Source organism: Sus scrofa, chromosome 8 (assembly GCF_000003025.6).
Source record: "Sus scrofa isolate TJ Tabasco breed Duroc chromosome 8, Sscrofa11.1, whole genome shotgun sequence".
Classification (NCBI taxonomy): Eukaryota; Metazoa; Chordata; class Mammalia; order Artiodactyla; family Suidae; genus Sus; species Sus scrofa.
In genome coordinates, this window is record NC_010450.4 from 113,442,654 (window position 1) to 113,514,742 (window position 72,089).

The following is a 72,089-nucleotide window of genomic DNA, read 5'->3' on the forward strand; positions in this document are numbered from 1 at the left end:
CATTAATGTTAATATCCATCATTATGCCATTATGTCATCATAATCAGTTATGGTAACATCCACCAAACCCGTTTTTCCCAATCTCCCACTGTCATCATCTACTCTTTATTTTCTCCAGTCTTCCATCACTCTCACTGCTAGTTTTTCTTTGGCATAGCAAGACTGCCTCCCTCACCTGTGACTAACAAAACAATCATTTACAGGAGGAGTTTCTGTTGTGGCTCAGGGGTGATGAGCCCGACTAGTAACCATGAGGATCCGGTGTTGCTGTGAGCTGTGGTGTGGGTCATTGACGGCTCAGATCCCACATTGCTGTGGCTGTGGCGTAGGCTGGCAGCAGCTCCAATGTGACCCCTAGCTTGGGAACCTTCCTGTATCACGGAAACAGTCACTTAGGAATTCCCTAATTCCCCTGCACCTTCACCCAATCTACAGACTGGTACCTGCATGCACCCTCACCGACTTTTTCCATTATGACAGAGGAAGAGTCCCTCCTCCCATCAACATGGGGTCTCTTTTGCAATAATCAGGACTCTGCCCCCCCTTGACATCTTAAAGACTCTGTTCTTTTGGCTCTCTCTTCTTTTTCCTGTATTTTCAATCTCTTGTTCCCTACATCAAACTTCCCTTGACACCAGATCCTCCAAGTTAACATGCTATCTCTATGCTTCCTTTTTGAAAGGGAGCCATGTTTCTTTCTGGAAAAAAAAAATATTTGGTAAGCATGCTGTTTCCATTATCTCACTGACACTTCACTCTTCAGCTCACTCTGATCTGGCTTCTGCCACCACTGATGTCACTAGCGAAGGTGGTTAAGGATCCCCGTGTTGTCAAATTCGAAGAACACTTTTTTTTTTTTTTTTTTGATTTTCAAGGCCACACCTGCAGCATATGGGGGTTCTCAGGCTAGGGGAAGAATCAGAGCTACAGCTGCCGGCTTACGCCACAGCAACTCAGGATCCGAGCCGAGTCTGTGACCTGCACCACTGCTCATGGCAATGCAGGATCCCTGACCCACTGAGCAAGGCCAGGGATTGAACCTGCATCCTCATGGATGCTTTCTGCTGCATCACCATGACATGAGAACCTCCAAAGGACACTTTTCAGTTCTCATCTTAGGAGGTTTCCTGGCAGCTCTCAATCCAGTTTACTAAATCCATTTTTTGGGGGGAACAATGGCTTCTCAAGGCCTTTGTGATACTCCTGTCCATGTTTTCTTGCTACCTCTCTAGCTAAGCCTCCTGTTCTAAGAAAGCAATACATGTTCGGAGTTCCTTAGGTCTGGACCCATTGTCTTCTTTTTCTACATTCTCTCCCCATTGAACTTATCCCTTCCCAAGGTTTTTCTAGGCTAACGACTCTCAAGGTGCCAACAGCTACCAGATAATGTTAACACTATTAAAATTAGATGTAAGCTCCCTAAGAACAGAAACTTTTGCTAATGTTCTTCAGTATTTGGCTTATGGGCGGAGTTCAGAAAACATCTGTTATTGACCAGCATCAATGAACTTCTTTCTCACTTCCAGACTCACATTTGCAAACTTGACACATCCAACTAATTACATTTGGTTATGTCCAACTATGATATATCCCCAAGTGACCTCCAGACTCACCATTCCCCACCAAAACCTTCATTTCTTCAGCCTTAGAAAATGACACTTCCATTTCCTTGGTGCTCAAACCAGACACCAGGAGGATTCCTTCACAGCTCATTCTCCCCTTATATCCAATCCATCTATCTTCAAGATCTACAGACTCTACTTCCAAAATATCTTTCATTATATCCTCCTCCGTCTGTGATGCCACCAAACTTACATAGTCTAACTCAACTACAAAACCCACCTAACTGTTCTCTCAGGCCCACATTTGTCCATTATTTGTCCCTTTGCCTCACATACCCTTTCCCCTAATCTTTCAGATTTTGGCTAACATGTCACTTCCTCAGGAACCACACGCCAAAGTAAATGATGGTCCCAACTCTCATTATTTTCTTATAATCTCTTGTTCTTATTCAATGCACTTGCGGCAATTTACAATGGAAAAAATGATGTCATGGAAAAAAATTTAGCAAGTTCCTGTTGTGGCTCCATGGTTACAAACCCAACTAGTACCCATGAGGATGCAGGTTCGATCCCTGGCCTTGCTCAATGGGTTAAGGATCCAGCATTGCTGTGAGCTGTGGTCTAGGTCGCAGATGTGGCTCGGATCCCTCTTAGCTGTGGCTGTGGTGTAGCAATAGCACCAATTCAGTCCCTAGCCTGGGAACTTCCATATGCCGCAGGTGGGGCCTTAAAAAGCAAAAAAAAAAAAATTATAAAATTATAAGCTTCAGAAGGACAGGGCCCTTACCCGTTTCGTTCATTGTTGTTCCCAGTACCTAATGCCTAACACTTAACAGGGACTCAATACATTCTTTGCTGAATATTTCTCAGGAATAAACACTGCTTATAAAGCTACATATGGTTTTTAGAAGACTACTTTCCAGTGGCAAAACCAACTCCTTGTTATGAGATAGCTCATGGTCTTGGCCACTAAAAGGTGTCCTTTCACTTTCTCCCAGAAATTAGGGCAAAGAATCTTCTCATTACGGAGTTTTCATTGCAGTTTGGCAGGTTAAGGACCCAACATTGTCTCTGTGAGGATGTGGGTTCCATCCCTGGCCTTGCTTAGTGGGTTAGGGATCCAACATTGCTGTGGCTGTGGCACAGGCCTCAGCTGCAGCTCCAATTCAACCCTTAGCCCTGGAACTTCCATGTGCCTCAGCTGCACCATTTATTTATTTATTTTAATTTTTTTAGGACCACAAATGTGGCATATGGAAGTGCCCAGGCTAGGGATCAAATCGGAACCACAACTGCTAGCCTACACCACAACAATGCAGGATCCAAGCTGAGTCTGCGACCTACACCACAGGTCATTGCAACGCCGGATACTTAACCCACTTAGCGAGGCCAGGGATGGACCCCGAATCCTCATGGATCCTACCGCTGAGCCACAAAGGGAACTCCCAGTGCAGCCGTTTAAAAAGAAAGAAAAAAATGCATCTCACTGTTAAAACAATCAACAGGGGAAAAGCAGCTAGAATGAAAACTATGAGGCTTCTAGCAAAGGCCCTAGCTTCTAGGAAGGTAAGGGTTATAGGAAAGAGGTCTAGCATATGAAGCCTTATTTATTAAGAAAAAAAAAAAAAAAAAAAGCCACACTCACTTTAAATGGTTTATTTGATGCAGCACCTATTAAGGTGCTAAGCAAATGTTAATGCTAATGCAATGCTAGGACAGTATCTTATCAACATAAAAAATATGTGATATGTAATTTATTTAAATGAACATAAGGTAACTGTAGCTATTCTAGATTTGAGAGGAGGTTGAATCCAAAGGTTCATCCTAGAACTAAGCTCACATGATTTCAGATACTTCCTTCTTCAGTGCCAACTATTCTTAAAAATATGTATAAAAATGAAGAGGTCCACAACAATCCCTTAAAAGTAGAACTATCTGCTCTTGCTGTCCCTCATCTGTTGAGCTTTAATTTTATAATTTCCAAATTAAATACCCCACTTCCCCAAATCTGAAAGTGCAGTAGCAGTGTTGACTAAATCATGAAACTGCGGCTTGAAAGGGTGGTGGCTATGAAAAGACCGTAGCTGGATTGCCAACTCACCACTATACAAAGCGACGCCCCCTTTGCAAAGGGCAGGATAAGATGATTATGCAGAAGTGTTCGAAAGTAATGCTATTTTCCTTATTCTTTGAATTCTCAACTTCCGCTCTCTGATACGCTACCTTCTGCAAATCTCTTAGCTCAAATATGTATCAAAACTCCTTTCATATTTATTGCTGAGCGGGCCAAAAACAAGACCAAACTCTTAGTTTTGAGCTCACAAACCTAAGGACTGTCCAGTCTCTTCCAAGTTTCCAGAGACCGTGGACAAAGAGAAGGTAAAAGTGCCAAGACCTTTTGGCCAACCAAGGAGATAGAATGGGCCAGAAGAGATTTTCCCAGGGTCTTTGTCAAACGACTTAAGGCATGCAATAAAAAATACAACAATCTGGGCTTGAAAAATACATTATTCGACTCGGATGACTTGGCTAAGAGACCAGAAAAGGGATGGCAACGGGAGTGAGAACATTAATTCTCTCAAAATATAGGACAGGGCGTGAGGGCAAATAAACCTTCAGACCGTTAACACTTGGGACCCCAGAACTTCCCTCCACCCTCCGAAAAGATCGAGAGCAGAGCGATGCTTTCCCAGGCTGAGAGGCGACTGATCAGACGCGCCCCCGCCGGCTCTCCGCGCCTCGGCGCCTCTGGAGCCCCAGCCAGGCCGAGTTACCTCCGGTGATGAGGAAGTAAGACACCACCACCAGAGCGTACACAGTCATAGCCGACGGCATGTGCACCCAGGGCGGCTTCTTCAGCTTCAGGTTGGGGCATTCGAGCACTAAGAACGGGACTCGGTACAAAGTCTCCATGTTGGTGGCGGCAGGGACTGCTCTCGGCCTCAAGCCCCACGCGCCACCCGGAAATGGGCCCGCCCTCCCCTTCTCCGGCGCATGCGCGGGGAGGGAATGGCAGGTCTGCAAAGCTCAGTGGCAGTTTACACACTCATAGAAGAAAAGAAGAAACCATAAAAACAAATAAGTGTCATGACTTAAAACAATGTATCTTTTAATGTCTTGAAACAAAACAATTTCGTGAAGCAAAAATTTAAATTAAAAGCTCGGTTATTTCCAGTTAATAAGCAGGTGATTTATGTACCTTCACGGACCTGCAGGGCTTCAGACGTGGCCAAGCGAGAGGAGGAGAGGGAACGGAATCCGCCTGAGCCCCGCCCACTTGCTGACGCTAGGGATTTGGAAGCTGATTGGACGCGGGACGCTCTAGTTTCCCAGAGCCAGAGGATGAATGAAGAGGTTGGGAAATCTCTGCTTTTCTTATTAGCGGGTTTTTCAAGAGCTTGAGAAAGCCCTAGGTTGCTGAGCTTTTACTTCCTGATGTGGCAGTGGTGATAGCAATAACAGTTGTTGGAGTTCCCGCTGTGGCGCAAAAGGATCAGGGTCTCAGGAGAGCTGGGATGCAGGTTCGATCGGCCAGCCAGGCACAGTGTTAGGGAGCTGGCGTTGGCACAGCTGCGGCTTAGGTCACAACTGCAGATCGGATCTGACCCCTGGCCCAAGAACTCCATATGCCGCGGGGCGGCCAAAAAAGGAAAAAAATAAAAATAACAATTGTTCACTCTAATCGCTAAATTAATATAAAATTTAAAAATATATATCCAGTTTAGATCTCTCACAAAGGTCAAGAAGACAGCTCTACAAGATGCCTAACGTGGATAACTTGACACGACCAAAATACTATTTTAAATAACCTGTGCCCTCCCCTGTTTTCGTAAATGCTAAAATCTTTCGGGTTGAAAATCTTGAAATCATCCGGGTTTCTCTCTTTATTAAACATCCATATCCAAAATATCAGCAGGCCTTTTGGGCTGTACTATTAAAAATATCTTTAATTCATCCACTACTTTCCATTCCATATTTACCAGTCTATTGGAAGCCACTATCATCTCTTGCCTGAGCTATGTTTATATTCCAAGTGGAAGAAATGACATGAAAGAGAATTTGTCTTTAGGGATAGACTAGATAGCCTAAACAAGTTTTTTGCTTTCTGTTTAGTTTTTCTTTTCGGTATACTCTCTTAAGATTCTGCAAGTATCTGTTTCCTTTTAGAATAAGCGTTCAAATGACTGATTATATAAATCCAGACTGATAGTTTTATTTTTGAGCCAATGATTATATAAATAAAGACTGATACTTTTATTAGTGAGCCAATGTTTTGTGCTCTCTGTTTGTTACTGAGCTCAGGGTTTTTTACAGGATGGAATGCTTTGGTTCTGTACTTTCAGTTAGTGATTCAATTACTGAGAAATTGTTTAAATACCATAATAATAAAAATATTTATAAAACATTGCAGCATTTAATTCTAAATACAGACTGCCCTTACTGTTCAATAGTGAGCATTTCTCTAGGGTCTTAGTGTGTATTAAGGAAGGTACATTCATCTTAGTTTATAAGAGGGTCACTAATAACACCAGTAATGAAGTGTATTTATATAGGAAGTTTTCCTGGGGACTATAAAACACACTGTTTCTGAAATTCCTATAGCTTTATAAATAAGGAAAAACTTTGGAACAATTAAAAAATATGTTGCATTGAAAAATACTAAGGAAAAACATAGAAATTAAAAGTCTTTAAGCTTCTTTTATAGCTTCAGAAAAGACATTAACATTAGCTAACTATCTACCTCTTGGCAGATACCATACTGTCATTCATTAGTTCTGGAAAGTACAATTGGAGTAAACATTTTCGGGTATGGAAGAATCCCCACCTTGGTTTCTGACCCACCGAGTGAGGGCTCTAATGGTAGAAACTCTAAGTAAAACCAATAGAACTACCTTCACCTTCTGAAACAATCAATCAGAAGTGACTACAGAGATTGATGCCACCATCAAGGACTTGAAAGATACAGAGTGGCAATTCCTACCATGTTTCATTCAGTTAGCCAGTTTGGCTCTTATAAAAGAAAGATGGATCTTAGAGTTCCCGCTGTGGCACAACAGTATTGGTGGTATCTTGGGAGCACTGGGTTACAGGTTTGATTCCTGGCCTGCCACAGTGGGTTAAGGACCTGGCATTGCTGCAAGCTGTGGTGTAGGCCTCGGCTGCAGCTCAGATTCGACCCCTGGCCCAGGAACTTCCATATGCCACAGGTGAGGCCCTTCCCCCCCAAAAAAAATGTGGGCTTCTCAGTGAAATTTCTAGGGGTCTAGTAATTTGTAACATGTGAGATATTCCTTCCAAGGTAAAGGGTAGCTACTGCATCTGATTCCTCCTTCCACTAAGAATGAAGCACATTGCTCAAGAAACCACTTGGGAATTTGGAAGCAACATATACCTCATTTGGTCATATTATTCTAATCTATTTAGTGAGTAATCCAAACTGCTAGTTTTGAGCAGGATCCAGAACAAGCAAAAGCTATGTAACAGGTCCAGCCTGCCAAGCAAAGTGCTGTCACTTGGTCCATATGACTCAGCAGATCCAATATCATTTGTGCTGTCTGTAGCAGGTAGGGATGCTCTATGAAGCTTTTGAGAAGTCCCTTTAAGTGAATTACAGCATAGAGCCCTAAAGCCGGAGAGCCAGCCTATGGGATCCTCTGCAGATAAATAATTTCCTTTGAGAAACAGCTTCTGGCTTGCCACTGGGCCTTTAGCAGAGACTCTGCTATTGACCATGGGCAACAAGTCACCGTGGAACCTGAACCAGCCACCACCAGTTTGTCATTGTCTGACCTATCAACCCGTAAATGTGGGTTCCACAGCATCATTCCATCATCGAACGAAAGTGTTATGCAAGAGATGAGGCTCGAGTGCATCCTGAAGGTACATGTAAATTGCATGAGAACCATTCCAGATGCTCATGGCCCACATTCCTGTTGCATTGTCTCTTCTCTCTCAGCCTCTACATGGGGCATTAAGGAAAGGGCCCTCCGACCAGTTAACTGAAGAAGACAAAACGGGGGCCTGTTTTACGGATAGTTGCGCACAAGGTGCTGGCACGACCTGAAAGGCAATGGCTTTGCATGGGAGCCTCACTTGAAACAAGCGATGAGGGGAATTCTTCCCAGCAGGCAGAGTGTTAGCACTGTACAGGGTTGTTCCTTTTACCTGGAAGGAATGATGGCCAGAGTTGCAGGTCTATAGTGATTCACAGGCAGTGGCTAATCATTTGGCTGAATGCATTTTCAGGGAATCAAAAAGAACAGAATGGAAAATTGTCAAGGAGGTCTGGAGGAGAGCCGTGTGGATAAACCTCTCTGTATAGGTATGATGTGTGAAGGTATTTGTGCCCCATGTGCATATCCACCAAAGAGCAACCTGTGTAGGGAAGGATATTCATAATCAGATGGATAAGATGATGCATCCTGTGGACCTCAGTCATCCTCTTTCCCCAGTCACTCCTGTCCTTGCCCAACAGGTCCACAAGCGAAGGGCCATGACAGCAGGGATGGAGGTTATGCATGGACTTTCACTCATCAGGGCTGATCTGGCTAAAGTCACTGCTAAGCACCCAACCTGCCAACAGCAGAGCAACAGTGAGCCCACAATCTGCCACAATTCTCCAGGAGGATGAACCACTCACTCACGTGGTAGCAGGTTAACTACATAGGAACACTGCAGTAGGCACTTGGTTCCTACCGAAATAGGTATTCACACAGAATACGAGATTTCCTTCCTTGCCCATAATGTTGCTTCCAAAATCACTATTGTGTGCACTTGAGGAATGCCTTCATCAACATCGTGGGATACCACACAGCATTGCCTCTGGCCCAGGAACGATCTTTCGCAGGTAGAATCACTTGAATTTGATCAACACATAGGTATGAGGCTTGGTTATTCTGGATAGAGCAGGCTCTGGTGAAAGCGAACTCTGTAATAATGCCCACAGGCTACTCTGCAGCTTTGTCCAAGAGCTGCACCAAAGAGGAGAGCTTTTCCCAGAGCCGGAGGAGGAGACTGGGGAAATAGCCAGTGTCACTCGGTGCTTCAGCAAATGCAAAAGCCAGGCAGGGGCAGAGCTGCGTCCTCCCCGCCCCCGGAGTGTGGTTATGTGGGCACATCCTGCCCATTGCCCCCAACCCACCCAAGGCCTCTCAGGTGGAGATACAAGAGCGAGAAGCTGAGGTCCTGCCATCTGCCTGGTGAGAACCATTGTTCTGGAAGAATGGGCCCTGGGTGGGGCTGGGAAAGAGGCCAGGGTTAGAGATCCAGGAGTCAGCAGCATCAGGTGATTGTGAGAGTCCTATCAGTGGATGAAATGCTGAAACATGTGATGGAGCCAGCAGGGCATTTGCTTTGAGGGATCATGGATCTCCTTGCAGACCTGATCAGAGCCCTGAGCTCCCTTCCCCCCACCCCCCACCAAATGTGGCCATAATTATAGGAGGTTCACAGAGTAAAGTTAAAAGAGTGAAGGAAGAGAACAAGAAGATAGCTCGCGATGCCTGGGGAATCACCCGCGTGATTAAGGGGTTACTACGAAGTGGATGCAGCAAGATCAAAGGGGCAAGAGAACCATGGGAGAGCTGGACCAGAGAAAGTGCAGGAGGGGAGTTTCCAGCAACTCACGTAGAGTGACACTGAGCAGAAGCCACTGTGTTTGACAATTGGTCATCAGTGGCCTTTGGATGGTGAGTATATTGTTAAGTGCACAATATTATGGTGACCCGAGCAGGGATCTGACTTCATTACGAACATGGAACATGGTATCGCGGTCAATGCCCGTAAATGTTTGGTGAATTAATTCATTAATTTCAGTGCCATGATGGCAGGAGAAGCCAGGTTGTGGAGGGAAGAAGTGAATGGTAACTTAAAAAAAAAAAAAATGATAGTAGTGAATTGGAGTTCCCATCGTGGCTCAGCAGAAATGAATCTGACTGGTATCCATGAGGACGAGGGTTCGATCCTTGGCCTTGATCAATGGGTTAAGGATCTGGTGTTGTCGTGAGCTGTGGTGTAGACTGCCAGCTGTAGCTCTGATTCAGCCCCTAGCCTGGGAACTTCCATATGCCATGGGTGCAGACCTGAAAAATAATAATAATAATAATAGTAGTAATTGATAGAGTATTTATCCCTCCCCACACAACTGGGTATGAAAGGACGAGGAGAGGTGAGGTGGGAGCAGAAAGGGGATTTAAGGATGGTGGGACTTAGGCACATTTGTATAAGATGAAGGAATAAAATTGTGGAGAGGGAGGGACAGAGGGTGGCAGAAGGAGAAGGGGTAAAGTAACAGGACACAGTCAGGGCCATGGTAACAGTGTGGGGATGGAGCCTACCAGGGGTGAAGTTTCCCCTGGAAAGGGTTTGAGCCATCTTCTAAAGAAAGAGGCCAGCCACCACTTCCCGTCTTACTAGGCTGTCTTATTTTACACCATGCAATAGAGGTGTCACCGATTCCATTTTCCAGATAAGGAAGCTGAGATTTATGGAGATTGTCAATATGTTCAATTCGACACAGTCCGGATGTAGTGGAGCCCTGGCCTGCTGATTCCAAAGCCCATGCTTGTACAGGCCAAAGAGGGAAAGGGGGCTGCAGAAGTTCATGTTCAGTGGTTTCTATACTTGCAGATATTATTAGGCCACTTGGCCTGAGTGTTGGGTTGGGAAGAGAGGTAAAGCCTTTGAGACAGCTGCTGTGAAGAGTGGATGGATTGCTATGTAGCATGGGGATCCAGATTTTTAAAAAATTATACACACACAATATATACACACTTTGGTTTGTTTGTTTGCTTGTTTTTGCTTTTAGGGCCGCGCCTGCAGCATATAGAAGTTCCCAGGCTTGGGGCTAAACTGGAGCTGGAGCTGCCAGCCTACCTCACAGCCACTGCAACATGGGATCTGAGCCACGTCTTTGACCTACACTACAGTTCACCTCAATGCTGGATCCTTAATCCATTGAGTGAGGGCAGGGATCGAACCCGCATCCTTGTGGATACTAGTCAGGATTGTAACCCGCTGAGCCTCAGGGGGAACTCCCTATACACACTTTTTTACGTTAAAATTTTTAAAGGAAAATAACAGTCAATCTGCACATTTTTTAGTTTTTCTGCAAAGCTGCTGCAATTCCACTCAATAACTGTGTTTTTCTGACTGTGGACCACATGTAATTCCTGTGTGTTGCCACAGCAGGGCAGAAGTTCTCTTTTATAAAAATCACAGTCCTGTATAAATTTAACTTTGCCAAAATGTATTTTCAGTACCTTGAGAGGGCTAAACTATATTCGCAGGCATAATGAAAAGACAAACTTATTTAAAAAGAAACTTGACTCAATGCTGTGATCAAATAAACGCAAGAAACATCACACAGATGGAGAAGACTGCTTCTCACGCAGTCAAGCCTATCTTTAAAATGCAAATGGTTTACTCTTTTAATGATGAAAGAAAACTCTTGTGAAAGCAATATTTTCAGATGAATAAAATATCAAACCCAAGATAGCTTCTTTTATATTTAGTTGCTTTGCAAATCATATTGCCTTATAAAAGCCAAAAAGGAAATGTATATTTGTCTGGCAAGTTTTAGTTATTAAGTCATAAAAAAAAATTTCTAGTTAAGCTTTTTCAAGTAAATTTAGGAGTGGATGAACAATGGGATCTTGCTGTAAAGCACAGGGAACTATGTATTTAATCACTTGTGATGGAACATGATGGAGGATAATGTGAGAAAAAGAATGTGTATATACGTGTGACGGGGTCACTTTGCTGTGCAACAGAAATTGATAGAGCATTGTAAATCACAACAAAAATTTTTTTAAATAAATTTATTAGCTTTCATGTTCCAATACAGAAAATTTTAAAGCATAAATAACAAAAATGGCCTACAGAACCCTCATACAAGTGATCACTGTTTTTTTTTTATCACTGTTTTTTAAAAAATAAGATCACCTGTTCAGAGTAATAAAATTCAACAAGTACAATGGATAAAAACATGAAAATGAAATGTCCTCTCCCCCTTATCAGCCCCTCCCCCGCCTCCTTTTCCCAGAAAGTAACCACTGTTACTAAATTCTTCTGATGAAGAATATTTTCCAAGGAATGTTTTTACCCCATGATTAGGAACGGCATTTAAAACAAGACTTTAATCTTTTCAAAAGAATATGAACCAGAACCCAGATTGCAATTTCACTGCACATGTGAAATGTGGCAATGGCCTCAGAGCAGAGGCTCACCCCCCACCCCCCACCGCCCCCTCCGCCCCCCGAGCATCCCCGCCGCCAACACCTTTCAGAGTGAAGGAGAAATCAAAGTGCCTTCTCACCTTCAGAAATGATCTTTCCGGGGGAAGGTATTTGGGGTGCATTTGAACAGCAGCTGCTCCTGCTGTCTGCCAGAAGCCCAGGGAAAAGACCACTGTCTCCGAGGCTGTCAATTTGGCCCTTTCAGACACCCTGAAGTCAATTTAACAAACCAAACGAAACAATTCTACCTTGGACATGACAAGGGACCCTTCAAGACATTGATTTATCCATATTTGCACACATCGAAGAGACAAGTATGTTTTATATATATATACTGAATAAAATATCTAACTTTTTAAGAATGTTGTAAAATATTTCCATATGTACATGATATCAAAGTACATTCCCCCCCAAGTTCGGTTGAAAGGAAATACCCAGAGCATTAGGCCCGGCAGAATGGATGTCTCCAGTTGTGGTTTTCAGATGCCCTAACATGCTTCTGCCCAGAACTAATCAAATACAGCTCAGCACTTTCAGGCAGGGAGTGTGTGTGTGTAATGCCTTACAAAGAAAAAAAAAAATCATTTGCGGTAAAACATGATAGAGGAGGATAAAATATCCTTTGACTTTTTGGTTTATTTCCAACATTATCACTTGTCTTTAATCATTCCAAATAAGAAGACTCTGTCACAATGATCTTGATGCATGGTGTTTGTTACTCCCCAAGCGCATGAGAAGGCGGTTTTGGTACCAGAAGCTGGAAAAGGCCATTCATTTTATGGGGTGGTGAGCACAGGGTATTTCACTGAATCTTTAAACCTCTGAAGTTACATTATCTTCATTTTATAGGTGAGGTGACTAAGACTTAGGGAGGGTAAGAAACCTGCTCAAAGTCACCAAATTGGTTAATGGAGGATTTAAGATTTAAACCCATATTTGTCTAAAACCAAATTGTATATACGGTTGATCCTTGAACAAAGCAGGGGGTTAGGGGTGCCAACCCTCCCTGCAGTAAACAGTCTGAGCATAACTTAGTTAGGTTCTCAGTATCCGTGGTTCTGCACCTGCAGATTCAACTGAGGGCAGAGCCTGTAGTACAGTAGCTTTTACTATTGAAAAAATTTTGCGAATAAGCGGGCCTGCGCAGTTCAAACCTATGTTATCCAGGGTCAACTCTCCTTTCCACCCTGTCTTATGAAAGGGCAGTCCCATAGTGGCGCAGCAGAAAAGAATCTGACCAGGAACCATGAGGTTGTAGGTTCGATCCCTGGCCTCGCTCTGTAGGTTAAGGATCCAGCGTTGCTGTGACCCATTGTGTAGGTTGCAGACAGGCTCAGGTCTTAGATGGGGCTCAGGAATCTGCATTTAAAAAAACCTCTCCAGCAGATTCTTAAGTGAACCTAGCATGAGAAGCATGTTTTATATGGTAATGCTCAGGTTTTTAAAATAGAAAGGGAAGTTACATGTGACAAACCTCCTTTGAGCCCCTGAGTTCAGTTTGTAAAGAAGTGGCAATCCCAGTGAGCTCTTCACCACAGACCTTGTCCTTGGCGTTACCTGTGAGCTTCGTGTTTATATTTAGCAGCGCTTGTGATCCTTGACTTCCCACGAGTTGAACTACCAGCTTCACCGGCTCAAAATTCCTTTAGCAAAAGTCTTCAGTCTTTCAACCTACTGTCACAAATTACAAATCTAGGAGTTTCCACTGTGGGGCAGTGGGGTCGGCAGTGTCTTGGGAGCACTGGGACACAGATTGAATCCCCAGCTTGGCACAGTGGGTTAAGGATCCAGTGTTGCCACACCTATGGCTTAGGTTGAACCTGTGACTCAGATCTGATCCATGATCCTTGGTCTGGAAATTCCATATGCCATGGAGCGGCCAAAAAAGAAGAAAGAGAAAGAAAAAGGAAGGAAGGAAGGAAGGAAGGAAGGAAGGAAGGAAGGGAGAGAGAAAGAAAGAAGGAAGGAGAGAGAAAGGAAGGGAGGGAGGGAGGGAGAGAGATATTACAAAGGTAAAATGGTATTGGTTCTAGAAGAAACACACTGACTGATGTTCACATGATGGCTGATGGTAGATGTATTCTGAGATTAGTTTTCGAAGAGAGATAGAAAGAGACCCAGAACTAACATTTGTTAAGAACCTGCTAGTGCCAGGCACCCTTCATCTTCATAAATCTTGGAAGATAGCTTTGGATTTTTTTTGGCCACCCTGCTGCCTGTGGAGTTCCTGGGCCAGGGATCGGAACCGAGCTACAATTGCAACCTAAGCCGCAGCTGAGCCAACGCTGGATCCTTAACCCGCTGTGCTAGGTCAGGAGTTGAGCCTGTGTCCCTTTGCTCCCAAGATGCCGCTGATCCATCCTGTTGCACCACAGTGGGAACTTCAAGGTAGGTATTTTTATACCTATGTCAGGGCTTCATAAAACAGAGACTCAGAATTTAAGCAACGGTTCAAGGCCACATAATGTAGTAGAGCCTACGCTTTGTCCACTACACCAAGCCACATGCCTACATCTGTGGAAAGAGCAGGCGAGGAAGAGAGATGGGAGACTCCAGAAATTCTTCCCAGGACAAGTACCAGCATAGAGCCTGGCATATACCCAGTGCAGACTTAATGTTTGTTCCATGAAACAATGTCAATTCTCCATGCCACCAAAGGGAACTCTCTAAACACCTATGTGCTTAAAACACTTTGGTGTTTCCTGACTGCCCCCAGTAGTGACTTACTTGTTCAGAAGTCAAAGCACTTACAAATCATGACATTCTTTCAGAAAATGATAGAATTATATATTAAGCCACAAATTAATTTATTGCTAGTCAGATTTTGTGAAAACAATATCCATCACCAAAGATTTAAGGAAAAATATTAATCGACACATTCACCCATACATTTATAGTTTTTTCTAACAATTGGGAATCTTAGATTACTTTGCCGAAGTTCAAAGTTTTGTGGTTTCCTATTTCCTTTTTCCAAAATTTCTTCAGATACTGTTCAGAAGAAAAATATAATCTTCACTTTACATAGCACATTCCTAGAAATTTTAGTATTTATTAAAACCATGCAAAAATACTCTTTTGTTTATATTTAAATGGGGTTTACCAACGCTGAGATAATAGCCAATAGGTTTCCTACCTACATAAAAATCGGGTTGGGCATTGGAAGGTCATGTAGGACTCAGGATGATTTGCTGAGCAGGACTGCTGTTTACAGTATCTAAGCATCAATGCCCAACAAATTTCCAGAATGTCTCATAAGTGCCATTGCAGCTTGAACCACTGATTCAAGATAATCCATCAAGAGTCATAAGTGGTTGAACTAGACAGCTAGACTGTGAGCTCCTGAAAGGCACTGGTGGTATCATACAATCATTTTTCTCCCATTTTACAAAAGAAAAGAACCTCCAGCTCGGCTGATATTCCATGGTGTGTTGATGGGAGGCATATCAAATTTGTTTTTGTCTTTTGTTTTTGTTTTTTGGGGCCACGCCTGCGGCACATAGAATTTCCCCAGCCAGGGATCATCGAACCCCCTCCACAGCAGCAATCTGAACCACAGCAGTGACAACACCAGATCCTTAACCTGTTGTGCCATAAGGGAACTCCCGGCATATCAAACTGGAGGTCAGTAAGTGGACAATTTAAATAAAGGGGTCAGCACAGCCTGCTTCAAACAAAGCACCTCCAATGGCTTCCCATCCACCCAAGAGCCACACTTGCCCAAAAGGTTTTGTAAGACTCATCACAGAAGTACAAATAGTTGTCAGATATCATGTCAAATATCATGTCTAGGAGTTCCCTTCATGGCTCAGGGGTTAAGGAACCCTACTAGGATCCATGAGGATGCCGGTTCCATCCCTGGCCTCACTCAGTGGGTTAAGGATCCGGCCTTGGCGCGAGCTGTGGTGTAGGGTACAGACACGGCTCGGATCTGGCGTTGCTGTGGCTCTGGCGTAGGCTGGCAGCTGTAGCCCTGATTCGACCCCTAGCTTGGGAACCTCCACATGCCTCGTGGGTGCAGCCCTAAAAAGCAAAAATAATAATAATAATAAAAATTTTTAAAAATCATGTCTAAACATGAAAAAAAGTACAAATCAATCTAACAAGATGAATCCTTGCCTCCCACTTTGACAACTTACCTTCCAAAGGTCTTGACGGTGAGGCTCAACCTTAGAATTCTAGGGCTCTGTCCAAATATGGCAATGCAGGAAGAGCCTGTTCCCTGCCCAGCCACTCTTTTTTCCAGACTTCTGGCTCTGCTTCCTTCCTTGGGTCCTCATGTGCATGTGTGTGTGACAACTCTGCCCACACACCCGAGCTCCTTCCACAGCTCCTGCCAACACGTCAGGGTCCAGTCCTCCTTGAGAGATGGGTCGGGGAGAAGAACGCTCAGGCTCTGCCAGGGGGCTTGGGATGCCTTGCCTGCTCAAGGTTTCTAGGGCCATGTATAGCCTCAGGGGCCTAAAAGGGGAGTTCCTGCTGTGGTGCAAAGAGATTGGCACGTTGTCTCTGCAACGCCAGGATGTAGGTTCGATCCCCGCCTGGCACAGTGGGTTAAAGCATCTGGTGTTGCAGCGGTTGTGGTATAGGTCACAACGGGGGCTCAGATCTGATCCCTGGTCTAGGAACTCCATATGCCATGGGGCAGCCAATTATAATAATAATAATAATACATTAAAAAAATAAATAAAACGGGAGCATATGCTTGGAGTCAACATGCCTCTCAGTGCCATGAGCCCTTTGCTTGTGGGGTGGGATACTGGCAAAGGGAAGCCAGTGCATAGCCCCCTATAGCCATGGGCCCAGGGCAGGGCCCCTCTTGCCCAGGTCTGAGGGCCGTATTGGTCTGAAGAGTGAGCTATTGGGACCAGTTCAACCTGGCATCTGGTGAACTCTCTGACCTCATCACTCCTGCTCTCTCCCTCGGCTCCTGCCTCCAGACTCTTCTCTACTTGGGATGCTCTTTCCCAGATAGCTTGGTGGTCCTTCGTCACAGCCTTTGCTTAAATATCCCCTTCTCAGGGAGGCCTTCCCTCACACCACTATTTAAATTGCCACTCACTGCTTCTCCTCGCCTTTTAGCCTCTTTCCCTGCTTTGTTTCTCTCTGTAGCATCTATCAGTCGTACTATATATGTCACATATTGACTTGGTCCCTTACTCATTCATTCATTCATTCTCTCCCATCACTGGAATATATTTCCACTAAGGCAGGGATATTTGTCTTTTTTTTTTTTTTTTTTTTTTTTCCCTTTTCTAGGGCCACTTCCCGCAGCATATGGAGGTTCCCAGGCTAGGGGTCGAATCGGAGCTGTAGCCACCGGCCTGCGCCAGAGCCACAGCAACGCAGGATCCTTAAGCCACTGAGCAAGGCCAGAGATCGAACCCAAAACTTCATGGTTCCTAGTCAGATTCGTTAACCACTGAGCCATGACGGGAACTCCGGCAGGGATGTTTGTTTGTTTGTTTTGTTTATCCCAGTGCCTAGAACAGCACCTTATAGATAGCAAATGAATTATAAATAATGATGGGCTTTGAAGAAATGAAATATGAGTGTTGGGGCTCCATGTCTTTCTCTTATGTCTTGCACGTAAGGGAAACGGTAGACGCTGGAGCGGGGTATCCTGGCCCCCACTGGGATGATCTGAACTCAGATCTGATGTAGAATGGGGGGGGTGATGACTATTTTCATTAACATCCTCACCTCTTTTATCTCCCCAGATTGTCAAAGAATGAATCATTCCCGAGAGGGGCGGGGGGCTTTGAGAGTAAAGAAAAGAGAACGGGTTGAAAAAGCAATGACGCCTTATTTTATCCAGAGGACCAATGGGTGGCAAGACTCCAGGCCTCTCTGTCTTGCTTTGTGTTTCTTAGAATTGTGGGAATTACCAATCAGGAGAAGATTTCCAACATAAAAATGTAGTTTAAAATTCCGTGGGGGAGATGTAATATGAGTCACAAAAAAGGAAAACCATAAAACCTCAAACCGTTAAAAGAGCTTATAAAAAAAAAGGGGAGGGGGTTGCCATGTAGCTTCTATTTGATATATCTAAAAAGGGATAGAACTGTTTAAAAAAATTTATATCTTACTAGCTGGTCATTATATCCTTTTCAATGATTTCAATTTATAATAAAAAGTTTCAGATGATAATCTAAAAATGTACAAGAGTCTACAAAGTTTTTCAAAATTCTTTAAGGAATATACAAGCAAAATATACATATATATTTTGCACTACACCAGTGTTTTAGTAACCAATCACCTCAAAAATATAGTGGGATAAAACAAACATTTTATTTTTTCTCACCATCATTTGGGTTGATTAGACTCAACAAGGCAGTTTTCTGTTGGTCTCACTTGAGGTTGCTTATGTAGTTGGTCTGCTGAACTCAGATCTAATGTAGAATGGGGGGGGGAGTCATCTAGAGCAGGGAGGCTCCACAATCTACAACCTGCAGCCAAATGTGACCCCACATCAGTTTTGTAAATAAAGCTCTACTGGGATACAGCCACGACCATTTGTTTAGGTGTTGTCTCTGGCTACATCCATGCTCTATCAGTAGAGTTGAGTAGTGGCAGAGACCACAAGGCTTACAAAGTCTTTATACAGCTTACAGTAAGATTCAACACACATTTGAATTTTCTTTTTTTTCCTTTTGTCTTTTCTAGGGCCACACCCTCGGCACATGGAGGTTCCCAGGCTAGGGGTCTAATTGGAGCTGTAGCCGCTGGCCTACGCCAGAGCCACAGCAATGCGGGATCCAAGACGCATCTGCAACCTACACCACAGCTCATGGCAACGCCAGATCCTTAACTCACTGAGCAAGGCCACGGATCGAACCTGCAACCTCATGGTTCCTAGTCGGATTCGTTAACACCTGAGCCACGACGGGGAACTCCATTTTTTTTTTTTAATTTTCCTTAAGACCTTTTATTCTGTAGGCATGTCAAGCTGTAAGCTTATTTCCAACCCCAAAGAGAGAGGAACTGAGATGGAGAGAGATAAGAGGGCATAGCCCTTGGGCTATTTTCACAGGCCAAGGAATATAGAAGCGGAATGAACACCAGGGGAATTTTGAGTCAATAATTTTGATCCTTTTCCCCCTTAATAGTAAGTTGATGCTTAAAGTATCCAGGGGATTGCGTAATTTAAATATCCTCTAATGCAGAGGAGTGTCTTTGCTCCTAACTAAAATAAACAGTTTTGAAAGATTTTCTTTCACTGGTCTCCCCTAAGAAGGAAAAGGTGGCACAGATCTTTAGTCTCTGGGGCCACATAGGTGGCCTAAAAGCTACGTGCTTCTCAGTGATTAACAATTTACTCAAAGACATGAGATTTACTGGGCTCTAAATATTGACAGTAAATTGGGTTGTAATGTATTGCTGTTACTTTCTTTATACAAGCAGTTTCTTCACTCAGGGTATTTGTACATGCTGGTTCTTCTGGAATGTCCTCCCTCCTTATCACCCAGCCAACACCTTGCTCTCAGCTCAAACACGATTTCCTCCGAAAAGCCTGCCTTCACTCCCCAAGGCGTTCCTTTCTTCCACAGTTTCACAGCACAGTGTCCTTTGCCCTTATGATTCTCATCTCAACGTGTGCAATCAAAAACATATTTGTACCCTCATTTCACAGGGTCCTTTCAATCTACCATGAGAGCAGAGGAAGGGTCTGCTTTGTTGACTATCATATTAATATTTACCCAGGAGCACAGTCCTGGAATACGGTAGTTTCTAATAAATATTTGTTGAGTGAATGAATGAAATCTATCGCAAGTGAGAAAGTAATATAATTGCAGGGCAAAAAATATTTTTATAATCCTTCAAATTAACTGGAAACATTTAAGACTTACTCAAAATGATCAACTAGCTAATACTTTGGAAACCAGAATATTATTATTATATGATATTATTATCTTAAATTATTATTCTTTGTATTTTTTTTTTTTTTTTTTTCTTTTTAGGGCCACACTCTCAGCATATGGAGGTTTCCAGGCTAGGGGTTGAATCAGAGCTGCAGCCCCTGGCCTACGCCACAGCCACAGCAACGCTGGATCTGAGCCGTGTCTGTGAACTACGCCACAGCTCATGGCAACACCAGATCCTTAACCCACTGAGCAAGACTAGGGATTGAACCCAGGTCCTCATGGATGCTAGTCAGATTCATTTCTGCTGAGCCACAACAGGAACTCCCAGAAGTTATCTTTTGATCCAGAATTATAGTGGACCTTATCCTTTAGAAAGAGAACTCATGAAGTCTTAACATTTCTACTCCTGGTTTAGAATCAGTGTTACTTATATCTAGTTTTCTTTGTTCAAAGAGAAGGAAATTTTACCTTTGAAAGATTTTAAATTCTGCTTTCCATCACATTCACAGAACTGGATTCAATAAAAGCTTTGTTTTGTGTCTTATGAAATCAAATTCCAGAATATTCAGAGTCAATGTACTAATAAGAATTTATTATAGATGTTCCCATTGTGGCTCAGAGGTAACAAACTCAGCTAGTATCCATAAGGACTCGAGTTTGATCCCTGACTTGCTCAGTGGGTTAAGGACTTGGTGTTGCTATGAGCTGTGGTGTAGGTCGCAGACATGGCACAGATCTGGCATTGCTGTGGCAGTGGTGTAGGCTGGCAGCTACAGCTCTGACTCAACCCCTATCCTGGGAATTTCCAAATGCTGTGGGTATGGCCCTGAAAAGAAAAAAACGAAGACAGAAGAATTTATTACAAAAAAATTTTAAGTGCAAATCACTGCCAAACATGTACCGGATATATAGAGAGCTCCTGGTATCAACGGCACCATCCTTAAGTTGTGATGATAGAATGTAATTTGAATAATATCTAGTGGCTTGCTGGTAATATTTAACATCAAGGTTCCTAGAGGGGGGAGGATTTTGTAGCATTTGCTGATTTCCCACTCCCACCATGCCAGCTTCAAGGTACCAACCCGACATTACTGATCACAGAGCTGGACAGAGATGCGCACAATTAACCTTCATGGTCAGGATGAGCTGGCTCCATATACCACTGGTTCTTTTGATGATACCTAATAACGATAGGTCTCTTACCAGCAATAAGTAATCTAACCCAGAGAAAAATAATCTTCAGAATCTTACTCCACGGGAATTTCACATAATTTTAGTTGGTGTGATAATATGGCTTATAGGTAAAGCCAGACATAGCCCTGACGATCAGAATTCTGGAAACCCAAGCTTCAAATTATTAGGGTAAAAATTGTAGGTATGGTATTGCACTGCTGAAAATAAACTTGATTTACTTATTTAAACATATGGAGATTTTCTGCTTTTAAGAGTAAAAGAACTCCTTTTACCCCCCAATCCTTCTAATAGAATTTATAAGCAATTCAATGGAAGGAGAAATACTAGACTTTAAAGAGAAACCACTGACTATATTCACATGTCTTTTTAGAAACCTGTCAAGAATACTTTAAGTCACACACACAGAACTGGATTTAATAAAAGCTTTGTTTTCCTTTTTTTTTTTTTTTTTTTTTTTTTTTTTTTAATTTAACAAATTCAAAACCCAGAGGAGGGCAGAATCCATTTCGGTCCCTCAGATACTTGGTACTATGTCCATACCAATCTTTGTTCTCTTCTGTCTACACCTCATAAGATAAACGCTGCTCTCCTGCCAGTGGTGGGGTGGGAGGAGGGAAACTGACCAGATGACAGCGTGGGAGGGTAAGGTGAAAAGGAGAATCCTCAGCAAAGGGAACATGAAGTGTGGTCTGGGGTCAAAACTTAGTGGCTAGAGTTCCCATTGTGGCTCAGTGGGTTACAAACCAGACTAGTATCCAGGAGGATGCGGCTTCGACCCCTGGCCTTGCTCAGTGGGTTAAGGATCAGGCGTTGCTGTGACTGTGGTGTAGGCTGGTAGCGGGAGCTCTATGGACCCCTAGCCTGGGAAATTCCTTATGCTGTGGGTGCAGCTCTAAAAAGACAAAAAACAAAAATTTAGTGGCTAAACTAACGCAGGTGAAGACATGGTCACTGATCAGGCACCTTTCACATCCTGTCTTACCGACTGCATGTTTGTGTTCCCCTCAAGTCTGTAGGTTGACACCCCAGTCCCAGTGTGATGATAAGAGGAGGTGGGGGCCTTTGGGAGATAATTAAGGAGGACGGAGCCCTCACGATGGCATTAGTGACCTTTGTGAGACAGGAGAGAGCTTTCTTCTCCCTCTATTGTTCATCACATGAAGATATAAGAAGGCAGCTGTCTCCAAGCCAGAAGACCACCTTCACCGAGAACAATCCACCAGCACCTGTCCCCAGAACTGAGAAATGTGTCCGTTAAGTCACCCAGTGCAGCGTAATTTTTACAGCAGCCTGAGCTAAGACACTTAGGAAATATCATTGTAACCCCAGTAATTAATGTTGGCTATGAAAATACTGTACTTTAGGGCCAAATTTAAACAATCGGCATGAATGAAATAATCGGCTATATAAGAAAGCTCACAGTGTTAGAGAAAAATTGTAAATAGTCCAAATGTTCAAAAGAAAGGGAATAGTTAAATTACAGCACATAGATGTGATGACATATGCAGCCACTAAAACAATGTTTCAAAAGAAATACACTCACAGGGGTTCAGCTGGGGAAAAGCATTGAATATTTGTTCTCACATATAGTATGCTTACAATTTTTATTTAAAATGTCTATTTTATGCCTAGACAACAAAATGGGAAAGACATCAATCAAACTGTTAAAAGTGATTATCTGTATAGTGAAGGTGCTTTTATTCTATTTTTCCATACTTTCCTGATTGTCTATAAAAATATTTAAAATGAAATCACTCCAAATTTAGAAGAGGTTAAACCATCTAACATATTAAGAACTCCTTTTATTTCAATTTTTTTTTTTTTTGTCTTTTTTAGGGCTGCACCCTCAACATATGGAGGTTCCCCAGGCTAGGGGTCCAGTCAGAACTGCAACTGTGGGCAATGCGGGATACGAGCCTCGTCTGCAACCTACACCACAGCTCACAGCAATGCCAGATCCTTAACTCAGTGAACAAGGCCAGGGATCGAAACTTCATCCTCATGAATGCTAGTCGGGTTCGTTAACCGCTGAGCCATGACGGGAACCCCAGAAGTCATTTTAAAGTATGTAACTTTAGGAGTTCCCGTTGTGGCACAGTGGAAACAAATCCAACTACTATCCGTGATGTGGGTTTGATCCCTGGCCTTGCTCAGTGGGTTGGGGATCCAGCATTGCGGTGAGCTGTGTCTGTAGGTAGCAGACGGGCTCAGATTCCATGTTGTTGTGCCTGTGGTGTAGGCTGGCAGCTGAGGCTCCGATTAGACCCCTAGCCTGGGAACTTCCATATGCCACAGGTGTGGCCTTAAAAAGCTGAAAAAAAAAAAAAGTTATGTCACTTCAATGCTTTGGCTTTCTCAAATTTCTAAGTTAACCCACTTATTTTGCAGAAACTTGATAGTCCTAAGCCGTTCATCTGTGTTCAGTCAAGTTGTTCCATGGAACTGTGTAGGTGCAGTAGCGAGAGGGAAGAGCTCAATTCACACTGGGCGGCCAAATGGAGGCTTTCTACTCCAGCTGTTACTACAAATTCAATGCAAGACCTTCAGAAACTAGATTTAGCCTACGAACCAAACAAAAGACTGAATTTAAATTTTAAGGCTGTTTTTGAGTGCTATTTAAAAAGTACCAGCTTTTAGGTCCTTATACTAAACACAGGACTGCATCACAAAACATGTCCATGCAGTACGTATCTGCCCAAGTCACACAGAGATGTTCACTCTGCCTCAGAATCCAATCACTTTTGGCTGCTTCCAAACTTGAGCCACATCAGTGACAACACTGAATCCTTAACTACTAGACCAATAGGGAATTCCTCCAACGCTTTTCAATTGTATCTCCATTAAAACTTTGTCTTTTCCAGGGCCACAACCTCGGCACATGGAGGTTCCCAGGCTAGGGGTCTAATTGGAGCTGTTGCTGCCGGCCTACACCACAGCCACAGCAACGTGGGATCCAAGCCGAGTCTGCAACCTCCACCACAGCTCACAGCAATGCCGGATCCTTAACCCACTGAGTAAGGGCAGGGATGGAACCCACAACCTCAAGGTTCCTAGTCAGATTCATTAACCACTGAGGCACGATGGGAACACCTACCTCCATTAAACATTGTGATTAAATGCCACCTAAGATATCATCCTGGTGTTTAACAAGCCTTGGGATTGGCAGGTTTGGAAAAACCTGATGCCCAGTCAACCTCAAATCACTAAATACACCACTTGCAAATTAAAGCCCCACAAACGTTTCTAGGTAATATACACAACCTGTGCACCTCAATCCCCACGCTTATAAAATAGAAATAAAAATATCACAGGATTGTTGGGAGGACTAAATGAAGACCTTAAGTGCTATGGAGATGCACTTAATATCATTAATATTTTAACAACCCTGGGCTCAAGTACCACCCAGCCACTTAGTTGTGATGCCTTTCCTTTTCTGCAAAAACATTAACAAGAGGAAATACTCTTCTGCCTACATTTAAGTCGTCATGACAGTAAATGCTGAAACTGAGGAAAAGGGCCAGATTTTACAGAATTCAGATACTCTTTCACCTTCTAGATTCCTGGTTTGTGAAAATAGCCTGGGCCTCTGCTTTCTACTCTCCCTGGCCTGAAGAAATGGTCTTGGAAGACCATTCAGAAGAGCTTATGAAGAATCCTTGGAAGGAATGTTCCCTATAGCCTAAGCATTTTAAGAATGAGCTATTAGTAAAATATCAACGTTATTTTTGCATTTAAAAAAAATCTTTTCAAGGCCGCACCTGCAGCACAAGGTTCCCAGGCTAGGGGCTGAATCTAGCTATACCAGTTCATGGCAACACTGGGTCCTTAACCCAGAGTGAGGCCAGGGATTGAACCCGCGTCCTCACGGATGCCTGTCAGATTTATTTCCACTGAGCCACGACAGGAACTCCTTTATCTTTGCATTATTGAGTTATCAGGAACAATATAACATAGTTCTGTCATCTAGCGCTATCATCAAAAAATCCCAGCTAACCAATGATCTCTAATTACTTTTAGAAATAGGAATCATGCTGTACTGGGAACTATATCCAGTCACTTAGGATGGAGCACGGTAATGTGAGAAAAAAGAATGTATATGTATATGTGTGACTGGGTCACCCTGCTGTATAGTAGAAAATTGACAGAACACTGTAAACCAGTTATAATGAAAAAAAAATAAAAATAGTTATTAACTAAAAATAGTGGTGGTTCCTAGTTACTACAGAAACCAAATCTGTATACTATTAACAAATCATAACAGATAACAGAAAAAGGCTTTTGATTTTTTTATTACTCAAAAAAGCTTCATTTTTTTATTTAGCTTTCTGACTCTGTGCTTGTGCTTTCAACACTTTCACAACAATTTTCTGCTCCTCGATAAGAAAAGCACGCTTGATCCTAGAAAAGAAAACATTAAATGAATAGTTAAAAAAATTTAACACAGGAAGGAAAAGTACTATAAAAGAACCCAAGTAAAGCAATTAGGGACGATACCTAGAAAAGTAAATGAAATCTGCACAAGTGGAGTGTTAACACTCAGGGCAGAAATTCTAAGGACAGACCCTTTCAGTATAAGACCTCCTTCCTACCCTGGCACTTAAAGCAGACTACTTCAATTCTACACCAGCAGTACCTGCCCTCCTTTTGAGCCTCGATGAACTATGAAATCACCACCCCAGGAGATTGCTCTCTGCCACTTAATTATAGTTTTCACTTAACCGCATTTCATGGTACCCCTGGTCATCTAATAATCTACCCCCAAACCCTGGAATTTCTAACTCCTCCAATTGTCCTAGATGTAATCACATTATAGAAAAAAAGCTGACATCACTCTTACTCAGCCAAGACTGCCACAGACTCCCTCAGTGTCATAGCTCACATGTTTTATAAGCTCCCCTATAGCTCTACACTCGAATTGTCAGAAAATAGGGCCTAAGAATTCTATTTTCAACATATGCCCACATGATTATGTTTAGCAGTCTGGGAACCAAAGACTGTAAAAAGCCAAACTCCTCTAGTTTGAAACTCATGATCAAAAAATAAGGAGTTCCCGTTACGGTGCAGTGGAAATGAATCCAACTAGGAACCATGAGGTTTTGGGTTTGATCCCTGGCCTTGCTCAGTGGGTTAAGGATCCAGCACTGAGCTGCGGTATAGGTCATAGATGTGGCTTGGATCTGGCATTGCTGTGGCTGTTGCGTAAGGCAGCAGTTACAGCTCCAATTCAACCCCTAGCCCTGGAACGTCTTCACCAAGTAAAAACAATTCCAAGAGCTCTTTCTTTGTTGAAAGAATGACTTCACTACTCATTCTGCTGCACTTTTAGTTTCTGGCACAACAAAGGCTTCCCTGGCCCGCTTAAAAACTATCAACTCCCACATTTTAAAGGATCAAGCTAAAACTCTGTCCTATAAGGTCCTTCATGATCTGTGATGTTTCTACACTTCCTATCATCTCCCACAACTCTCTGCTCCTGCCACACTAGAACTATATATACTTTGTCCCTACATTAAAGAACATAGTACCCAGGAGTTCCTGTCATGGTGCAGGGGAAATGGATCCAACTAGTATCCGTGAGGATGTGGGTTTGATCCCTGGCCTTGCTCAGTGGGTCAGCAATCCAGCAGAGTGCTGTGAGCTGTCGTGTAGGTTGCAGACATAGTTCAGATCGCCTGTGGCTGTGGCTGTCAGCTGTAGCTCTGATTCAACTCCTAGCCTGGGGACTTCCATATGCCACCGGTGTGGCCCTATAAAGCAAAAAAAAGAAAGTAACTAGGACCCTTTCACTCCAACAACCTGACCAAACCACTACGAGTTTCTTACCTAGCCCCCACCCCACTTTTAATTTCTACATCTCACATAAAGATGTTCCGACACAATAGCTGAACTGGAACTGCTATCATTTAGTAGTCTGTATAGCACAAGTTATCTCTACTCAAGGAAGGATTCAAGAATATGCAACTTATTATTATTTTGTCTTTTTTTTGGCCATTTCTTGGGCCGCTTCAGCAGCATACGGAGGTTCTCAGGCTAGGGGTCAAATCGGAGCTGGAGCCGCCAGCCTATGCCAGAGCCACAGCGGGGTCCGAGCCGCGTCTTCGACCTACACCACAGCTCATGGCAACGCCGGATCCCCAACCCACTGAGCAAGGCCAGGGATCCAACCCACACCTCATTGTTCTTAGTCGGATTTGTTAACCACTGAGCCATGACGGGAACTCCTATTATTATTTTTTTAACCAGTCTTCATAATTATTATTTACCTGTCACGGACACATTTAGCACACATGGAACCACCATAGGCCCGGCTGACATGTTTTTTCGTTTTAGACAATCTCATGAGAACTTTAGGTCTCACAGCACGGACCTGCATAAAGAAAATGTTCAGATTATTTTGTGATGTTATAACACAAAGCATCCCAGATTTTTGCTGAGTGTTAAGTGTAATCACTAGACTAGGTTAAAAGGGAAATGGCATATACATCTGAAAAACATTTCATTGTATTTGTAGTCTTTAAAAGATTTCGATCATGGATGCTTAGTAATTCTCAGTCCTCCTAGCGGTGACCTCTCACCTTTACCAAGGAATTAATGCTCGAAAGCCCATCCTGTCATGTTATTCACAGCAAAAGGTTCACTTACTCCTCGAAGTCGGCCTGGGCACACGCCACATGCAGATTTTGGTGCTTTCCCAACCTTCTTGGTATAAAGGTAAACGATTCTATTACCAGGGGTTCGGGACCTAGGAAGCGAGAGAACAGGCACTAGCTCAGCATTCTGCAGAACAAATGACAATATGTATATAATTTTGTAATACTTACAGCCTGGTTTTGTTAGAGGCTGTGTTGTAGGATAGCCTACGACGGTACGTCAATCGCTGGACCATTGTGAATACCTAAATCGAGAATAAAATTGCACTGTAGAAAAAATTCAAATCTTAGACAAAGCAGAACCACAGAGTTTACACACTGTTCACATATGCTCTTACATTAACTTATCTTACAAGCAGGATTTCATACTTTACAACTACAATTGGCTCTCCCTACCTGCAGGTTCTCTATCTGCAAATTAAACCAACCATGGATCAAAAACATTCAGGGAAAAAAATTTCAGAACTTCCAAAAAGCAAAACTTGAATTTGTCATGTGCTCACGACTATTTACATAGCCACTTACATTGTATTACGTGTAATATGTAATCTAGAAATGATTTAAAGAGAGAACAAAAAACACAAAATAAAGTGTATGGGAGGACTTTAGATAAAAGACCTGAGCATTAATAGATTTTGACCTACTCAGGGGCCTTGGAACAATCCTCCAAGATACTGAGGGATAGCCATACTTATATAAATTAATTAAATGTGGCAGGGGCTGATATTCTGATTATTAGGCCTTCCCCTCCAAGAGTCTGATTCTGTTTGGAACAGTGTCCAGAAAAGTGCAAATCTTAAAAATCCTGGAATTAAAGGAAAAGCATGCCATTTTCGGGGACCACAAAGTCCACGGGCTAACAGACACAAATGTCACTAGGATTAAACGACAACAGGAGTTCTGCCCACCGCAATAGCTACTCAGGGTTCAGTGTTTTGCCCCAAAGAGACATCTGGGTCAAGTTAAGTGCCATTTAATACTAATTCTGGTATTGGCCCAAGTGTCTCTGAATTATGACATCTGTTTTGTTTTTCTTTATCAACTAGAAATAATACTGAATGATGATGTTTAGCAAATCGGTTACATAGGTACACATGAGCGACTCATTTTCCAGTGAACTACCCAAAACATAAGCAAGACTTTAATCAACCTAGTTTATGTCAAATCTTGTCACCTTTCTTCACAGCATGTTACTTAAAAAAAAAACAGCCTGCATCTGTTGTTACAAGCTCCTTACTAACATTACACTGGGAACTGTCAGACACCAAAACCGACATGGAAAGCTAATGCAATAGTGACCCAATTAGCCGTTTCCTTCTACAAAATCAAGACAGAAAACTCCCTATTAAAACACTGGCTTTGGGAAAAAAAACCTCGATTTTGAAAGGATCAGAAGATGCTGGTCGTCCCGCAGGACAACCCCCGCCCCTCGCCAAAGCCTGGAGAACAGCTACCCGATCGGGGTTAACACGAGAGCGTAATTATGAGAACGTGCAGCGATTTCAGAGTCCACCAGCCAAACAACAACTCGTTCGTCTCCGAGCTCCCCTTCGCAGTATTCGCTGGACTGCGACTGCGCAGGCGGCAAAGCCACGGGTGGTGAGCTCGGGTCACCTACTGCTCCGGAGGGGAGATAGGGAATCGAGAGGTGTCTGAAGCTAAAAGCCGAGAAATTGTTCATCACCAGCCTCCCACCTAAGCCTTTACTCCCACGCCAACTCAAAAAACTGTGCCTGGGAGATCCTGACTCCTATAAGTCCCTGGATGGCGGCCGATTGCAAAGGCAGTAGCGATAAGAAAAAGAGAAGAGCAACCATACCTGTGGATACCGTCCCCGGAAGAGGAAAGGGAAGGTCTCGCGAGCGCAAAGGTCAAATACGACTGCGCATGACAGGAAGTTACATCAGAGGAAGAGGCGTGATGGAGAGAACGACGTCGCCATGTTGTACGGAAGCTACGCAGCTCCATACAGTGGGCGGGGATTCATAGCGCTGTTGGGTTGTACGGCAAGCGCCTCCTTGGAGCGGGATGCGCCCCAGCCATCCCCAACAGCGCCACACAAAGATCTCTCAGCAATCGCTGTAGAAGCAAAATATTGAGGGAGCTGCGAAGCGCAGAGGTGGGACAAAATCAACTATTTTTCCGTTCTCAAGTGCGCTGCAACACGTTTAGCCAAAAGAGCGCCAGCTTTTGAGTTAGACCTGGGTTTAAATCTCTATTTTGACACATATCATTAGATAACTTTTCAGGAATTACTGTCTTTAACCGTTTCTTATTTTTCGTTGTCATTCATCCAAAGCACAAGCTTTACGAATTAGGATTTTAACCCAGTATTTGCTAGTTATCAGTTGCGTTACATTGGGCGAGTCCTTAAATCTCTAAAGAGGAACGTATTCGTAACTACCATGCAGAGTTGGGTCGTGATCAAAGGCATCATGAAGTTCAAGCACTTAGCGCAGTGTCTTGTAGAGTGAGTGTTCAATAAATGGTGGCTAATCTTATGATTATGTACAAAGGGTTTCTAGAGGCTTCACTTGTGTGGTAACGTCTGATCTGGGCCTTAAAGATGAGGAGGAAGAAAAAAGAAAAACCTCTAAAATAGCATGTAAATGTTTACATTAAGTGTCTATCTGCATTTTTCAGAGGACAGGGGAAAATATCCTTAGGTTTCATTATATTGTTAAAGGGGTTCGTGACCTCCAAAAAAGTAAAGAACACTTTCCCTGGGCTCTAAGGAAGAATGCTAAAAAGGGTCTTTACATTTTTAATCTTAGATTAGGCTCCCTGGAAACATATTGAGAGAGAGTTATATGCTGGTGTATTCAGGAGTGCTCTTAAAAAATACACCTGTTGGGAAGTGAGCAAGGTAGGATCAGAGGACCCACACTGTAGATGAAACCGAGGCTTCAGCTATTCCAGCAGAGAGCTCTGTATTGGGGATGGCTCCTCACAGCTGTCCCAAACTGGCAAGGAAACTGGGCCTTTGCGTTCCCACATCAGACAGTCTTTGGTCCGGCTGCTCCCTATTTACAGGTGTGGCAGCTTCCTGAAACTGAGAACAGTGTCCTGTGACCCAGTCAATATCCTTGGCCCAGAAGAGAGGATTTGCATAGAGCCGCCCAGTGGCCACTCAGGTCCCCTTCTAAGTGGGGCCTGTTCATTCCGTCGCGCCTCACATCAGTGCCACCTTTGTCACCACACCGGATGGAAGGCTCTGGTTATAGCCCTCCCCTGGCCGACTCTCACATAATTCCTTCTCCCCTGACTCTGTAGTTACTTCTTTCCTTCCCAATCTGTCACTTTTAGTTCTCGAGACTCCCTTTGTCGCTGTACCAGGTATTGAGATGGAGGCTGGGATAGAGAAGCAAGTGTGGTTTTATTTATTTATTTATTTTTACAATTTACTTCCTTTTCTTATTTTTTTTAATTACTCAAATGAATTTATCACATCTGTAGTTGTATAATGATCATAACAATCTGATTTCACAGGATTTCCGCAACTGTGGTTTTTGAACGAATGAACAAATGAATGCATTTACTTGGAATATATTCTCCCTTTTGCTGGAGTGACTTTGCTGGGCAGGTGAATGTAATGGAAGCTGGGAGCCCGTCGCCCATTGTAATGTACTTGGTGACCTTGTCTTTCTTTCTGTGCCCACCTCCACCCAGGTAATTGAGAACAATGGTCTCACTATCACAGTTTTCCTGTATTAGACTTACCCAGTTCTATGATGTGACTTGACTTCTTTATATTTGCCTTTTTTCTTGTCACTCTTGCCATAGATGTGGCAATCTTATTAAACATTTCAAAGGACGTCATTTGTTTTTGTTAATCTGTCTCCCTTTTAGTTCTTTGTTCATTTGCTTACTAAATATTTCCGGTTACACCCTGTCTTCTTATCACTGTATCTCTAGGCCTCTCTTCTGGCTGTCAGTTGCTATATAACCATAGTGGCATAGCCTAACAACCATTTTATTATGCTTGTGGATTCCATGGGTCAAGAATGTCTGCATGGCATAGTGGGAATGGCTTGTCCCTGCTACGGGATGACTGGGGGTGCTTCAGCTGGGAATGATGTCAACAGCTGGAGGCTGGAATCATCTGAACACTTTTTAAGTTAATTCCTGTGTTGGGATACCTTGAAGGCTAGGCTCAGCTTGAGACTGTCAATCAGAGCATCTATGCATGGCTTCTCCATGAGACTTGGACTTCTCAAACATGGCAGCTGAGAGGGAACATCTAGAAAGCAAGCAGTGTAAGAGAACCAGTAGAAGCTGCGTGGCCATTTATGATCTAACCTTGGAAGTTACATAGCATCGTTTCCACCATATTCGATTGGTCAAAGCTGTTACAAGCCCTCACAGATTCAAAGGCAGTGAATGTATAGCCTTAGTTTTGGATGGAGAGTGTCAGTGATTTAAGGAATATTATTATTATTATTTTCTTTTTATGGCCACACCTGTGGCATATGGAAGTTTCCAGGCTAGGGGCCTAATCAGAGCTGCAGCTGCCAGCCTACACCACAGCCACAGCCACGCCAGACAAAAACTTGTAGACGTTTTTATTATGTTAAATTTATGTGTCAACTTTTGGAGAATCAATCTCCTTATGATGTTGAGCCTATCCAAGAAAATGTCTTTCTCTTTATTCTTTTTTTTTTTTTTTTTTTTTTTTGGCTGTGCCTGTGGCATGTGGAAGTCCCCAGGCCAGGGAGCTAACCTGCCTCACAGCAGTGACTGGAGTCAGAGCAGCAACAATGCAAGATCCTTAATTGCTCAGCCACCAGGGAACTCCTTTATTTTTATTTTTATTTTTAAAGCTTTATTCCTATAGGTTTTGTACATTTTTATTGTGTTTATTTCTAGGTATTTTACTTTTTTTTGTTGCTAATATAAATGGCATTCTCTTTTCCATCGCTCCATTTAACTGTCTTCTTTTTATTGAAGACTACAAATTTTTATTTATTAGCTTATATTCTACTACCTTACTTAATTTTGTTATTATTGATATTTAACTTTTTATTAATTTTGTAGGAGTGTCTGGGTATATTATCCAGGAGTATTACCTCTTCCTTTATAATTTTTATGCTCTTATCCAATTTTATTGGCTGATACTTCAAACACAATATTAAATAGTAATGTAGATAATGGGCTTAAAAAATGTTCTTGACTTTAGCAGGATAGCATCCAGTGTTTCTCTGCTAAGTCGTGTTCAGGAGATAGCCACTGATTACTGTTTCTTTTCTTTTTTTTTTTTTTTTGTCTTTTTGTCCTTTTAGGGCCGCACCTGCGGCACATGGAGGTTCCCAGGCTAGGGGTCTAATCGGAGCTGTAGCCACTGGCCCACACCAGAGCCACAGCAATGCCAGATCTGAGTCATGTCTATAACCTACACCACAGCTCCCAGCAACGCTGGATCCTGAACCCACTGAGCAAGGCAAGGGATCGAACCTGCATTGTCATGGTTCCTAGTCAGATTCGTTAACCACTGAGCCACGACGGGAACTCCTTCTCAGTATCTGTTAACATGATAATTTAAAATTTCTCCACAGATCAATTCATGTCGCCAATAATACGGAGTCGAGGGGAAGCAGCACCTTTTCTAACTTGCACTAAGGCACCCCGGTGTTCCTGTTTCGCTGGCCATGCCTCTGCCTGCAACGCCCTTTGCCCAGGTATCTGCATGGCTTACTCCTATTTACTTCCTTTGGTTGTTTACTCAGGGTCACTTTTCAGTGAGGCCTATCCTAACTGTCCTATTTCAGTTGTACCTTTCTGTCCTTCATTGACGCTTATACATCCCCAAACCCTGTTCTGTTTTTTCCCTGCACATTTCATTTTCTACATATTACATATTTATTTATTGTGTCTATTATATGTTGTCTGTTTCCATTAGAAGCATGCTCCATGAGGTGGGGAGTTTCATCCTTTTAAAAATAATCTTTTTATATATATTTTTAATGCCCAGAGTAGTGCCTGGCACGTCATTAGCACTCAGAATAACTTTTGAGTGACTACGAGATAGGAGCCTATCAAGGACTGGCGAGAGGGAGCATTTGAACTTGAGTCTCCTGTTCCTGAGAGCTTGAAGTTAAGAATGGAAGGTTATTTCTAGATGAGGTTATATTTACAGTCATTGAGATATGGGAAAGAGATGGAAAGACGGTGGTGGTAGAACTTGTAAACGTTGTCCCGTGGCTGGGCGTCACAGCCTGAAATACTCCATGAATTAGTGCATTTTATTAGTCCTGTAATTGTGACTCGCTCAGTTCTGTCACAGTTATGTTATGTACTTTGTGTATTAAAAACATTAATTAGTCCAATGTAAACACTGCAAATATGTCATGGTTTTGGTACCCTGCTTTGGCATGTCTTCATTTCAGAACTGATGCTTGGGAACCTCAAGGAAAGGGGTTCGAGTGCCTGCCCCGAGGTCTCGTCTCAACATCTGAGAGGCCCTGACAGAGACACCCCTCATCCTAAACACTGTTAACTCCTGAACTTCTGTTGGGTCTCCTGCTGATTATGTCACCTGCATCTTTAATTGTCTTGCCATTTTGAGCTACCACTGAGGGATAGTTTTTACTACAAAGAGTTAAAATAGCAGAGCCTTTTAACCACTCTAAAATTGAGAACTAGAAATTTGAGACAAATTAGATTTTTCTAATAGAAATGTTCTGAGCCTAAAGCCCTACAGGAGAGTAAGGAAACCAATTAACTTTAATTTAAATAATCATGTCTTAAGTAGCAAATGAACCAAGTTCTATTGTTAAAGAACAACTGTGTTAAATCCCCGAAAGTTTAGCTTCCAAATGGCATTAATGCCGTGGTTTTGTGTCTAACTAAAGAAATAAGCTTCTATTGGTCACTGTAACCTCTGTCTGTTGTCTTACTGGGAATTGCTATTGAGCATAGAGGAGGGGAAAGATTGAGAGATCAAGGAGAGAATAATTCTCACTGATGTTCCTATTGTTAGTAACTTTTTTCTTTTTTTAAGCCAGAAACAAAAAAGCTAAGCATTTTATTCCTGGGGAAAAATAGTACAGGAAGATGTGAGAAAAGCTTGTTTTCTTATTCTGAACCTTGCTTATATATGATTTTCTGTTTGAACTTGCTGTTTAAGAACAATGTATTTATGATGACTGAGATCACTATTTGTAACTACAGTGAATTTCAGCCAATGTCTATGAACATTAAGGCAACTTTCCACAGTGTATTAATAAGGTATAATATTAAGGTATATTATGCTAAAATCTGGCACTGGGTTAATGCCTGGAGATGTATTTTGGATGGGTTTATGTAACAGAATAGAAAGAACATGAGTTTGGCAGACAGTTTGAAGTCAGATTCGTGGAAGGCTTTCAGTGCTATGCTCAAAGGTTTAAATGGTATTCTTCTAACACCTTAGGTATTTCTTCATCCTCATATGCTACCTTGGTGACCTTGGAAAGGCCAAGTTAATATGCGAGATTGTCTCTTTGTCTTTAGTATGGAAATAATAATCCTATATTATAGGTATGCTGGGAGAATTAATGGACATAAACATGTGACTGAGGCTGGCACACAGTGGAAGCTTAATAAATATCGGCTTTAGTGTTGTTTTCTGGAAACGAAACACTGCTTTCTGTACCCCTTATTAGCCAGTTTTGCACACTGGTGTCACATCCTGTGCTTTGCTAATATTTGGTGTGTTCTTGGGAGAACCTTTTCATTTTTTTGTGTTATATTGAGGGAGAACTAGTTACCAAGAAGCCCGGATAGAATTTTCCAAAATGGAAATTAGCATGTTGACAGGCAAGGGCAGAAAGAGTTAAAAGAGTTGGTGTATCATGGAGTTCCTGTAGTGGCTTAGTGGGGTAATGAACCCGACTAGTATCCATGAGGACTTAGGTTCCATCCCTGGCCTTGCTCAGTGGGTTAAGAATCCAGCATTGCCATGAGTTATGTGTGTAGGTAGCAGATGTGGCTTGGATCTGGCATTGCTGTGGTTGTGGTGTAGGCTGGCAGCTGCAGCTCTGATAAGGCCCCTAGCCTGGGAACGTCCATATACCACGGGTATGGCCCTAAAAAAGCCAAAAAAAAAAAAAAAAAAAGTTGGTATATCAAACAAAGCCTTGACTTTCTGTATATGCTTTTTTCTTCAAAGCATGGCCACTGCCTTTGCTGGCACTGTGACCTCTACCTTGTTCCAGTTATTTATGCAAATAAAGATAATTTTTTTTTTCCGTGAAGGATGCTATAGAAAAATCCAGTGCATTTCCATTATTGCTTGCTTAAAAGCAATACCGTTTTGTAGCAAGAAGAGAATAATTTTGCAGGATGCTCCTCTACCCCCTCATAGAAAGTATATAATATCATGTTTGTGTTGAAACTTTTTTCTTCCAAAATGTCGTAACCCCATACGAAAGAGAATTAAAATCCCATTATTTTAATTTACATCTCGCCACAAGATAAGTAAAGTTATCATTGAAATTCTAATTAAATGGGATGATTGACTAAGGTAGCACATCAAAGAAGAGAAGTGAATATGATAAGTCGAAGACTTATTAATTAGTCTGCGTGGAAGAAATTCCAGGGATGTCAAGCTGAGCCTGCTGCAAGGAGAAAAAAAGCAGACAAGAAAACGTTCGTTTCTTTGAAGTTAGGAACTGAGATAGTGATGGAGGTAATTGTGTCTGACTGGATCCAGTAATGAAGAGCCGTAAATCAGACCTCAGAATCGAAGGAAAGATTCAAGTAACGAGTGTGGCTGCCCCCCTGCTGCGAAGAAACGGAATGCAGAGCGCACTAATTGACCCAGCCTATTTCCCAGTAGTTCTCTGTTATTATTTATTAATTTTTAATTTCTGAATTATTTACGTCCTGGGAAATTATTCTTGACAGCCTGTTAGGCGTGCCAAAGTTAATGGAGGATGAAAGGATTGGTACCAGAATTAGCAGGGATGTAGTCCCAGGCTACTGGATTTAATGATTTTGGAAAGAAAAATTGATTTCACACAGCGTGTCACTTTATACTACTTTAGGGATACACCAGCTATTTGATTAATTGAGGAATAACCAATTCAAAGTATATTTGAAGTGTAAATGAGTCACACTGCTCAGCTGTTTATTTTTCCCTCTTTCTGAGAGATCTGAATTTTCTTGAAGCTGCTGATGAAAAGCTGATGAAGACACACTTGCATGCTTTGAACGCACACCTGTTTGATTCGTATTCAACACAGAAGGGAAGAAACCCCTGGAATACAAAAGGAGATATTTTCACTTTTCTTCTGTCTCCCTTCTAATCTCTTCACGTGATTTTTTTTTTTTAATTTTTTATTCCAGCATGTGGCACAGCAGTAGGTGCAACTTGTGTCTGGGTTCAGAAACATTTCTCATTTGTTTTATAGCCTATGAAACAACTAGAAAGAAGCAGTGCTTGCTAATGAATAGAAGGAACAAATAGAAGAAAAGTGTATTAAAAAGAAACAATGACTTTGCTGAATAACGTAAGAGGATTCATCTATTAGGAAAATGAGTGAGTCAGACATATGCCATTACCATCCAGACTAAAAGCTCTGCACCATTCATGGCTTCTGTCTTTTTGGCCAAACCTCATTACCCTTGGCGTGTCTCCTGCTCTCACTTTTGTTCATCTCTCTTTGGTCTAGTTCTCTGACTGGTCTCAGGTCAGACCTTCCTTTTCCACTGTATTCAGCAGCAGTGTTTCTCAAAGTTTAATAGGCAACCAGATCACTTAGAGGTTCTTCCTACTCTGCAGGTTTAGATTTGGTAGGTCTGAGAAGAGTGCCAAGATTCTGCATTTTTAATAGGCTCCCAGGTGAAGCTTCTGCCACAGGCCTTGACCAGTCTTTGAGTGGCAAGAGCCTACAAAACTCTTAACAAATTCATTTTCTTTAAAAACATAGCTTTTAACCATGTAACCTTCTTCTTCAGACACCATAGGCGATTTCCAGTAGTACAGATAAACACAGATCCCTTAGCCTAGCATTCAAAATCTTCCTCATAGGATCGCAACCTGCCCTCCTGGGCGTATCCTCCGTTTTCCAGCTCCTTGCTCTTGTTTATGCATTTCTCCTTCCTGAAATGCCTCTGTCTTTGGAAATTCTACCAGTGCCTCAAGATGTATTTCAAAGATCACTTCCCCAGTGCTGGCTATTTTAACCTTCCTCCCACTCGACAAGAGTTCTCCTTCAACTGCTTTTCTCATACTTTAGTTGTGCCTCCTTCTCAGGTTCTTGCCCCTAATGTACTTATTTTTCCCAGTGCGCAGACAGAATTGTGAGTTGTATAAGGGTGGGGACTGTGCCAAGTGCAGGTGCAGAGCACAGCGTACCTAGCTAACAAATATAACCTAGTGAAGCTGAGCTGTTCCCTCGGTGGTCATTCCTACCCTTGAAAATTTGTAGCATCTCAGGAATTCTTTAAAAGAGCCTACAAATTCTGAGTTTTGCTACTTCATTTATTCATTTATCCATTTACCTGTTTACTCATAGGCATTTGATCTCTTTGTGTCAAGTGCTGTTCCAGGGGCTGCAAATATAGAAGTGAAACAACAGTCCTGTCTTCCAATATCCACCCTCTCAACCTTTTTTTTTTTTTTTTTTTTTGTCTTTTTGCCTTTTCTTGGGCTGCTCCTGCAGCATATGGAGGCTCCCAGGCTAGGGGTCTCATCGGAGCTGTAGCTGCCATCCTACACCAGAGCCACAGCAACGCGGGATCCGAGCCACGTCTGGACCTACACCACAGCTCACGGCAACGCCAGATCCTTAACTCACTGAGCAAGGCCAGGGATCGAACCTGCAACCTCATGGTTCCTAGTCAGATTTGTTAACCACTGGGCCACGACAGGAACTCCTCCACCCCCTCAAGTTTTATGTTCTGCTTTACTGCCTTTATATTTCCCAATTCCGGCCCCCCAAATATAACCTATCTAAGCAATATTTATTCATCTTAATTTTTTAAAAAAGCAAAAGCCTCCTTGGTATTTCTTGTAACTATTATAGGCTCAAACATCATTCCCTCAGAATACAGATGGTGTGAATCCTGAGGGACTTTCTGCCTTATCTAGACTTTGCAAATACTCATTCTCCTCTCCAAAGAAGCCTTGGCCATTCAACCACAATTCCAACCCGATCCCTACCTCCTGCAATACCCATTTTTCAGCATCTTACCAGATCTCAAACCATTGCTTCTGCCTGTCCTGAAATCCTTAAGAGTGAGACTACACAGCGTATTTAACAAATGTCACTCAACGCCAGAATTGTCTCACGTTCTTTCCTCATCCTTTCTTCTCTCCTCTTTTTCTTTCTATGTGTTTATCTCATGCTCTCACCCTGCCATACTTTCCATCCTTAACCCCTGTACCCTTCCAAATGTAGAGGGAAAAACATTAAAAAAAAAAAAAAAAAACTTCCTGCAGTTCCTATCTCTGACTCCGTGGTAATGAACCTGACTAGTATCCAGGAGGATGCAGGTTCAATCCCTGGCTTCACTCAGTGGGTTAAGGACCCAGCGTTGCTGTGAGCTGTGGTGTAGGTCACAGATGTAGCTTGGACCTGGCATTGCTGTGACTGTGGCTGAGGCTGTGGCTGGCAGCTGCAGCCCCACTTGGACCCCTAGCCTGGGAACTTTCATATGCTGGGGGTGCTGCCCTAAAAAGACAAAAAAAACCCAAAAACCCACAAAAAACTCCAAACCCTCCTAATTTCGTATCTGCCATAAAGATTCAGACAAAAATAAATTATAAGAACTTGTGTTATGGAGTGTATGATGGGGAAATGTCCAAGAGTCTGACTACAAATAAAAAAGAGACAAAATTGAATTGTGTTTCCTTGGTGGTAAGCCAACTCTGGCTAACAAATGAAAGGAGAAGAAGGATTCAAGGGTGGCCCAAAGAATAGAAGACAGAATTCAGTAGGACTGAATTTAGATGAGCCGAGAATGCCACCTGATGAGAGACGGATTCCTTAGTGCCCAAGTTCAGAGGACTTGCTTGGGTCTAGATCTTACTCTCTCTCCTGAGAATCGACTCATAAGTAGAGTAACCCAAAGAGGGAAATGGCTTGGAGCTGGCCCATTCTCCTTGGGGAGACTGGTTATCGATCCTGTATCCCTGGAGATGTCTTCATTCCACCTTTTAAACTGATTTTTAGCATTGGCCGTCAAAGAACTCTAAGTGATACAAGAGGCAGTTACAGTAGTAGGTGTTCAGTAGAGGTTTGTTCATCACATCGTGTATCAGATATGAATTTTATACCGTCTTCAGGGACAGCTCCTTCATATCTTAATGCACAAGCATTCCACCTGTGCGCCTTTGCTCAGGCTTCCCTCTTGGTCTAGGATGTCATCTTTGCTGCTCCTCCTCTCTGCTTACTCGGTGCCTATACTTACTTTTTTTTTAATGTTACTATCACCCCAAAGAATCAAGTTATTCTGTTTTATTATGAAAAAATTCCACATACATCAAAGTTAAAGGAACTATACAATGAAACTCACATCTCCTCTTTCCTGGATTCAATAATTATTAACATCTTGCTAATTTGTGTTTATATACTATATATTTATTTATTGGCTGCCCTGTAGCCTATAGAGTTCCCAGGCCAGGGATCACATCTGAACCACAGCTGCAACATAAGCTGCAGCTGTGGCAGTGCCAGACCCACAACCCACTGTCCTGGGCTGGGGATCCAACCTGCACCCCGGTGCCTCCAAAATGCTGCCAATCCCGTTGTGCCACAGTGGGAACTCCTCATTTGCATTATCTTTTTTTTCAGAGTAAACTTGACATCATAACATGCCCCATGCAACTCACCATGCAACTCCTAAAAATAAGGATATGGAGTTCCCATCGTGGCTCAGTGGTTAACGAATCTGACTAGGAACCATGAGGTTGCGGGTTTGATCCCTGGCCTTGCTCAGTGGGTTAAGGATCTGGCGTTGCCGTGAGCTGTGGTGTAGGTCCAGACGTGGCTCGGATCCCACGTTGCTGTGGCTCTGGCGTAGGCTGGTGGCTTACGGCTCCAATTAGACCCCTAGCCTGGGAACCTCTATATGCTGCAGGAGCAGCCCAAGAAATGGCAAAAAGACAAACAAAAGCAACAACAACAAAATAAACTAAAAATAAGGGTACACTCCTATATAACACAATTCCATTATTCTGCCTCAGAAAATTAATAGTAATTCCACATTGAATGAAACCAATTGTTTCCAGAATGTCTTTTATATCTTTTTTTTTTTTAATGGGAGCAAGTTCACTCACTGCGTTTGGTTGTTAGGTTCACTTTTTTTTTTTTTTTTTTTTTTTTTTTTTTGTCTTTTTGCTATTTCTTGGGCCGCTCCCGCAGCATGTGGAGGTTCCCAGGCTAGGGGTCTAATCGGAGCTGTAGCCACCGGCCTACACCAGAGCCACAGCAACTCGGGATCCGAGCCGCGTCTGCAACCTACACCACAGCTCATGGCAACGCCGGATCGTTAACCCACTGAGCAAGGGCAGGGACTGAACCCGCAACCTCATGGTTCCTAGTCGGATTCATTAACCACTGCGCCACGATGGGAACTCCTAGGTTCACTTTTCATATAGAATAGTGCACTCTCTTTTTTATCATGCCGTTAACTTTTTGAGAACTACAAGCCAGTTATTTTGTAGAATGTCTCACATTCTTCGCCTGTCTGGTTCTTTCCTGCATGTTGTCTTTTAACTGATTCCTCTCTCTCCTATACTTTTGGTAAACTGAAAGTTAGGTCTAGAGGTTTGATTAGATTTATGCTACACATTTTTAGCCAGACTGTTTCTTAGGCAATGTTGTGTACCTCTCATCATATCAAGAGGCACATTGTATTTGGTTGTCCTACTCTTAGTGATGCTAAGCTTGATGACTTGATCAAGATATGGCCCCAAGATCACTCCATTTCAAAGTTAAAACTTTCACTACTTTTCAATCTTCAACTGTGGTAGTTTAATCTCTTCCCCTGTGTGTATGTTAGTTGTTTCTTTTTTTTAGCAATATATCGGTTTTTTGATGCTTCTACTTTATGTTACGGGCATAGTCTCGACCTTTGTTTTCCTTGATCGATGGCGAAATCCTTAAGGGGAAGGTTGATATTTTATTAATTTTATTTTCCTTATGGTCTCTCTGGGGACAGAAACAAGGTATAAACGTATACATAAAATGCATTTCATTTATATTTGAAACTCCAGTGTCCAGCATATGAAAGATTCTTTATAAGGAATGATTGTGCCCTAGCTGCTCATTCCTTCAGAATGGTCTACCTGTGAATGAAGTAATTGTGAATTTTCTCATTTGTCATAGTTTGTTTTCACTGACCCTTGGAACCACAGTTTCAGAATTCTGGTAGCTGTACCACTGGAATAGTGAAGTCTGGAGGATACTCCTGAAGATCTTTGTGGTCATTCATTACTGATCAAGCCTTAATACTGAGAGGGTTACTTGACCGGGTTTTGGGTTATGTGGTTCATAACAACACAACTCAATTTAGACAATGAATTTTCATTGGAAGTCTTTATATTTCATAAAACGTAGACTCATATGCCCCAAGTGTTCCAACATACTTAAAATTTTCCAATAAATATATAAAGTTCCAAAAAATATTTTTCTCTAGTATTTATCCATGTTGAAAAAGACTGCTTCATCTTTTCTAGAAGATTTGATTTGACTTGGAAGCAAAAGTATCAATTTTAAAACTACATTAATTCAAGTTAAGTAAATTCACTAACATGTCACTTAATATTATTAAATGTTGAGTTCAAACAGGTATTGTATAATTTGAAAAGCAGTTCCAAACTTAGCAGTAATAACAAAGCATTCTTCAAAATTTTTCTTGTTATTTTTTCTTTTTACAATCAAATTATATAAGGCCATTTGATCACAATTAGAATCTCCTGCACTTTGATTTGTATTAAAAATGTGTAAAATCATTATTATTGATTTGTATTATAAAGGGTTTCAGTCTCAACAGAAATTCTTATACCTGTCTAGGTAGGTCGAAAATAACCTCTTTTAGAACTTTTTTTTTTTTTTTTTGTCTTTTTTGTCTTTTGTTGTTGTTGTTGTTGCTATTTCTTGGGCCGCTCCCGCGGCATATGGAGGTTCCCAGGCTAGGGGTTGAATCGGAGCTGTAGCCACCGGCCTACGCCAGAGCCACTGCAACGCAGGATCCGAGCCGCGTCTGCAACCTACACCACAGCTCACGGCAACGCCGGATCATTAACCCACTGAGCAAGGGCAGGGACCGAACCCGCAACCTCATGGTTCCTAGTCGGATTCGTTAACCACTGCGCCACGACGGGAACTCCTTTTAGAACTTTTAAATTTAGTTTGTTTATATGTAGTTTGATACTTGTGGGAAAATAAAAATTATGCCATTATTTTCTGTCTTTGACCATCAAATATTTAGCATGCATTCCTTTCTTTTCAGGAAAATCTTAAATTGGACTTGATTCCTTCTATGACTATTATCAGTGTGCACTAGAAATGAGCACTACAAAAATCACTAAAATCAGGACTTCGCTGGTGGCCTAGCGGTTAAGGGTTCGGCCTTGTTACTGTTGTAGTGCAGGTTCAATCCCTGGCGCAGGAACTTCCACATGCTCCGGGTGCAGCCACAAACAGACGAAAACAACAACAACAAATAAAAATCATTGTCTTCCATTGAATTTTCTTCTTTTCAACTATTACAACTTTCAAGAGCTCTTTTTACTCTCCAAATTTTCCTTCTCTGTAGCACTTTAAAAAAAGATTCCAGGAGTTCCGTCGTGGCGCAGTGGAAACGAACTGGACTAGGAACCATGAGGTTTCAGGTTTGATCCCTGGCCTCGCTCAGTGGGTTAAGTATCTGGTGTTGCCGTGAGCTGTGGTGTAGGTCACAGATGTGGCTCAGATGGCGCATTGTTGTGGCTGTGGTGTAGACCAGCAGCAACAGCTCCGATTAGACCTCTAGCCTGGGAACCTCCATATGCTGCAGGTGCGGCCCTAAAAAAGGACAAAAGACAAAAAAAAAAAAAAAAGTTTCCACAAGGATACAAGGATAGTTTTTTCTTCTAATTTCTCAGAAGATACTAATAGTTTTGTTAATGTTCTCTCTCTAGTCTCCATTTTTTTCCAAGTTACTTTCTTTTCTTCATTGGTTCTGGCCTCTTTCTTCTATAATAGGCGTCTTCCTCAAATATCTGGTCATCCTCTCTTATATGTTCATGATTAAGAATGAGGGGTGAAATATCCTTGGTTGCACTGGGTACTTTTGTAAGGCTTATTTCCTTTGAATGACAGCGTCAGCTACCATGTTATTCAAAGGACAGGCTGTGTGTTGCTGACCTCCTGATGTCAGTATTTTCAGATCTTTCTTCTTAGGTTGGTTTTGTTGGACAGAAAAGAATCTTCCAATCTTGGGCCTAGAGGCACATGGTCCAGCTGCTGGCATTCTTGGAGCCAAGTCAGGGAAGAGATCGACGTTGTTTGCACTTAGCTTTCAGTCACAACATCACTCTGTGTTTGGTATGATAGTAACATTTCTTCAATTACGTCTAATGGCTCACAGTCCAGAGGCCTTCTGTACCTACTTCGGAGAATAAACGATTATACCCAATGGTTTATATGTGCATGTATTTAATACAGATACTGTATATTAAAATACAGCCACATGCAGTGTGAGCAGAGAGAGACGGAGCTAGCCTGGGGGAACCGCGTTCACCCAGTCCTCCCTAGTTGGCCACTTGGTTATTTCAGGCTCCTCTTTACACCTTCTACTCCAAGCAGAAGTATATGGTGCTGCCAGCTGTCAATCTAGATTCCAAAATTTTTCCGTCCTTGTGTTCTCTTGTGTTCACTTTCATGTGGGTTTATGCCTTTTAAAGAAACTCTCTTTACTCAGGAGCATTTGAGTAGAATTTTGCAGAGAAATGAAATTAGATGTGTGGTTTACTCTACCATCCTAACCCACAAAACCATTGAGGCCACTTTTGCTTCTTCTAAAATGAGCAATACGGCAGACGTTTCAGGTTATTACGATAAAGGCCAAAGTGTTCTTTTATCTCCTTTATTCTCTGTCCATGACAATGTGAAACAATATTTAGATTGAAAAAAGTATGTGTTCATTTAAGCTCTCTGTTGAGGAGAAAACTGGATTTGAAAGTTTAAATAGTCTGAGCAACCGCATTTTGATCCTTGAAGCCAACTCAGAGCAGTTTTTTCCACAACCCATGACCAAACTTGATGCACACAGTGGCTGGTTACAAGTCCAGAGCCATCTGTCTCATTAGGTTCTTCTGGGAGCAAATGCAAACTGTTCTATCTCATTTGAAGGAAGTATGATGTCCAGTTTTTCTCTAATAAACACATTAAACAGCATGCAATTTTATTTCTGAACGAGAAACATTTCTGTTACTTAAAATAGAATGACATGTGTTAATTATGGAAATATGGATAAATTGTCTTCCGGGAAGGTGCACTCAGGGCTTAATATGAAATAAAAGAATAAATAAAAAGTTTAATTCCATTCATTTCCCGTAAAAATGAGAAAAAGAATTCATTAATCATAATGTAACTGTTATGGATACTTCGAGACTATAAAATGGGAAATTTGTCGAGATCTCTCTGGCTGACCTGAAATAACATTTAGCCTTCTTCCTTTTTTCCTTTCTCGCTTTCTTCCTTCCTTCCCTCGAACATGTTTCTTGATTCTCAGGGCGCAGAAGGCTCTGAACTAGTTACTGGGCTCTCGCTGTGAACAAGGCAGACACTGTCCCTGCCTTCTCTTGAAACTATGTTCTGGCAGAAGAGACAAGCGTGAAACAGGTAATTACAACATGACTTACTGCAATGAGAATATAAAAGAGGAGGATTTGCACCCCTCTCAGGTGTAGGGTTTGAGCTGAGATCTGAAAGGAGTAAAAGGTGTTGCTTAGGCAGAGGGCAGATGTAGGAGCCCAGGAAAGCAATACTAGCCCTAAGTAACAGTAGGTGTCAGTCGGTGCCCAGGGGCACTCCTGAATGGCCAGAACTGAGAGACAGGGAGAGAGAGCAGAGAAGAGACTGGGCAGAAAGCCAAGTCCACCTCATGTTTGGCTGTAATATTTCCCTTAGAAAGAAAAGAACCCCTTAACAGCAGAAACATCAGGCAGGGAATTTACTTGTCAACAGTTTAAATGGTCATCCTGCTTCAATATGACAATACATTTCAATGAAAACATTGAATGCTGAGGACAGGTTTTCAAAAAGTATATATTTTTTAATGGTTTGGGGACTTTTATTAGACTTCAAAATGGGTTTTCTAACAGGAGAACAAGAACAGGATCTATTGAGCACCCAGCACCTCGTCTGTTATCTGCTAATGTGTCTGCCTCACAATGTTCTTGTTTGGTTTTGTTTTAATCACAATTCAGTGTTTAAAAGATAAAGCTTTTTTAACATTCACTCTTGCTCAATAGCTGAATGCATGTGCTGTCCTAGATCATGAGGTTAGTGGTGCTTATTTCAATATTAAATAAAAGGATTCATTTTCATTGAAGCAAGCAGGGAATTAAGCTTACAACTTCAATTACCAATAATTAATTCCCTGCACTGCAAGCCAGGCAGTTTGCATTTAAACTTCCAATGCCCAACGGATAACAAAAATCTATTTTGATCACTTTTTATTTCCATCATTTAAGGAGTACATCTTATTTCAATTAGGCAAATGCATTTCCAGATTATAAGAGAGAACAAATACTCCTTCTAAAAAACTAGGCGATTGGAGTGGGGGAGACTTTTAAGCATGACAAAGAAACCCTAGGATCTTTTCATTTCTCTTGGTTTTATTGAAGGAGCACATGCTATCTTGTAGAATCAGCTTCCTCATACACACAAACCTGTTATTTACAAGCAGATGGATCATTTCCCTAAATTTATTTTTCCTTATGCATTAAGCTATTCTTTGGTGGCATTTCACTATCCTAGAAAAAGAAAAGAATCGAGCCCATGATTTAACATGAAGCAAAATTAAGTTCTACTCCAAAGCCAAGCTCACTACCTTGGGCAGCAGGCATAAGGATCAGAAGAACTCTTCAAGGAGGGAAACTTGACCTAGAGATGGTTGAGAGAGACTGAGCTCCTCAGGATGTTCCACATTTTTTTTCAGACAAGTTCTGCCAGCGTGTCACCCAAGCTCAGAGCCAGACTTCTTAGAGATGAAAAGAGATGCTTGGAATTAGGTTTCACTGGAAACAGGCAAACCTGTGTAGCATGAGGAGAATAAGTTCTAAGAAGCCTTATCTTTCAAGTGTTGAAGACATTAGTTTTCTTCCTGCTTGTGTTAATTTGGCCCCGGATAAATCTCAGAATTCATAATGATTGACCATGTTACAGTAATAGCTCATTTAAATGGAACTCAGTGAAATGAAACCATAAATTTAATGGAATTGGCTTCTTTCTTTGGCTTTCAGAAAAATAATGCAGTATCAATCATTCCATAAAAAGTAACAGCTTCATTGGCAAGTTCTAAGGTTAGTACATATCCATCCCAATCGTCAATCTGTGCTGTAGAATGTTTAGAATCTGATTCCCATACCTATAATATACTTAATACAGCAGTAACACACTAGAAAATCATACTTCCCATTTTAAGAAAACAAACCAATATCAGCCAATATATTTTAAAAATGTTTCCATTAACAATGTTGCTGCAAATGGCATTATTTTGTTCTTTTTTATGGCTGAGTAGTGTTCCATTGTGTATATACACCACGTCTTCCTAATCCAATCACCTGTCAATGGACATTTGGGTTGATTCCATGTCTTGGCTATTGTGAATAGTGCTGCAATGAACATGTGGGTGCATGTGTCCTTTTTAAGGAAAGTTTTGTCTGGATATATACCCAAGAGTGGGATTGCTGGGTCATATGGTAGTTCTATGTATAATTTTATAAGGTATCTCCATACTGATCTCCATAGTAGTTGTACCAGCTTACATTCCCACCAAGAGTGAAGGAGGGTTCCCTTTTCTCCATACCCTTTCCAGCATTTGTTATTTGTGGACTTGTTAATGATGGCCATTCTGACTGGTGTAAGTTGGTACCTCATGGTAGTTTTGATTTGCATTTCAGGATTGAAGCAAAAAAGGATTTCTGGAAAAATGAAACATAGTGATTAAAAATGGAAATAGTTATTCAATTCAGCCTAACATTCAAGCATTCTGATTAATCAATAAACTTTTTCCATCATTACATAAAAATATATACAACATTGAAAGAGCCTCAGGGATCAAATAAGATTCAACCAACAGTTTCTAAATGCATTGAGAAAGAAGGGTTTGCTGGATATCCATATACAAAACAAACAAAAACAGATTCTGTGCTCCTGGAGGCCAAAAGCCACAGCTACTAAACTCATTTAAACAGAGAGATCCACCACTGGCCCTGGTGTGTATATGCTTAATGCATTGTTAGCATAGCCAAATTTTTTCCAATCTGGGAAATCAAATCTAAATGATATAATCAGCAATTTCACAGGATAAACTTAGAGAAAGTATTAATCTTTTTTTATTGCAGTGTTTTTGTTAATGAATCACTCTGAAAGGGAGAGGAGAATATTTAATTTGCTTAGGAATGAGGATCAACTGTGTGACATTTGTTTCCTGGTTTCTGTCTTCATATTTTTAAGATCAGACCAACAATAAAGGTAAGTCACTTGTCTTAGACGGTTTGTTTCCGTCCTCTCCACACCATCTGTTAAGATACAACCTCTCTCTGCTGATGTTTTTAACACAGACAGGCAAATTTGATCCAGGAACTTTGTTATGGTATGTACAAATCTAAGTTTGCAGGCTCCATGGACGTCATTAACCCAAAATATCCCTACTGGACCACAGGAGACTGAGACCCATCCTCTAGTCATAGATAGCCACAAGGAACAAAAAGGAAGCTCAGATTTGTTTGGAAAGATAGGCCAATACTGGAGGTCCATCCAATACCTCATGGATTTGCTATTACACAGCTGTTTTTTGTTTTGTTTTGTTTTTGTTTTAGGGCTGTACCTTCGGCATATGGAAGTTCCCAGGCTAGGGGTCAAATCGGAGCTACAGCTGCCGGCCTATGATACAGCCACAGCCACATGGGATCCAAGTTGCATCTGTGGTCTACACCACAGCTCATGGCAATGCCGGATCCTTAACCCACTGAGCAAGGCCAGGGATCGAACCTGCATGCTCATGGATCCTAGTCAGGTTCATTAACCCCTGAACCATGACAGGAACTCCCTACACAGCTGTTCTTGCCTGGGAAGAGGAGCAGGGCACACTTGGACTGCTTTCCAAGATTCTGTGACTCAGTGATGAACTTCCAAAAACAACAGCACACCACTGGCTAAAACCATCTGGGTAAGTTTACAAGAACTCAAAGCAGACTGGATCAGAAAGGCAGCAAGATTTTTGTTGTTTCCCAGTTGGAACCAGAGGCTGATTCAAGGTTAAGATTCAGCGAAAGCTGGCAGATGTGCTACTTTTATGGCCATCATCTGTCACTCAAGCATTTTTGAGTTGTTTTCTCACTAGAGATGATCTCATCCTTCTTTGCTCTGGGCTCCTTGCTACCAAATTACAGTTTTTGAAATGAATACCCAGGTAGGGGTGCCAACTTTGGCATTTCAACACCACCCTTGCTGCTCATGCTCAGAGAGTTCAAGTGGCTTAAAATTAATGGAGGTCATAAAACCAGTTAGTATTGGAACACAGGTTGAACTCGGATCTCTTATCTTCTCTCTTTACCATGCTGAATTACATAAATCATCCCAGTGTTTAAGATAGATTGCTTTTCCTCCCTGTGATAAGTGGAACAATGACACCCTCCCCGCCCCCCCACCCCCCGCCACACCCCTCCATGTCTACACCCTAAACTGTGGAACCTATGAATATGTTTTGTCCACATGGCAAAGAGAATTGGGGTTGCAGATGGAATTAAGATTGCTAATTAACTGAGTTTATAACGGGGAGATTATCCTGGATTATCAGGACGAGTCCAATGTAATCACAGAGGTCTTGAAACGTGGAAGGAGGTATAAGAGCCAGTGTTGGAGTGGAGGTCCCATCATGCAGCAGTGGAAACGAATCTGACTAGGAACCATGAGGTTTTCGGGTTCCATCCCTGGCCTCGTGCAGTGGGTTAAGGATCTGGCGTTGCCATGAGCTGTGGTGTAGGTCGCAGATGAAGCTCGGATCTGGCATTGCTGTGGCTGTGGCGTAGGACTGCAGCTGTAGCTCTAATTCAACCCCTAGTATGGGAACATCCACATGCTGTGAGTGCGGCCCTATAAAAAAGCAGAAAAAAAAAAAAAAAGAAAGAAAAAAAAGAATCAGCGTTAGGGTGATGTAATGTGAAAAAGAAGACTTGAATGGACATTGTTGGCTTTGACAATGGAAGGGGGCCACCAGCCAAGGAATGTGGGCAGCCTCTAGAAACTGAAAAGGCAAGAAAACAGATTTTTGCATTAAGCTCTAGAAAGGCAATGCCCTGCCAACATCCTGATTTTAGTCCAGCAAGACTCAGTTTGGATTTCTATTCTCCAGCACAGTAAGATAATAAATTTGATTATTTAAACCACTACATTTGTGGAAATCTGTTACAGCAACAATAGAAAACTGGTACTCTCTTTAAAGTGTCTAAAAATAAACACATGATAACAAAACTGGGTAATACAGCCTACTATTTTAAAAAAGTATTATTCCTTTGACATTTTATCTTTAACAAATTGTAGCAATAAAGAACAACAGCAAATACTCGAGTATAATACCTAATATATGTCAAGAACTCTTCTAGATGTTAGATGTATTAACTCATTTACATCTTTTTAGAACATTATGAAGTGGTTCTATTATCATCCCCACTTTATAGAGAAGAGAACTGAGGCACAGAGAAGTCATGCAACTTGTCCAGTACTACAAAACTGGGAAATTGCAGGCTGGGGTTGAACCCAGACTAGAGTCTGTCTACTGCTGTGCCCTTCTGCTTCTCTCAATGGTAGTGGCCCAACAGATGGCATCCCTACCCAGAGTCAACATTGATGGTCTTTTACCCAAGAACTTAAAATTGCTTATGGAGATGCATTGTATTCTAGTTCATAGACTTCCTTTTCTTTGAAATAATTTTAGTTTATTTCCTTTCCATGCTGTTATTTAACCTATTCTCTCGTCTTGACACTGAGACTGTTTTTATGTTAATCATCAAAAATTTCATAGCTTTGCAGATATGGATTATTCAAGAACTGTCTGGTTTCTCAGCCCTGTTCCTTTTTGCCTCTTGTCATATTCAGTTACCTTACCCTTCTACTGGTCTGCTTACGGTGAAGGGCAGAGGAGATGAAAAAAAATCTCTAGACATATTTTTACTTGTCAATAGCTCTTGACAGAGCAGGAGGGTCACCCATGGTTGCCTACTATGGATTTTTTTTTCTATTTTTTTTTTCAAATGAAACTTAAGCCTCTTGTGTTCCTATGATGTCTTATATTTAGACATAATTTTCTTTTAAGTCTTCATTTCTAATGTAGGCTTTTGAGATTTGTTAATTTGATTTGTTCATGCTGCGCTGAACTTTCCATTATCACAGATGATCAAGAATTGGCTTTAATCATGTTTTGCTTTGCTTTGTTTTGTTTTGGTCGCTAGACACAAAAAAAACAAAACAAGAAGTCAAAATCAGTTTGTCCTTCAAGGCTTCCTCCCCATTTAAAATATGCCCTACTGTGTGATCATCCACTACGGGAACTAGATTAGCAGTTGCTGATAGGTCAGCAGGGGCTGTCCAGAGTGGTGTTTTTTTGGGGGGGGGGCGTCTTAGGGCCAAACTCGCAGCGTATGGAGATTCCTAGGCTAGGGGTCAAATTGGAGCCACAGCTGCTGGCCACAGCCACAGCCACAGCCACAGCAACACCAGATCCAAGCCACGTCTGCGAACTGCACTACAGCTCACCTTAACCCCCTGAGTAAGGACAGGGATGGAACCCACAATCTCATGGTTCCAAGACGGATTTGCTTCCACTGCGCCACTACGGAAACTCCCAGCGTATTTTTTGGAAGGAGTTTATGGAAAGATCTAGGCTCTGTGGAGGAGTTCAGCAATGTTATTAGCAGGTATAGATATTCACTAGTAGATGCGGATGTGTATTTTGAGGTGGGCTGGGTGTTACAGCTGCCACACTTCTGCTGTGCCTGCGGTTGTGAGTCAAGAACGGTTTCACCATCCATTCCTCCTGAGCTTCTGTGTGGATGACTTTGGGTCTAGGGGGCACTGTCTGTTTCAGTCTTACCATTTTCCTGAATCCCCAACGTTTTCCAAAAAAATGAACTACATAAAAAACACGTAGAAGATACTATGCAAGTCTCTCAAACAGAGCCTAAAATGAAGGGAATTAAGATTAAATTAAAAACAGAGACTTTCAAGCTTCAAATAATATTTTACCAGCTTGAAGGTAAAAATGAACTACATAAAAAACACGTAGAAGATACTATGCAAGTCTCTCAAACAGAGCCTAAAATGAAGGGAATTAAGATTAAATTAAAAACAGAGACTTTCAAGCTTCAAATAATATTTTACCAGCTTGAAGGAGTATTAGATATTGCAGAAGGTTGTTGACAGCTGGTATAAACCTTCTTCTTAAAATAGCAGTAACTATCGTTTTTTGAGTACTTTTTACTTGTAAGGCCTTTGTTCAGTGACTTTAAACATTTAACTTATGTTATCCTCATCCAAATCCACAAGGTAGGTATTTTTAACTCCCATTTTGCAGAAGAGAAAATGGAGGCCAGTCGATGTTAAGTAACTTTCATTCAGTCCCAGAGAAATCTCTGCGGAAAGCTTTGGAGGAGGATTGCCTCCTAGAGAGAAAACAAATCAGACGGATGCCTTTTGAATACACCTCAGCCCAGAGATGCAACTGAGTCCATTTCTTACTCTCCCATTTGAAAAAGTAAGAGTTGCCGAAATAGAAACGTTGAGCGATATGTTTGAAGCCACCACGGGATTAGACAGGGCCAGATCTCAGCAATATCTACCTCTCAGGACTGTGTTAAGATGGAGCAACTGGTCTCTCTCAGGTCCTTTCATCTCTCTTTCTAGGTCAGTCCCTGCAGGGTTTCAATCCTGTCAGTTAGTCTTCTCTGCATTGCCTATCAATTATTTGCTGTTTTGCTCCGGGGTTATGATATTTAAAAGAAGATCCATATCAAGCTGTGAGGTTTTGCCTGAATTTCCTGGGTCCGTGCCTCAATTTTCTGCTTAATTTTTCCTTTGGAGACTAGTTATACACTGGAGTGGATTTTTCTTTTTGCATCAGAGGTCGTTGCAGAAAGTTTGGGAAGCTTGGTAATTAACAAAGACTCATGAACTCAGACCTCTGGCAGGAACTTAAACCGAATGAAAGATCAGTTCAGAGACTGTTTGGATGTTGTGTTGAGGCTTTGTCTAGCTTCAAGCGTTCAAAAATACATGACTTAAAAAAAAAAAAAACCCAAGAAAACCCAAAACTTATCACACAGCTTCAGCTTCAAATTGGTTTGTGTGATGTGCTTCTTAAAACACTGATTTGGGTCACACAGCTAGGAAAGTATATTTGGGTGATATGATTTTGATTCACTCCAGCTTTGGGGATTAAAGTTAAGTTAAAGTTATGTCTGCCATTTTTGACAGCCGGGTGAATGGAAAAGAAAAGTACTTTTAGAACTCAGAGATTCTGAGAACTACATGGAAAACCTGAATCCATGTGCCTGAGACAATGATCGAACATCATGTTATGTGGATGGTTACTAGTTACTTAACACCTTTTAGTTAAAGCAGTACTTTAAGTGTTACGAACATAGACTTAGTCTACTATTCAATTTAAAGACCAAACGAGGAGTTCCTGTGTGGCGCAGTGGATTAAGTATCTGGCATCGTCACTGCAGCGTCTCAGGTCACTGCTGTGGTGTGGGTTCAACCCCTGGCCTGGGAATTTCCACATGCCACGGGTGCAACAACAACAACAACAAAACCCCAACAAACAGACAAAAAAAATAAAGACCAAATGATAATCTCTTTTGTTATGAAAGCAAAGGAGAGATTATATTCCTTTTAGCACGTTCCTGCCGAACCTACAGAGACTATGACAAAACTGCTGTGTGTTCACCAAACCCATTTCTTACCTGCTGGGCAGCCAGCCAGCCTCTATTTGCCAACCTCCCCTGCGTTTAGCTGTGACTCTGTCCCTGAGTTCTGACCAATGAAATGTGGGTGGAAGTGAGGTACCTTCTTCTAGGCCTGTGCTCTCCTCTGCCCAAACCCCAGCAATACTCTTCGCAGTCTTTCTGTGAAGGGGGAGACTCTGAGACCCTCATTATGTTATAGGCACAGGTGAAATGACCGCATTGGATATTGTGTATGAGAGAAAAACTTCTATCTGTTAAGCCATGGAGATCTTGGGGTCTGTTATAGCAGCTAACACTTCTTACCCTAACTAATAAAGACATGGTTTATGCAATAAAGGTAAAAGATAGGCTTATTATTAGCACCACCTATGGGAGTTCCTGGTAGTCTAGTGAATTTGGCGCTTTCACCATTACAGCCCAGGATCAGTCCCTGGTTAGGAATTGAGATTCCACATCAAGCCATTGAACACATAGCCAAACAACAACAACAACAAACAAAAAAGCCACACACAATACACAAAAACCAAAAAAACCCTGCGTCGCTTTTATAACTGAAGTTGGATTTGAATTGAGATATCAAAATCTCTCCTTTCCCTATTGCTGTAGCATGTAGCACTAAAAGGACTACCTGAAAATTCAGTACATTGATCATTGTTTTATTTGTTATCACATCCAACAACTGGTTGTTATCATGTGCAACAACTGTCTGATATTTAAATTAAAATGAACAAGTATTTAAATTCAGTATTCTCTTTTGGCGTAGTGGGTTAAGGATCTGGCATTGTCACTGCAGCAGCTTGGATCGCTGCTGTGGCAGAGGTTTGATCCCTGGCCTGGGAACTTCCACATGCCGTGGGCCTGGCCAAAAAACTGTAAAACAAGTAATTAAAATCAAGAGACTAGTTTTTCGTGTAATGTACAAAGTTTATAAGTGAGCTCCTTGCTTATGTTAAGGACATGAAGAATTTTTTACATCTGTTCTCAACAATAAAATTAACAGAATTTTAAAATCTTTAAAAACTTCCAGCTCAGCTGAAGACATTTGACTATTCAACTTAAAATAACAGCATTTAATTTATCTTGAGTATCTCGGTGATACTTTAACCAATTGAGCTTATTTCTTTACTTAATCTTTTGTTTCCTAGAGAACTGTCTGAGTGAGTTTAGAATATCTGGGAGGAAAATGATAGGGAATATGATATAAAATACTCAATTATTTATTATAACATTCATTATTAGACTATCATATAAAAAGCCGAGTAGTAACAGGACAACAAGTACTTTATAAGCAAATGTGCTTTCAAATAGTCTTAAGCTGTGATGGGAGAAAGAAATGGAATTTTTAAAATAACTCTCAGTGGGAGAACTTGGATGCCTTTTGGAACACAAATTGGAAGCTACTTATTAAACAAGGGTAATTTGTTCTGGATCCACACCACAGAATGGCTTCAAACGCGTTTAAAGTAGGTCATCTGAGCGCTCTAAAATGTTTGGTACATGGTAACCTTCTGTAGCATGTTCACATGATAGATAGAGTGCATCCCAATAGCATCCTTGGGATTTCTGACCATATCAAAGCATCATCAAGGAGCTCTAATGAGACAGTTTGTTTAATTGAAATACTTTAAATTACCATGTAGTACAGCATGAAAAAATTATTATTTTTGTTAGCTGAACTATTTCTGCGAGCCCCAAATTGAAAATCCTAATACTGGAGCGTGACATGATGCATTGTAAAACCTATTAAACAGCAGGTCACAAAGAGGAATTTAAATGAAAGAATTCATCTAAAATATCAAGATTTTTGCCTTGAATATTACTCCTAGGCATCAATATCCTGTCACCAATTCTACCAAGACAGGAAATATCATTCATAGGTAGGTCCCATGTATACAAATAAAAAATTAATAATTGTGGCATCGCCATTTAGTCACACTCTCTATCTTTATAGGCAATACAGTTCTTTTATCAACACACAGGCAGAATGGGTTGCTTTAGACATGGCCCATTTAAGAGTTTTTCTTTGAGTGTTTTTATCACTGAAGATAAACTTATTTTGACTTAGGAAGAACCCTATCTGTAGTCAAGTGGGAACATTCACATAGCATTGTCACGATGGTCTTTTCATTGAAAGAACTGGCTGTCTAACAGCAGAATATTAGAATGAAATTTCCCATTTGGTTAGAGTATCTCAACATGAAACACTTTTGCTTCTCAGAAGCACCAAAAAATCTCCTAAGACTCATGCCCCTCATTCAACTGATCTTCTGTTTCATGAGCTAGGTTGAGAGGGTTGCATGGTAATGGACAGAATATGAAAGAAGATGCCTAACAGAGGGGACAGGAATCTCCTTTGTAGGCTAACCTAATATCACCTGAGGGCACAGTTTGCTCTAAAATGTTGGTCATAACTTAACACGAAAAAGAACAAGGCTCAAATCTGGCGACAGAAAAGTGGTTTAAGATGGATTTTAAAAATTAGATGCAGAGTGTTAGCAATAGAAACAGACTTCGCTTTGCTTTTTTGGAGTGAGAGCAGAGGTTTGAATTATTTGTTTTTATTTTGTGCAAGGCAATAGTTATAATGAGAAAAATTTCTTTTTTATGGGTTAGTAACACGGAGATGATTTGGTGACTGGTTTTTTTTGTTCATTTTTCTAGAATTTTTGTGGGGTGTTAGTTTTTTGCTGATCTGTTTTGTTTTGTGGTTAGATGTTTTAGGTGCTATTTCACTGATGATTATTCCAATAATCAAGTTGAAAAATTCCTCCAGGTTCATAAATAAATATCTATGGACAAGGAGAACTGGACCCAGGAATCTTTGTTTCATTCGTTTTCTTATACTTCTGACATTTTGTTGTTGTTGTTGTTGTTGTTGTTGCTATTTCTTGGGCCGCTCCCGCGGCATATGGAGGTTCCCAGGCTAGGGGTCCAATCGGAGCTGTAGCCACCGGCCTACGCCAGAGTCACAGCAACGCGGGATCCGAGCCGCGTCTACAACCTACACCACAGCTCAGGGCAACGCCGGATCGTTAACCCACTGAGCAAGGGCAGGGACCGAACCCGCAACCTCATGGTTCCTAGTCGGATTCGTTAACCACTGCGCCATGACGGGAACTCCTACTTCTGACATTTTGTATATAATACCTATATATGATTTTAAGGGCCCTCTTTTAGGGACCCTGTAGGAACTTTTTTCTTGCAGAAAAGGTATTCATATATTTTATTTTTTTTGTCTTTTTGCCTTTTCTAGGGCCGCACCCGCAGCATATGGAGGTTCCCAGGCTAGGGGTCTAATCGGAGCTACAGCTGCCGGAAAAAGTATTCATGTATTAATGGACTAAGTTATTTTTTTCTCACATGTTATAAACTAGACAGTTGAATTTTCCAGCTTGTAAAAAAAACTTGACTATTTTGATCATAAGTCCTTTGAGTCCTGTTGGAGTTTTATTTTCCCATCCCTGATCCAGTCCGAAGTTCTTTGTCTGCAATTCAATCTCTATGGCTTTAATCATTTTGGATTGTACCCATGGCTTCTCAGTTTAAAAAAAAAATGGGGAGGCAGCCTTGGCATGGGACGAATCTCTCCAGCTGGAGTAAGACATTACATATGAGTTGTCTACCCACAAAAAGGCCCACTGTCAGATTAAATTAATGAGCTGCATGTTTTAATCATTAAGGTAATAGCAACATGTGAATTCTTTGCCTCTGTTTTAATCATTTCTATGTTTTTGCCAGTTAGATCACTTTCTTCTGAGAAGCCTTCCCATTTCACTGCAGAGAATAGTTCTACTTGGGGCTTCAGAGTGCTAGGAAACACTGAATAACTTTATATATCAAGGTTCAGTGAAATTCATAGCTACGTCTTTGTCCATCAATGCAGGAATTTGGAGGGACAAGACTGTAGCCACTATTAGCAAATGGAACCAGCATGGGTTCCAATTTGTAAAGCGCTGAAGTAGAAGAGGTGAATCGTCAGTCTCAGCAGCTGAGGTTGAAATGGATTATTATTTTGTGGGCCATGAGGAGCATTTAGATCAGGTGAGTTGAAAGAGGTCCTGTCAGCCAAGCCAGTGGGAGGCTCTGAATGCTTTGCCTCAGCCAAAAATTGCTTTATGCAGATTTTCAACTTGGAGGTTGGTAACTACTCAGCACATGTTAGCACAGGACTTGCTGTTCTCAGGAGCATCCATGGCAAGCAGATCAGGTCACGTCTCCTAGACCGGATCTACCTAATAAAGCACATTTCAGAATAGGACATATGTGTTTTAGCAGCATTTATATTCTTCTCAGATATTTAGGCTGCAGCCAAATGAAACCAAGAGCATAGGTTCAAAAAGAGAAGAAAATCCAATGTATTACTTATTTTGTTTGGGCGATGCCAAATACATGGCTTAACTGATTTTTCACATAATTTGCTAAGTTACGACAGTGATTTTGTGAGCTCTGTTGGATTATTGAGTTGTCTAGTGTGTTAACCACAGCAGTTGTTCCTGGCTTGAACTCAGCTTATTTTAGATGTGTTGCAATGAATTGCATCACTCAACCGTGAGCTTCTGAAGAACAAGGCCGGTACCATATTTGTTTGGGTGTCTTCAGGTCTTCCCACACGGTTGATGCTCCATGAAAGATTGTAGAACAGAATTGACAGTGTAGGGTTAAACAGAAAGTTTCTGCTTTCCTCTCTGGACATTGAGTGAATCTAAGGGGTGTGGGGAGAGGATTTAGACATATAAAATTATGGATTAGACAGGATTTCAAAGATCACGTAGTTCAACATCCTTATTTTACAGATCAGGAAAGTGAGGTCCCGAGAGGTCAATGATTTGATCAAGTTCACTTGGTTGTTGACAGAGCCAGGAGCGAGCTGACAGCATTTACCAGAAGCTGCTATGGTCTGGGAGTGTGCTTGATGCATGTGGTCCAGTTGATAGATGAGCAAATTAAGAATGAGAGAAGTTAAAATATTTGCAGAAAGACAAACCACAAGGAACTGGGAGACTCAGATGATACCAGATCTGGCTGACTTGGCAACCTGTGCTCTTCCTAAAGGACCGTGCTGGCACCACTTTTCCAGATACTGCCTCAGCATCCAAATGTACTTCAGATGTACAAAACTGAACTGTAGATTCTGATACAGAGATTCATCTTTCTTTTGTTTATTTTCATTGGCCATTTTATCGGGACAAGACAGGAGAATCCTCTTGGCTGATCAATGAAATTTTTTTTTTTTTTTTTTTTTTTTTTGTCTTTTTGCTATTTCTTTGGGCCGCTCCCGCAGCATATGGAGATTCCCAGGCTAGGGGTCGAATCGGAGCTGTAGCCACCGGCCTACACCAGAGCCACAGCAACGCTGGATCCGAGCCGAGCCGCGTCTGCAACCTACACCACAGCTCATGGCAATGCTGGATCGTTAACCCACTGAGCAAGGGCAGGGACTGAACCCGCAACCTCATGGTTCCTCGTCGGATTCGTTAACCACTGCGCCACGACGGGAACTCCTGATCAATGAAAAATTTTAAGTGGCAGACGTTCAGGTACTTGGGTTCTGCTCTCTATGTGTCTTCTAAAAACTGTGAAAACTAAGCACATATAATTAATTTTAGGGAGTTTTCTTATATTCTTGTTTGCCTCAATTTTAATAGTTTCTCTCTTACCATGTGTTTCTGATTACAATCATGTATGAAATTGATGTATCCTTTTTTACTGAGTCATCCCTTTTTCTATGAGAAATGGGTCATATGTTTGGGAAAGAATATAAATTCCCTGGAAAAATTAAAATTAATAAGAATAAAAATTATATTAAAAAGGAAGTTCCGCTGTGGTGCAGCAGGTTAAGGATCTGGCGTTGTTACTGCTGTGGCTTGGGTCGCTGCTGCGGCACAGGTTTGATCCCTGGCCCAGGAACTTCCAGGTGCCACGGTCGTGGTCAAACAAAATTAAAATAATTTTATTTAATTTAAAAATTACAATAATTCAAATAAATTTTAAAATAAGTATATTTTAATACTTGCTTTGTCCTTGTTTCCAGCATAGGTCTGATTTTGGCCCAGGCAGAAAAAACAAAAAGGCAATCTGGCAGTTCTGCATAGAGCATATTTTCTCAACAGGTAAAGATGCTTCTTTCTTACTGCTACTTGAGACTTGCAACTTCTATTGCCATTTTGCTCTGAGTTCTAACATTGGCCGGATGCAGATGCCTAAAGATGTGCCAAAAAAGTTCAGATGCATGAACCCATAAACCCCACTTTTGATGAAAGAGTAGTCATATTTTTCCAAAGACTATAAACTCACCCAGAATCTGTATTTGTAGAAAAATCGACTAACACTCTCCCCAGAGGTCTCCCAGCTAGAGGAGGAGAACTTGGTGTAATTTCACTGCAATTGAGTTTACCGTCAATAGAGGGCACCAAAGGATGGAAAAGTAATTATTGATGGCTTTGGTTTCTTTTCCCAGCTCAATTCATTATTAAAAACTAATTAATTAATTTTAAAAACCTTTGGAAAATCATCTTTTCATCTTGTAAAAAGATGAATCCGTCCTGCTGTCCACATGTGTAATTTCATTTCTGTACATCCAGATATGACCAAGCTGAGCAGAGCACCCTGAAGCCAAGGTTTGGGGCTTGGGTAGTGTTGGATGTGGAAAGAAAAGTCCTTCCTTGTGACTCTTTTACTAGAGGACATGGTAGACGTTTGCCCAGCTGGGACTCTGTCCAGCAGCTTCCCTTGCTCTGCTCCTTTAATTGTTAGCAAATTAAGATCCTTCATAGGGAAGTAAATTGACTCGGCAAATATTCCAGTTCCTGCCACCTGGCAGGCACTCCGATGGGTTCTAGGGAAACCAGGTACTAAAACAGACCTGCCTGCATGCAGCCTATAGTCTGGGAGGTAACAGAGACATTAGCCAAACAGTCACATGGACATACACAGTGAAAACTCATCTTGACAAAGTGGTGTTTGAGCTGGGATCTGAAGACTGCAGAGGAATTAACTAGGTGAAGTAGGGAGGGTTGAGAAAAAAGGTTCCAGGCAAAGAGAACAGCAGGATCCGTTTACCTGAGCCAAGAGGGGACACGGACACTCCAGGAACTGACAGAGTGCCAGACCCTGGGAGGTGAGAGGAGTTGATCGTGCAAGGACCGGTGGCTGCATCATGCAAGGATTCTGTTGTGTGTGCAGTGTAAAGCCCTTGATAAGTGGATGTTCGGATTAGATTCATGTTTTGAAAAAGGTCACTCTAGCTGTTCCATGGAAAATGGATGATTAGAGGAGGGCAAGATGGGAACAGCAGTTTATGTGGGTTGGACTTGGTGGACATGAGCAGGGAAGGAGATCAGACTGGCTGGACGTAGTTGTGGATGGAACACCGTGGCGAGGGAGAGGATGTTGTTAAGGACAACTTCTAGGTTATCAAACAAACAAAACACAGGGTGGGTTTCACAAACACAGAAGACGTAGCTGGCAGGGTTTAGGAAGTGTTATCATCGCTCATGTGAGGTGGAAATCAGAACTTTCAGCATCGGGCAGACTCAGTCCAGGCTGTTGGTCTTCGCGTAGCATCTCTAGACCTCTCTGTCATTAAGTGGATATTTCAAGAAGAGCTGGGAATGATCAACAGCATTATAATGTGATATCTAAGTACATAGCCAATACCAATATATGCGTGTGTGTATGCGAAGAAAAAATCCTGGAAGAATATAAACATTGTCATTACTGTTGTTATTTTTGGAGGGCTGAGATGAGAGGGAGCATCATTTTCAAGTCTAGATGTTACTGTGTTGTCTGAAAAATCTTAAATTTAGTCTTAATTGGTCTTCTAATTAGCAGAACCCATGAAATCACCATCGTTACCAATACACAGCTTTTTGGCTGGGAAATTTAAAGCCTTTTGTGGAGCCCCAATAATCTCCCACCTCCATTAAATCTCTCTCCTGGAATCCAGAGAGCCTTTCTATTTGGGGACCTTCTAGCTCCACAGAGCATAGATTTCTTTCGCCGCAGCTCATTAGAGATGCTCAGAAAGTCAACGTGAGGAATAGCTACAGAAGCCCTCTCTGCACTGTTTGATCTTTTTAGTAGCAAATGTGTCGTTTGTAGCACGATTGGTCCAGTTCTTCTGTGAGGCTAAAAATAGAGCCATTCCAAGATGCTTTTGAGACTCCCTGAACTCCAGAAAACTACCAGTCTTTCTCCCATTTGATGCATCAGTTCTGCCATATCCCTGGGGACATCATTCCCACTTGGTTGGTAAATAATTAGCCTGCCGCCTTTGGCTATAGAAAGGATTTTAAATATTTTAAACACTGCAAGTAATTGAAACCATCTCTGTTTGATTTCATCTATGCCTGCAATGCTTCGGATGAAAACTTATCTATGAATATGAAACAGCCTTGGGCAGATACATGTTGTAAGGTATGGGAAGAATTGTTTAGGCTGCTTCAGTCAAGGGGGAATTCAGACCTGAATTCAAAACGTTCTCTAGTAAGCCAGCCGTTGTGAACCTTTCCAGTTTTAGTTCACGTGACTCAATTTTTCTCACAATGAGAGAAATAAGTGACACCATTTTTCAAGAATACTTGTATGCTTGCAGGATTTTTTTTTTAATAGGCTTTAGAGGGGTTAATATCCAAAATATATGAACTCATACAACTCAATAGCAAAAAAACCAATTTGACTTAAAAATGGGCAGAGGATCTGAATAGACACGGTTCTAAAGAAGACACACAGGAGTTCTCTTCGTGCCTCAGCAGTTAACGAACCTGACTAGTATCCATGAGGATGCAGGTTCCATCTCTGGCTTTGCTCAGTGAGTTAAGGATCCAGTGTGGCCGAGAGCTGTGCTGTAGGTCACAGATATGGCTCGGATCCTGAGTTGCTGTGGCTGTAGTGTAGGCTAGCATCTGTAGCTTCAATTTGATCCCTAGACTGGGAACTTCCACGTGCTTTGGGTGCAGCCCTAAAAAGCAAAAAAGAAAAAAAGAAGAAGTCATAGGAGGGCCGTCAGATACTTGAAAAAGTGCTCAACATCACTCATCATCAGGCAAATGTGAATCAAAACCACAGTGAGATGTTTGTTAAAGTGGATATTATCAAAAAGATAAGTCACCTGAGTTCCCTTGTAGTGCAGCAGGTTAAGGATCCAGCAATTGTTGCTGCAGTGGCAGTCTTCCCCCCACCGCCCCCCAAAAAGACAAATAACAAGTATTGATAAAGATGTGGAGAAGAGAGAACCTTTGCACATTGTTGGGGGAAATGTAAATTGGTGCAGCCAGTATGGAAGACAGCGTGGATGTTCTTAAACAATTAAAAATAGAACTACCATTTAATCCAGAAATTCTACTTCCAGGAATAAATCCTGAAGGAAGCAGGAGCATTAACTTGAAAAGATATGTGCATTCCCATGTTCATTGTAGCTTTATTTACAATAGCCAAGACATGGAGAAGACCTTGGTGTCCACTGATGGATGAATGGATGAAGAAAATGGTATGTGTGTATATATATATACACACAATGGGAAATTATTCAGCCACGAAAGAAAGAAATCCATTTGCAACAAAGTGGATGGACCTTGAAGGCATTATGCTCAGTGAAGTAAGTCCGACAAAGATAAATACCTTATGAGCTCATTTATAAGTGAAATATAAACAAAACAAAAACGAACAAACCCAGAGATACAGAGAACAGATTGGTGGTTGCCAGAGGTGCAGGTGAAGTGGGCCGTGGGTGAAGGGGGTCCAAAGATACAACTTCAGTAGTAAGATAAAGAAGTCGTGGGGCTGTAATGTGCAGCATGATGGCTACAGTCAGTTTTACTGTACTGCGTATTTGAAAGTTGCTAAGAGAAAAAAATTTTAAAAGTTCTCATCGCGAGAAAAAAATCGTGACTGTGTAGTGATGGCTGTTAATTAGTCTTGTTGTGGTGATCATTCTGAAATTTATACATATGTCAAATTTAAAAAGTAGACTTAGGAGTTCCTGCTGTGACACAGTGGTAAGAATCTGACTCCTGCCCCTCTGGTCGCTCCAGTCCCGTGGGATCCATTCCCAGCACTGCTCAGTAGCTAAAGGACCCAGTGTCTTCTCTGTAGGTAGAAGAATTGTTCCGATTTGGTCCCTGACCTAGGACTTTCCATATGTCTCAGGTGCAGCCATTAAAAAAATAAAGTAAAAAGTGGACTTAATTTTTGGAGCTCTTTTAGGTTCCCATAAACCTCCCAGTCCCACACATCCCCTATTGTTACTGTCATTGAGCCTGCAATGATTATCACCCCAAATCTCTGCTTTATGTTGAGGTTGTTCCCAGTGTTGTACGTGCTGTAGGTTTGGACAAATGTATAAAGACATGTGTGCATCATTATAGCTTACACAGAGTATTGGCACTGACCTAAAACGTTGTGCTCCACCTGTTTGTCACCTCCCCCACACCCTAACCACCAGCAGCCACTGATTTCCTTAGTTTTGCCTTTTGTAGATGTCATACAGCTGGAAATTTAAAATTCATTCCTCTCATAGTTACAAGAATATAGACGCTCCCATTCATATCACTGGTTATAGCCTTTACAGTAAATTCTTTGTGGTTGCGTGAACACCCAGTGTCTTGCCTAAACCACATCTGTATCTAGGCAGTGGGACAGGGAAAGCCTAATGAGAACCACTGCCTTAGGGGCAGGAGGGATGCAGGAGGAGAAAGCTGCTGTGTCCCGTGCCCTGCAGAGTATCTGTTCTCAGCAATTGCAGTGTGACTTTTGATGAGAATAGTGGCACGTGCCTGTTGACTCAAAGTGAGATGGTGCAGTGGTGTACGAAGTACAAGTTGTAAGTGCTTTCATCCCCGGCGATGACCACTGTTACACTTACCATAAATGGGCTCGTCCTATACTTAGTATTTGATAGCATGTTGGCTTCATTAAACTACCTCATAGGGAGCTTTCATGGCCATTCATAAAGATCGGCTTCTCCCCCCCTCCTTTTTTTGGGGGGGGGAATCAAACCTGCAGCTCCACAGTGACCCACGCCACTGCGATCATATTCTTAGGCCACTGAAGTGACAACGGTGGATCCTTAACCTGCTGCTTTACAAGAGAACTCCTATTTATTTATTTATTTATTTGTTTTTGCTTTTTAGGGCCACACCTGAGGCATATGGAAGTTCCCAGGCTATGGGGTCCAATCAGAGCTGCAGCTGCCAGCCTACACCACAGCCACACCAGATCCCACCTGTGTCTGCAACCAACACCACAGGTCATGGCAGCGCCGGATCCTTAACCCACTGAGCAAGGCCAAGGATTGAACCTGCATCCTCATGGATTCTAGATGGGTTCGTTAATGCTGAGCCACAACCGAAACTCCATCCTATCCTTATTTTAAAGATGAGGAGACCAGAGCACAGAGGTGAAGTCACCTGCCCTATGTCAAAAGGGCCAGTAAATATAGGAGACAGGAATGGAGCCCAGGCAGGGGGACTTCAGAGTCCAGGCTCTTCACCAGTCCCTCTGCTGCCCGTAAAACCCACGCGTGAGGAGTGAAGATGACATGGGCCAGGGTCCATGGAAGCAGTTGGAATGGAAGAGGGAGAAGCTATAATTATAGTCATATCTGACAATTATTGAGTGCTTACCACTAAGAGAAGCTATGGTAAGTGCTAGTTATCCATGACCTTACTGAATTTTCACACCTCTGCAAGACAGGCATTCTATTCCACAAGTAGGGAAACGGGGGCTTTGAGATGTTGAATCATTTGCTAAAGTTCAGTAAGGTATGTGAGCCTGGGTCTTTAAGACTCCAAAGCCTTTGGAAGAATTTAGTTTCACTCTATTAATATTAAAGTAATTTTCCAAACAAACAACAACAACAAAAAACCAGGGAATTCAAGGGGGGAAAAGCACTCTAGGAGGTAAAGATGTCCTCACATCCCTTTCTTTTTTTTTTTTTTTTTTTTTTGTCTTTTTTGCTATTATTTCTTGGGCCGCTCCCGCGGCATATGGAGGTTCCCAGGCTAGGGGTCCAATCGGAGCTGTAGCCACCGGCCTACGCCAGAGCCACAGCAACTCAGGATCCGAGCAACATCTGCAACCTACACCACAGCTCACGGCAACACCGGATCCTTAATCCACTGAGCAAGGGCAGGGATTGAACCCACAACCTCATGGTTCCTAGTCGGATTCGTTAACCACTGCGCCACGACGGGAACTCCCTCACATCCCTTTCTTATTGAAGAACTTTGAGACAACCCAGTTTTAGTTGTGCTCCTGCGCTTTGGCTGGTCTGAATCGGCCCTTCACATAGGCCATGATCTGCTTGGACATGATACCTGTGAATACCTCGATTTATTTATTTTTTTTCTCGAAGGAACCTAAATCCAAAATACAGAAATGTTTTCCAAACTTTTTTTTTTCATGAAAACCGTCATGTATATTAAATTTTATTATCCATTTATAGCTTTTCAGTGATACTCTGCGTATATAATAGGCACCTTGTATTTGCTATTTTTTTAGATGAATGCAAATTAGCTTTAATTTGTATAACCAACCAGCCAAACCGCTGCTGGCTGTTCCCTCAAACCAGGAGCCCCACCCCACTCCGTTCCACCCCGACTCCAGGACACTGCCTGCAGAGTTAGGGAGCAACAATGACCTAGAAGATTTTTTTCCTTCTCTGCTTCCAGAGAGAGTCCCACAAGCCCTTGTCCAGATGTTACTGTGGCACATGTGGCATTGAATCTTGACTTTTCAAGTCTTCTTTTCTTTAGTAGAATGACTGGGTGGAGCAAAGGAAATTGTTAAGGGGTATTATGGTTTCTTTCTCGTCGAAGGAGTTGAATCCAGCCAACATCGTCAGCGACCAAAGTCACTGTCATCTGTCAGTTGCGGGTGGCCCAAACTAGTGGTCTCCTTAGCTCCCAACGGACAGGTAACTTGCATCTGAGAAACCGACACAGCACATCTGGAACTTATTGGCAGAGTCAAAAGAGAATCCCCAAATGAAATCAGTCGCAAAGATAGAACACTCTGCTTTTTCTTGGCGCTGGTATCTGTTGGGTTCGGCCTTGTGGCATCTGGGTAGAGCAATTCAAGAAAGTTTTCCAATGGTATAGGCCAATTGAACATACTTTTCTGAAGCACAACGTCCTCCCCAAAATGGAAAGGAAAAAAAAAAAAAAAAAAAAGCCCCAAACCAAACACACCCAAACCAACTCCCTCCTCTTGGTGTGCCACATAAGATTGCCTGTGGTGAAGATATTTGAATTTAAATTGTTGCCAGTTTTAAGGAAAAGGTAGGGGTAGCTGCTTGAGAGATAACCAGCATTCTAACAAAGCGCCTGAGACGAATACTATAATTAGTAAACACAGGTGGTACAACTTCTTGCTTCCTCTTCCTTAGATATATAGAGATTACCGGGGGAATAAGAATGACAGGATGGGGAAAAAATAGAAAACACTGAAGGAAATAACTTTATAAATAGCCAGAATATCGTATAGTTTTACATCAGAATGATCAAAATAAATATCTCAGTATTTTATCTTGCAAAATGTCATACAATAAGCATCTCAAGTTTAATTCATAACTGTGTTAGGATTTATATAACACTGTCCCTCATAAGTGCTCCAGCAAGCAACATGTACTCTGTGTCAAATAGGACCCAAACCTCTGTTCTGGCAGAGTCAAAAGAGAATCCCCAAATGGAATCAGTCACAAAGATAGCAATCCAAGAAAAAGCAGTCCAAGCCACTGCAGTCGGGTTCTTAACCCACTGTGCTACAGCAGGAGCTCCACCTGCACCATTTTATTTTTATCTTTTTGCTTTTTTTTTTGAGGGCCGCACTCGAGGCACGTGGAGATTCCCAGGCTAGGGGTCTAATCAGATCTACAGCTGCTGGCCTACACCACAACCACAGCAATGCCAGATCTGAGCCGCATCTGTGACCCACACCACAGCTCACGGCAATGCTGGAGAGGCCAGGGATCGAACCTGCAAACCTCATGGTTCCTAGTCGGATTCATTTCCTCTGCACCATGACAGGAACTCCCATCCGCACCATTTTATTAATTAATTTATTTATTTATTAATTTATTTTTTTATTTTTTGTCTTTTGTCTTTTTAGGACCACACCTGTAGCATGTGGAGTTTCCCAGGCCAGGAGTCGAATCAGAGCTGTAGCTACCAGCCTATGCCAGAGCCACAGCAACACCAGATCCAAGCCTCATCTGCGACCCACACCACAGCTCACGGCAACGCTGGAGAGGCCAGGGATCGAACCGGCAAACCTCATGGTTCCTCGTCGGATTCGTTTCCTCTGCGCCATGATGGGAACTCCCATCTGCACTATTTTAGATCAGAGGCACCAGGGAGGTAGGGGAAGCCTATTCAAACATCTGCCATGCACAAGATATGTTAGTTGCTAAGTAAGTGCTTTTGCTAATGACACAAATGATGGCTTTGGAGAAGCTTTAGTGCCGTACCATCACCAATAATATGTAAGAGTTCAAAATTGGATTTCAATGCAAGACCTCCTAAGAGGATCCCAGTAGTCTAGTCTGAGATGGAACGCATGGTATTCTTCAACCTCTCTTCCTTAAAATCTGTCCAGCTTATGCTCTTTCATGTGCTTTTGAAGTGGAAAAGAATTGTATTCTCTACTGAAACTTTTCCTGACTCAGGCATTTAATATTATTAATGAAGACTGAATAGCTGGAGCTTTAATTTTTTTTTAATACGTTCAGCTTGAACTATAGGCGTTTCGGAGCTGAATGTCTGGCCTGTGGTAGCTAGAGGCCTGCCTCTCCTTTTTGTTTGCATGATTATAAAATGAAAAACAAGGAAAGTGGCGTGTAATTTTATAGCAACCAAACACATGGTTTTCCCCTTTCCTTTGGGATGAAAATTCCTTCCTGTAGAAACTAAGGTTATGCCCCTACTTGTGAAGCCCAAGGAGGGACACTTTGATGTGAAAGAGGATCCTGGCAGAGCAACGGATACAGAAACCAGTGTGGGAATAGGAGGAGCCTCCAGCAACAGGAAAAGGCATTGTCCCAAGGAGGGGTTATTTCATTCCTCTCTGTCGTCATTCGGGCTGTCTGGTTTATTTCCTCCCCCAGGTTGGTGTGAGTTGGAAGGAGAGCCCTTTGTTAATGAGGTCAAGAACAAGACTGCCCATTTTGTGAGGTGGTCAGGGCTGAACTTCCAGATTTTCGATTTTATGAAAAGTGACCAGGAACGAAATTAACTTGGGTTTCATCTAAGCAGTGGCAGGGCAACTGGCAAGGAAGTGAAAACTCCAATCAACTGGTGTGGCTCAACAACATCAAACAACTGGGTTGGATTGATTTTCCAAGGAAATGCTTCCATCAGCCCACAGGTTAGGCATTATGGAGGTATAAGACAAATTTCGCCCACCGCTAGGTCCCCTGAAACCAAAAATCTGCTAAAATACAAATAATTTTATTTTAAGAGTTTCGTATCACAAATGAAGAGCTGCTTCTCCGAAGCACCGATATACACAAAGCGATGCTTATAGCTGAGAACCCTCATGAACTCATTAGATTGGCACTGCCCCCGTGTGTGGGTCCCGTCTTCCTCCGGGGCTTTCTTAGCAGGCACCAGCCTGGACCTGCAGCTCCCTCTGGGCGCACTGCTGTGTGAGCGCACTGCTGTGTGGGCCCTGAGTGTGCAGCCAGACCTTCACCATCTGGAAGTGGTGCGGGGCAGAGTGGCCAAGGCCAGTTCCCTTTGGCACATGGGTTTCACTATGCTTAGCATTGAACCTTTGAAGAGCACTTGGGCGTGCTTTGTATTAATTTTCACACCAGTCCATGGTGTAGAGCAATTTTAATAATAGATTTTCCTTTTTTTTTTTTTTGGTGTTTTAGGGCAGCACCCATGGCATACGCAAGTTCCCAGGCTAGGGGTCAGTCAGAGCCACAGCTGCCGGCCTACACCACAGCCACAGCCACGCAGGATCTGAACCGTGTCTCCACCCTATATCACAGCTCACAGCAATGCCAGATCCTTAACCCACTGAGCAGGGCCAGGGATTGAACTCACATCCGCATAAATACTAGTTGGATTCATTACCACTGAGCCACAACGGGAACTCAGATTTCGCTTCTTCTTCTGCTTTTTGCTTTTTTAGGGCCGTACACACGGCATATGGACGTTCCCAGGCGAGGGGTTGACTGGGAGCTACAGCTGCTGGCCTACACCACAGCCACAGCAACATAGGATCCAAGCCACTTCTGCGACCTACACCATAGCGCACGGCAACGATGGATCCTTAACCTACTGAGCAAGGTCAGGGATTGAACCTGCATCCTCATGGATACTAGTCAGATTTGTTTCCGCTGAGCCACAAGAGGAACTCCCAGATTTTTGCATTTTAGAGACCAATGAACTGATGATCAAGAGGCTCAAGGGACACACACATCATCATCCAGAAAATGAGCATGTGTTCCAGGCTTAGATACACAGTATGCCCAGGGTGCTCATGGCTGTATAATCTGCAGAGAGCATTGGCCTCTCCTCAGAACCAAAGGGAATCACTTTCCATCTCCAGGACCCTATAGGAACCTCTCTCCTCCCAGGGCTCAGCGCCACCCCAGCCAACCCTACCTGAGGACGTGAACTTGGTATGAACTGCTAGAGGTAGTTTCTGAGCTGCCTTGGGCTCAGCCCAGCTCTTTGTTCTAGGTCACACACAAAGTCCCATGAGGGTTTGGGACAAGCAGGATTTAAAAAAAAAAAAAAAATCCAGAATATTAGTACATAAAAACAAACCCACAGTGTCTTAGGAAGCGGAAGCTGAATAATAAGCCAAGGCTGGGAGTTCCTATTGTGGCTGAGTGGTAATGAACCCGACTAGTATCCATGAGGAAACGGTTCCAGCCCTGACCTCGCTCAGTGGGTTAAGGATCCCGCATTGCTGTGAGCTGTAGTGTAGGTCTCGGATGTGGCTCAGATCTGATGTTGCTGTGGCTGTGGTTGGGCCAGTGGCTATAACTCTGATTTGGCCCCTAGCCTGGGAACTTCCACATGCCACAGGTGTGGCCCCAAAAAGAAAAAAGAAAAAAAAAAAAGCCAAGGTGATCTTATAAGGCTGTTTAGTTTGACATGGCAAAGGTATGAGCTACTGTCCAGGTACAAGACCCAAAGATAGTCCTGACTCCAGGAGCTCAGCTTTCTGAGGCAGACAGTTTTATATGTATGTATATATATATATATATATATATATATATATATGCATACCTTAGAGACATTGTGGGCTTAGATCACAATAAATCGAATCTCTCTAGATAGTGAGTCATAAATTTTTTTGATTTCCCAGTTCATGTAAAAGTTATACTTATACTGTACTATGCAGTAGTCTATTGAGTGTGCAGTTACATATATCTAAAAAAACATTAATTAAAAAATACTTCACTGCTAAAGACTACTAACCATTATCTGAGCCTTTGGTGAGTAATAACTGGATGTTTGCTGGTGGAGGGTCTTACCTGGATGTTGATGGCTACTGACCGCTCAGGGTGGTGGTTGGTGAAGGTTGGGATGGCTGGCAATTTCTTTCTTTCTTTTGTCTTTTTTTTCTTTACTAGGGCTGCACCCACGGCATATGTAGGTTCCTGGGGTAGGGTCAAATTGGAGCGGTAGGTGCCGGGCGGCACCACAGCCACAGCAGTGTGGGATCCGAGCCACGTCTGCGACGACACCACAGCTCACGGCAACACCAGATCCTTAACCACTAAGCAAGGCCTGGGATCAAACCTGCAACCTCATGGTTCCTAGTTGGATTTGTTTCCGCTGTGCCACGACTGGAACTCCTTGCTAACTTTTGATTTAAAGTGAAACGTGCAACTCTTCCTTTCACTTGAATCCCTAAAGGCCATTGTAGGATTATTACTTGGCCTAATTTTAGTATTGTTGTGTCTCAGGGAATAGGGAGGCCCATGGAGAGGGAGAGGGATGGGGGAACAGCTAGTTGGCGGAGCGGTCAGAACATTTATGCCCTGTGGGCATGGTTCATGGCACCCCAAAACAATTGCAATAGCAACATCAAAGATCACTGATCACAGATTATCATAACAAATAGAATAATAGTATCATAGTTTGGAATATTTTGAGAATTACCAAAATGTGACATAGAGACACGAAGTAAGCAAATGTTCTTGGAAAAATGGAGCTGATAGATTTCCTGTCATAGTTTTGCCAGAAACCTTCAATTTGTAAAATACGCAGTATCTGTAAAGCACAATAAAATGAAGTACCATAAAATGAGGTATGCCTGGACACCCATCTACATCACAGGGCAGGCTGTGTCATTCCATAAAGGAAGAAGAAACAAAATGTTAGGAGTGTCCAGAAAAGAAAGGAGACATTGATTCGGACCAAGGAAGTCTGGAAAGTTTCTCAGAGGAGATGACAATTGTG

General features: G+C 42.1%; 2 protein-coding genes and 1 long non-coding RNA gene across 6 annotated transcripts in view; 1 reads left to right on the forward strand and 2 right to left on the reverse strand.

The window, feature by feature from the left end:
* The window catches only part of OSTC (oligosaccharyltransferase complex non-catalytic subunit), an 11,214-nt gene extending 6,671 nt beyond the window's left edge, over positions 1-4,543 (reverse strand). Inside the window, exon 1 of the mRNA XM_003129258.4 lies at positions 4,337-4,543. Coding sequence (XP_003129306.1) covers positions 4,337-4,475 — 139 coding nt within the window. The 5' untranslated portion in view covers positions 4,476-4,543. The remainder of the gene's footprint in view (positions 1-4,336) is intronic.
* RPL34 (ribosomal protein L34) lies at positions 25,126-29,405 on the reverse strand. Of its 4 annotated transcripts, none has more exons than XM_005666943.3 (5): positions 29,323-29,405; positions 27,675-27,748; positions 27,496-27,595; positions 27,117-27,220; positions 25,126-25,251 (listed from the first exon to the last, which is right to left on the reverse strand). In XM_005666943.3, the coding sequence occupies exons 2-5, from the start codon at positions 27,737-27,739 to the stop codon at positions 25,167-25,169; spliced, it is 354 nt and encodes a 117-aa protein (XP_005667000.1). In that variant the 5' UTR covers positions 27,740-27,748; positions 29,323-29,405; the 3' UTR covers positions 25,126-25,166. The 4 variants fall into 4 exon arrangements, with proteins under 4 accessions (XP_005667000.1, XP_005666999.1, XP_013834419.1 ...); XM_005666942.3 differs by having other exon boundaries at positions 27,675-27,770; positions 29,323-29,346; XM_013978965.1 differs by having other exon boundaries at positions 27,675-28,196; positions 28,236-29,329.
* On the forward strand, positions 29,462-48,518 carry LOC102161553. Its single transcript, XR_002346833.1, has 6 exons — positions 29,462-29,622; positions 30,993-31,172; positions 33,056-33,178; positions 45,207-45,316; positions 46,942-47,001; positions 48,046-48,518. It is a non-coding gene; the product is annotated as an uncharacterized LOC102161553 (long non-coding RNA).

What these genes read in the sequence shown, in the direction of transcription:
- RPL34 (XM_005666943.3), bottom strand. Translation starts at nt 27,739, where the DNA reads ATGGTCCAGCGATTGACGTACCGTCGTAGGCTATCCTACAACACAGCC. An exon ending in GCCTCTAACAAAACCAGGCT is followed by an intron (nt 27,596 to 27,674) that starts GTAAGTATTACA and finishes CTCGCTTCCTAG; the next exon opens with GTCCCGAACCCCTGGTAATA. An exon ending in GCTAAATGTGTCCGTGACAG is followed by an intron (nt 25,252 to 27,116) that starts GTAAATAATAAT and finishes TTTCTTTTCTAG; the next exon opens with GATCAAGCGTGCTTTTCTTA.